This window comes from Leuresthes tenuis, unplaced genomic scaffold (genome assembly GCF_036924035.1).
Source record: "Leuresthes tenuis unplaced genomic scaffold, fLeuTen1.0.hap1 SCAF_40, whole genome shotgun sequence".
NCBI lineage: Eukaryota > Metazoa > Chordata > Actinopteri > Atheriniformes > Atherinopsidae > Leuresthes > Leuresthes tenuis.
The window spans coordinates 486,594-554,174 of NW_027325394.1; the positions used below are offsets into that span (position 1 = coordinate 486,594).

Here is a 67,581-nt window from a genome sequence, read left to right on the forward strand (position 1 = left end):
TGTAAAAAGTGGGTAAGAAAAGGTTCGAATGCCAGAACATACACCATCAAAAGAGGGAGCGGAGGTGTTCCGCTGTAAGAAGGTGTGAATGTCCGACCATAGTTGGTAAAAAGCGGGTAAGAAAAGGTTAAAATACCCGACTCTACACAATCAATAGCGGGAGCGGAGTTATTCGGCTAAAAGAAGGTGTGAAAGTCCGACCATGGTTTGTAAAAAGCGGGTAAGAAAAGGTTCGAATGCCAAAATATACACCATCAAAAGCGGAAGCCGAGGTGTTTGGCTGCAAGTAGGTGTGAATGTCAGATCATAATTTGCAAAAAGCTGATGAGAAAGGTGTGAATGACCGACAATAATTGCTGAAAAATGTGTTAGAAAAGGTAAGAATGCCGGACCATTCATCATCAAAAGCGGGAGAAGAGGTGTTCGGCTGCAAGAAGCTGTGAATGTCCAGCCATAATTACCTAAAAACGGGTAAGAAAAGGTAGTATTGCCAGACCATAAATTATCAAAACAGGGAGCGGAGGTGTTCCGCTGAAAGAAGGTGTGAATGTCCGACCATAATTGGTAAAAAGCGGGTAAGAAAAGGTTAAAATACCCGACTGTACACAATCAATAGCGGGAGCGGAGTTGTTTGGCTACTAAAAGGTGTGAAAGTCCGACCATGGTTTGTAAAAAGCGGGTAAGAAAAGGTTCGAATGCCAAAATATACACCATCAAAATAGGGAGCGGAGGTGTTCAGCTGCAAGAAGGTCTGAATGTCCATCAATAATTGCGAGAAAACATGAAAAAAAAATTTCGAATATCCAACCGCACATGATCATAAGTGGGAGAGGAGGTGTTCAGCTGCAAGAAGGTTTGAATGTCCGACCATAGTTTGTAAAAAGCGGGTAAGAAAAGGTTCAAATGCCCGAACATACACCATCAAAAGAGGCAGCGGAGGTGTTCCGCCATAAGAAGGTGTGAATGTCCGACCGTAGTTGGTAAAAAGTGGGTAAGAAAAGGTTAAAAAACCCGACTGTACACAATCAATAGCGGGAGCGGAGTTGTTCGGCTACAAGAAGGTGTGAAAGTCCGACCATGGTTTTTAAAACGCGGGTAAGACAAGGTGCGAATGCCCGACAATGTATGATCAAAAGAGGGAGCGGAGATTTTAGGCTGCAAGGTCTGAATTTCCAACCATAATTTGTAAACACCGTTGAAGAAAAGCCTCCAAAGCCCGACTATACACCATCAAAAGCAGGAGCGGAGGTATTCAGCTGCAAGAAGGTCTGAATGTCCACCAATAATTACTGAAAAATGGGTAAGAAAAGGTATGAATGCCCAACTATACATCATCAAAAGCAGAAGTGGATGTGTTCGGCCACAAGAAGGTTTGAATGTCCGACCATAGTTTGTAAAAGGCGGGTAAGAAAAGGTTCGAATGCCCGAACATACACAATCAAAAGAGGGAGCGGAGGTGTTTCGCTGTAAGAAGGTGTGAATGTCCGACCATAGTTGGTAAAAAGCGGGTAAGAAAAGGTTAAATTACCCGACTCTACACAATCAATAGCAGGAGCGGAGTTGTTCGGCTAAAAGAAGGTGTGAAAGTCCGACCATGGTTTGTAAAAAGCGGGTAAGAAAAGGTTCGAATGCCAAAATATACACCATCAAAAGCGGAAGCCGAGGTGTTCGGCTGCAAGTAGGTGTGAATGTCAGATCATAATTTGCAAAAAGCTGATGAGAAAGGTGTGAATGACCGACAACAATTGCTGAAAAATGTGTTAGAAAAGGTAAGAATGCCGGACAATTCATCATCAAAAGCGGGAGAAGAGGTGTTCGGCTGCAAGAAGCTGTGAATGTCCAGCCATAATTACCTAAAAACGGGTAAGAAAAGGTAGTATTGCCAGACCATAAATTATCAAAACAGGGAGCGGAGGTGTTCCGCCGAAAGAAGGTGTGAATGTCCGACCATAATTGGTAAAAAGCGGGTAAGAAAAGGTTAAAATACCCGACTGTACACAATCAATAGCGGGAGCGGAGTTGTTTGGCTACTAAAAGGTGTGAAAGTCCGACCATGGTTTGTAAAAAGCGGGTAAGAAAAGGTTCGAATGCCAAAATATACACCATCAAAAGAGGGAGCGGAGGTGTTCAGCTGAATGTCCATCAATAATTGCTAGAAAAAATTTCGAATATCCAACCGCACATGATCATAAGTGGGAGAGGAGGTGTTCAGCTGCAAGAAGGTGTGAATGTCCACCCATAATTCCTCAAAAATGGGTAAAAAAAAAGGTGCGAATGCCTAACCATACATCATCAAAAGAGGGAGCGGAGGTGTTCCGCTGTAAGACGGTGTGAATGTCCGATCATAGATGGTAAAAAGCGGGTAAGAAAAGGTTAAATTACCCGACTGTACACAATCAAAAGAGGGAGCGGAGTTGTTCAGCTAAGAGAAGGTGTGAAAGTCCGACCTTGGTTTGTAAAAAGCGGGTAAGAAAAGGTTCGTATGCCTGAATATACACCATCAAAAGCGGAAGCGGAGGTGTTCGGCTGCAAGATATTGTGAACGTCCGACCAAAGTTTGTAAAAAGCAGTTAAGAAAAGGTTCGAATATCTAACCAAACATAATCAAAAGCGGGAGCAGAGCTGTTCGACTGGAAGTAGGTGTGAATGTCAGATCATAATTTGCAAAAAGCTGATGAGAAAGGGTGAGAATGCCCGACTATACACCATCAAATGCGGTAGCGGAGTTGTTCGGCTGTGAGTAGGTGTGAATCTCCAACCATAATTGCTGAAAAATGTGTTAGAAAAGGTAAAAATGCCGGTCCATACATCATCAAAATCGGGAGAGGTGGTGTTCAGCTGCAAGAAGGTCTAAATGTCCATCAATAATTGCTAGAAAACATGAAAGAAAATTTTCGAAAATCAAACCGCACATGATCATAAGTGGGAGAGGAGGTGTTCAACTGCAAGAAGGTGTGAATGTCCACCCATAATACCTGAAAAATGGGTAAAAAAAAGGTGCGAATGCCCAACCATACATCATCAAAAGCAGGAGTGCATGTGTTCGGCTACAAGAAGGTGTGAACGTGCAACCAAAGTTTGTAAAAAGCAGTTAAGAAAAGGTTCGAATATCCAACCATACATAATCAAAAGCGGGAGCAGAGCTGTTCGACTGCAAGTAGGTGTGAATGTCAGATCATAATTTGCAAAAAGCTGATGAGAAAGGGTGAGAATGCCCGACTATACACCATCAAATGCGGGAGCGGAGTTGTTCGGCTGTGAGTAGGTGTGAATCTCCGACCATAATTGCTGAAAAATGTGTTAGAAAAGGTAGGAATGCCGGTCCATACATCATCAAAAGCGAGAGAGGTTGTGTTCGGCTGCAAGTAGGTGTGAATGTCCAGCCATAATTACTCACAAACGGGTAAGAAAAGGTAGTATTGCCAGACCATATATGATCAAAACAGGGAGCGGAGGTGGTTCAGCTGCAAGAAGGTTTGAATGTCCGACTAAAGTTCAAATATATTAACAAAAGCGGGAGGAGAGGTCTTCGGATGAGAGTGGTTGAAAATTTCCAACCATAATGTATAAAATGCGGTGAAAAAAAGGTGTGATAGAACACTAAAAGGTGGAGCGGAAGTGTTCGGCTGCAAGAAGGTGTGAATGTCCGACTATATTTGGTGAAAAGCAGGTGAAGCAAGGTCTGAATGCCCAACCTTACATCATCAAAAGCGAGATCAGAGGTGTTTGGCTGCAAGAAGGCCATAGTTTGCCAAAAGCAGGTAAGGTGCGAATGTCCGACTAAATATCAACAAAATTTGGGGCAGAGGTCTTCGGATGCAAGTGGGTGTGAATATCCCACCATACAAGTATGGTGGAGAGGAACCTGTGAATGGCCGACCATAGTAAAAGGCGGGTGAGAGAAGGTGCGAATGTCAAACCATACATAATCAAAACAGGGAGCGGAGGTGTTCTGCTGTAAGAAGGTGTGAATGTCCAACCATAGTTGGTAAAAAGCGGGTAAGAAAAGGTTAAAATACCCGACTGTACACAATCAATAGCGGGAGCGGAGTTGTTCGGCTACTAAAAGGTGTGAAAGTCCAACCATGGTTTGTAAAAAGCGGGTACGAAAAGGTGCGAATGTCCGACAATGTATGATCAAAAGAGAGAGCGGAGGTTTTCGGATACAAGAAGGTTTGAATGTCCCACCATAGTTTGTAAAAAGCGGGTAAGAAAAGGTTCGAAAGCCCGACTATACACCATCAAAAGCGGGAGCAGAGGTGTTCCGCTGTAAGACGGTGTGAATGTCCGACCATAGTTGGTAAAAAGTGGGTAAGAAAAGGTTAAAATACCCGACTGTACACAATCAATAGCGGGAGCGGAGTTGTTTGGCTACAAGAAGGTGTGAAAGTCACACCATGGTTTGTAAAAACCGGGAAGAAAAGGCTCGAAAGCCCGACTATACACAATCAAAAAGAAGGTTTGAATGTCCATCAATAATTGCTTTAAAACAAGAAAGTAAATTTTCGAATATCAAACCGTACATGATCATAAGCGGGAGAGGAGGTGTTCCGCTGTAAGACGGTGTGAATGTCCGACCATAGTTGGTAAAAAGCGGGTAAGAAAAGGTTAAAATACCCAACTGTACACAATCAATGGCGGGAGCGGAGTTGTTCGGCTACTAAAAGGTGTGAAAGTCCGACCCTGGTTTGTAAAAGCGGGTAAGAAAAGGTTCGAATGCCCGAACATACACCATCAAAAGAGGGAGCGGAGGTGTTCCGCTGTAAGACGGTGTGAATGTCCGATCATAGTTGGTAAAAAGCGGGTGAGAAAAGGTTAAAATACCCGACTGTACACAATCAAAAGAGGGAGCGGAGTTGTTCAGCTAAGAGAAGGTGTGAAAGTCCGACCATGGTTTGTAAAAAGCGGGTAAGAAAAGGTTCGTATGCCCGAATATACACTATCAAAACCGGAAGCGTATGTGTTCGGCTGCAAGAAGGTGTGAACGTCCGACCAAAGTTTGTAAAAAAGCAGTTAAGAAAAGGTTCGAATATCTAACCAAACATAATCAAAAGCGGGAGCAGAGCTGTTCGACTGCAAGTAGGTGTGACTGTCAGAGAATAATTTGCAACAAGCTGATGAGAAAGGGTGAGAAATCCCGACTATACACCATCAAATGCGGTAGCGGAGTTGTTCGACTGTGAGTAGGTGTGATTCTCCAACCATAATTGCTGAAAAATGTGTTAGAAAAGGTAAGAATGCCGGTCCATACATCATCAAAAGCGGGAGAGGTGGTGTTCGGCTGCAAGTAGGTGTGAATGTCCATTAATAATTGCTTTAAAACATGAAAGAAAATTTTCGAATATCAAACCTTACATGATCATTAGCGGGAGAGGAGGTGTTCAGCTGCAAGAAGATGTGAATATCCACCCATAATTACTGAAAAATGGGTAGGAAAAGATGCGAATGTCCAACCATAAATCATCAAAAGCAGGAGTGGAGTTGTTCAGCTACAAGAAGGTATGAAAGTCCAACCATGGTTTGTAAAAAGCGGGTAAGAGAAGGTTCAAATACTGAAAAATGTGTTAGAAAATGTAAGAATGCCGGACCATATATCATCAAAAGCGGGAGAGGTTGTGTTCGGCTGCAAGAAGGTGTGAATGTCCAGCCATAATTACTCACAAACGGGTAAGAAAAGGTACTATTGCCAGACCATATATGATCAAAACAGGGAGCGGAGGTGGTTCAGCTGCAAGAAGGTTTGAATGTCCGACGAAAGTTTGTAAAAAGCGGGTAAGACAAGGTGTGAATGCCCGACAATGTATGATCAAAAGAGGTGCGGAGGTTTTCAGCTGCAAGAAGGTCTGAATATCCACCCATAATTACTGAAAAATGGGTAAGAAAAGGTGCGAAAGCCCAACCGCACATGATCATAAGTGGATGAGAAGGTGTTCGACTGCAAGTAGGTGGGAATGTAAGATCATAATTTGTAAAAAGCGGGTAAGAAAAGGTAAGAATGCCCAACCATAAATTATCAAAAGTGGCAGCAGAGTTTTGGCTGGTATTTATCAATGTCTAGATAGATTTCAACAAAAAACAACGTTGTACTTTGCAGTAAAAGAAAGTGCAAATCAAAAGTTTTAGGAATCCGAGAATAAGCTTATTTTCATGAGTTCTGCACGATTTCGGATTTTATGTATAAAATGAATTTCTTCACGCAAACTAAGTTAACACTGCTTTGTCCTTCATATGTACCCATTTCTACATATATTTCAAGCATAAACTTCCTCATATTACCCTGAATGAGAAAGAGCCACACTTGTGATTAAGCCATACCTCCCTTTTGAGGAGTTCTGCATGATTTGGGATTTTATCTATAAAATTAATTCCTTCACTCAAACTATGTTAAAACGGCTTTTACCTTCATATTTATCAATGTCTCGATAGATTTAAACAAAAAAACCACGTTGTACTTTGCAATAAAAGAAAGAGCCAATCAAAAGTTTTAGGAATCCGAGAATAAGCTTATTTTCATGAGTTCTGCACGATTTCGGATTTTATGTATAAAATGAATTCATTCACTTAAACCAAGTTAAAACTGCTTTTTCCTTCATATTTATCAATGTCTAGATCGACTTCAACAAAGAACAACATTGTATTTTGCAGTAGAAGAAAGAGCAAAACTGAAGGATCAGGAATCCGAGAATAAGCTTCTTTTCATACGTTCTGCATGATTTGGGATTTTATGTATAAAATGAATTCCTTCACTCAAACTAAGTTAACACTGCTTTGTCCTTCATATGTACCCATTTCTACATATATTTCAAGCATAAACTTCCTCATACTACCCTGAATGAGAAAGAACCACACTTGTGATTAAGCCATACGCCCCTTTTGAGGAGTTCTGCATGATTTGGGATTTTATCTATAAAATCAATTCCTTCACTCAAACTATGTTAAAACGGCTTTTACCTTCATATTTATCAATGTCTCGATAGATTTAAACAAAAAAACAACGTTGTACTTTGCAGTAAAAGAAAGAGCCAATCAAAAGTTTTAGGAATCCGAGAATAAGCTTATTTTCATGAGTTCTGCACGATTTCGGATTTTATGTATAAAATGAATTCATTCACTTAAACCAAGTTAAAACTGCTTTTTCCTTCATATTTATCAATGTCTAGATCGACTTCAACAAAGAACAACATTGTATTTTGCAGTAGAAGAAAGAGCAACACTGAAGGATCAGGAATCCGAGAATAAGCTTATTTTCTTATGGGCAAGTGGGAACTGCTTTGTCCTTCATATTTATCAATGTGTAGATGGATTTCAACTTCTTGTTGGTAAGAAAAGGTTCGAATGCCTGAACATACATCATCAAAAGCAGGACTGGATGTGTTCGGCTACAAGAAGGTTTGAATGTCCGACCATAGTTGGTAAAAAGTGGGTATGAAAAGGTTCGAATGCCCAAGTTCGGCTGAAAAAAACTGTGTTCGGCTGCAAAAAGGTGTGAATGTTTGACTAAAGTTTGTAAGACAAGGTTCGAATGCCTGACAATGTATGATCAAAAGCGGGAGCGGAGGTGTTCAGCTGCAAGAAGGTCTAAATGTCCATCATTAATTGCTAGAAAACATGAAAGAAAATTTTCGAAAATCAATCTGCACATGATCATAAGTGGGAGAGGAGGTGTTCAGCTGCAAGAAGGTGTGAATGTCCTACCATAATTGCTGAAAAATGTGTTAGAAACGGTAAGAATGCCGGACCATACATCATCAAAAGCTAGAGAGGTGGTGTTCGGCTGCAAGTAGGTGTGAATGTCTGACTAAAGTTCAAATATATTAACAAAAGTGGGAGGAGAGGTCTTCGGATGAGTGGTTGAGAATTTCCAACCATAATCTATAAAATGCGGTGAAAAAAAAGGTGTGATAGAAACCTAAAAGGTGGAGCGGAAGTGTTCGGCTGCAAGAAGGTGTGAATGTCCGTCTATAGTTGGTGAAAAGCAGGAAAAGCAAGGTCTGAATGCCCAATCTTACATCATCAAAAGCGAGATCAGAGGTGTTTGGCTGCAAGAAAACGGGTAAGGTGTGAATGACCGACTAAATATCAACAAAAGTGGGGGCGGAGGTCTTCGAATGCAAGTGGGTGTGAATATCCCACCATACAAGTATGGTGGAGAGGAAGCTGTGAATGTCCGACCATGGTTTGTAAAACGCGGGTAAGACAAGGTGCGAATGTCCGACAATGTATGATCAAAAGAGGGAGCGGAGGTGTTCGGCTGCAAGGTCTGAATTTCCAACCATAATTTGTAAACACCGTTGAAGAAAAGCCTCGAAAGCCCGACTATACACCATCAAAAGCGGGAGCAGAGGTGTTCAGCTGCAAGAAGGTCTGAATGTCCACCAATAATTACTGAAAAATGGGTAAGAAGAGGTGTGAATGCCCAACTATACATCATCAAAAGCAGAAGTGGATGTGTTCGGCCACAAGAAGGTTTGAATGTCCGACCATAGTTTGTAAAAGGCGGGTAAGAAAAGGTTTGAATGCCCGAACATACACAATCAAAAGAGGGAGCGGAGGTGTTTCGCTGCAAGAAGGTGTGAATGTCCGAGCATAGTTTGTAAAAAGCGGGTAAGAAAAGGTTCGAATGCCCGAACATACACCATCAAAAGAGGGAGCGGAGGTGTTCCGCTGTAAGAAGGTGTGAATGTCCAACCATAGTTGGTAAAAAGCGGGTAAGAAAAGGTTAAAATACCCGACTCTACACAATCAATAGCGGGAGCGGAGTTGTTCGGCTAAAAGAAGGTGTGAAAGTCCGACCATGGTTTGTAAAAAGCGGGTAAGAAAAGGTTCGAATGCAAAAATATACACCATCAAAAGCGGAAGCCGAGGTGTTCGGCTGCAAGTAGGTCTGAATGTCCACCCATAATTAATGAAAAGCGGGCTACAAGTAGGTTCGAATGCCCAACCATACATCAACAAAAGCAGGAGTGGATGTGTTTGGCTACAAGAAGGTTTGAATGTCCGAGCATAGTTTGTAAAAAGCGGGTAAGAAAAGGTGCGAATGCCCGACAATGTATGATCAAAAGAGGGAGCGGAGGTTTTCAGCTACAAGAAGGTTTGAATGTCCAACCATAGTTTGTAAAAAGCGGGTAAGAAAAGGTGCGAATGCCCGAAAATACACCATCAAAAGAGGGAGCGGAGGTGTTCCGCTGTAAGATGGTGCGAATGTCCGACCATAGTTGGTAAAAAGCGGGTAAGAAAAGGTTCGAATGCCCGAATATATACCATCAAAAGCGGAAACGGAGGTGTTCGGCTGCAAGAAGGTGTGAACGTCCGACCAAAGTTTGTAAAAAGCAGTTAAGAAAAGGTTCGAATATCCAACCAAACATAATCAAAAGTGGGAGCAGAGCTGTTCGACTGCAAGTAGGTGTGAATGTCCACCCATAATTCCTGAAAAATGGGTAAGAAAAGGTGCGAATGCCCAACCATACATCATCAAAAGAAGAAGTGGATGTGTTCTGCTACAAGAAGGTTTGAATGTCCGACCATAGTTTGTAAAAAGTGGGTAAGAAAAAGTTCGAATGCCCGAACATACACCATCAAAAGAGGGAGCGGAGGTGTTCCGCTGTAAGACGGTGTGAAAGTCCGACCATAATTGGTAAAAAGCGGGTAAGAAAAGGTTAGAATACCCGACTCTACACAATCAATAGCGGGAGCGGAGTTGTTCGGCTACAAGAAGGTGTGAAAGTCCGACCATGGTTTGTAAAACGCGGGTAAGACAAGGTGCGAATGCCCGACAATGTATGATCAAAAGAGGGAGCGGAGGTGTTCGGCTGCAAGGTCTGAATTTCCAACCAATAATTACTGAAAAATGGGTAAGAAAAGGTGTGAATGCCCAACTATACATCATAAAAAGCAGAAGTGGATGTGTTCGGCTGCAAGAAGGTGTGAATGTCCGAGAATAGTTAGTAAAAAGTGGGTAAGAAAAGGTTCGAATGCCAAAATATACACCATCAAAAACGGAAGCCGAGGTGTTCGGCTGCAAGTAGGTGTGAATGTCAGATCACAATTTGCAAAAAGCTGATGAGAAAGGTGTGAATGACCGACAATAATTACTGAAAAATGTGTTAGAAAAGGTAAGAATGCCGGACTATTCATCATCAAAAGCAGAGAAGAGGTGTTCGGATGCAAGAAGCTGTGAATGTCCAGCCATAATTACTCAAAAACGGGTAAGAAAAGGTAGTATTGCCAGACCATAAATGATCAAAACAGGGAGCGGAGGTGTTCCGCTGTAAGAAGGTGTGAATGTCCGACCATAATTGGTAAAAAGCGGGTAAGAAAAGGTTAAAATACCCGACTGTACACAATCAATAGCGGGAGCGGAGTTGTTTGGCTACTAAAAGGTGTGAAAGTCCGACCATACATCCTCAAAAGCAGAACTGGATGTGTTCGGCTACAAGAAGGTTTGAATGTCCGACCATAGTTTGTAAAAAGCGGGTAAGAAAAGGTTCGAATGCCCAAACATACACCATCAAAAGAGGGAGCGGAGGTGTTCCGCCATAAGAAGGTGTGAATGTCCGACCGTAGTTGGTAAAAAGCGGGTAAGAAAAGGTTCGAATGGCCAACCAAACATCATCAAAAGCAGGACTGGATGTGTTCGGCTACAAGGTTTGAATGTCCGAGCATAGTTTGTTAAAAGCGGGTAAGAAAAGGTGCGAATGCCCGAACATACACCATCAAAAGAGGGAGCGGAGGTGTTCCGCCATAAGAAGGTGTGAATGTCCGACCGTAGTTGCTAAAAAGCGGGTAAGAAAAGGTTAAAATGGCCGTCTGTACACAATCAATAGCGGGAAGGGATGTGTTCGGCTACAAGAAGGTGTGAAAGTCCGACCATGTTTTGTAAAAAGCGGTTAAGAAAAGGTGTGAATGCCCGACAATGTATGATCAAAAGAGGGAGCGGAGGTTTTCGGCTGCAAGAAGGTCTGAATGTCCAACCATAATTTGTAAAAACCGGGGAAGAAAAGGCTCGGAAGCCCGACTATACACCATCAAAAGCGGGAGCAGAGGTGTTCAGCTGCAAGAAGGTCTCAATGTCCATCAATAATTGCTAAAAAACATGAAAGAAAATTTTCGAATATCAAACCGCACATGATCATATGCGGGAGAGGAGGTGTTCAGCTGCAAGAAGGTGTGAATGTCCACCCATAATTCCTGAAAAATGGGTAAAAAAAGGTGCGAATGCCCAACCATACATCATCAAAAGCAGGTGTGAATGTCAGATCATAATTTGCAAAAACCTGATGAGAAATGGTGAGAATGTCCGACTATACACCATCAAATGCGGGAGCGGAGGTGTTCGGCTGTGAGTAGGTGTGAATGTCCGACCATACTTGCTGAAAAATATGACAAAGCAGTTTTTTACCCATTTTTGAGGAATTATGGGTGGACATTAACACCTTCTTGCAGCTGAACACCTCCTCTCCCACTTATGATCATGTGCGGTTGGATATTCGAACGTTTTTTTTTCATGTTTTCTAGCAATTATTGATGGACATTCAGACCTTCTTGCAGCTGAACACCTCCGCTCCCGCTTTTGATGGTGTATAGTGGGGCTTCCGAGCCTTTTCTTCCCCGGTTTTTACAAATTATGGTTGGACATTTAGACCTTCTTGCAGCCGAAAACTTCCGTTCCCTCTTTTGATCATACATTGTCCGGCATTCGCAACTTTTCTTACCCGCTTTTTACAAACCATGGTCGGACTTTCACACCTTTTAGTAGCCAAACAACTCCGCTCCCGCTATTGATTGTGTACAGTCGGGTATTTTAACCTTTTCTTACCCGCTTTTTACCAATTATGGTGGGACATTCACACCTTCTTACAGCGGAACACCTCCGCTCCCTGTTTTGATCATTTATGGTCTGGCAATACTACCTTTTCTTACCCGTTTTTGAGTTATTATGGCTGGACATTCACAGCTTCTTGCAGCCGAACACCTCTTCTCCCGCTTTTGATGATGAATGGTCCGGCATTCTTACCTTTTCTAACACATTTTTCAGCAATTATTGTTGGTCATTCACACCTTTCTCATCAGCTTTTTACAAATTATGATCTGACATTCACACCTACTTGCAGCCGAACACCTCGGCTTCCGCTTTTGATGGTGTATATTTTGGCATTCGAACCTTTTCTTACCCGCTTTTTACAAACCATGGTCGGACTTTCATACCTTCTTTTAGCCGAACAACTCCGCTCCCGCTATTGATTGTGTAGAGTTGGGTATTTTAGCCTTTTCTTACCCGCTTTTTACCAACTATGGTCGGACATTCACACCTTCTTACAGCGGAACACCTCCGCTCCCTCTTTTGATGGTGTATGTTCTGGCATTCGAACCTTTTCTTACCCGCTTTTTACCAACTATGGTCGGACATTCGCAGCATCTTACAGCGGAACACCTCCGCTCCCTCTTTTGATGGTGTATGTTCGGGCATTCGAACTTTTTCTTCCCTGCTTTTTACAAACTATGGTCGGACATTCAAACCTTCTTGTAGCAGAACACATCCACTTCTTCTTTTGATGATGTATGGTTGGGCATTCGCACCTTTTCTTACCCATTTTTCAGGAATTATGGGTGGATATTCACACCTACTTGCAGTCGAACAGCTCTGCTCCCACTTTTGATTATGTTTGGTTGGATATTCGAACCTTTTCTTAACTGCTTTTTACAAACTTTGGTCGGACGTTCACACCTTCTTGCAGCCGAACACCTCCGCTTCCGCTTTTGATGGTATATATTCGGGCATTCGAACCTTTTCTTACCCACTTTTTACCAACTATGGTCGGACATTCACACCGTCTTTCAAGTGTAACACCTCCGCTCCCTCTTTTGATGGTGTATGTTCGGGATTTCGCACCTTTTCTTACCCGCTTTTTACAAACTATGGTCGTACATTCAAACCTTGTAGCCGAAAACCTCCACTCCCTCTTTTGATCATACTTTGTCGGGCATTCGCACCTTTTCTTACCCGCTTTTTACAAACTATGCTCGGACATTCAAACCTTCTTGTAGCCAAACACATCCATTCCTGCTTTTGTTGATGTATGGTTGGGCATTCGAACCTACTTGTTGCCCGCTTTTCATTAATTATGGGTGGACATTCACACCTTGTCACAGCCAAACACCTCCGCTCCCTGTTTTGATCATGTATGGTTGGACATTCGCACCTTTTCTCACCCGCTTTTTGCAAACTATGGTCGGCCATTCACAGCTTCCTCTCCACCATACTTGTATGGTGGGATATTCACACCCACTTGCATCCGAAGATCTCCGCCCCCACTTTTGTTGATATTTAGTCGGTCATTCACACCTTACCCGTTTTCTTGCCGCCAAACACCTCTGATCTCGCTTTTGATGATGTAAGATTGGGCATTCAGACCTTGCTTTTCCTGCTTTTCACCAACTATAGATGGACATTCACACCTTCTTGCAGCCGAACACTTCCGCTCCACCTTTTAGGTTTCTATCACACCTTTTTTTTCACCGCATTTTATAGATTATGGTTGGAAATTCTCAACCACTCATCCGAAGACCTCTCCTCCCGCTTTTGTTAATATATTTGAACTTTAGTCAGACATTCACACCTACTTGTAGCCGAACACCACCTCTCTAGCTTTTGATGAGGTATGGTCCGGGATTCTTACCGTTTCTAACACATTTTTCAGCAATTATGGTAGGATATTCACACCTTCTTGCAGCTTAACACCTCCTCTCCCACTTATGATCATGTGCGGATTGATTTTCGAAAATTTTCTTTCATGTTTTCTAGCAATTAATTATGGACATTTAGACCTTCTTGCAGCTGAACACCTCCGCTCCCGCTTTTGATCATACATTGTCAGGCATTCGCACCTTGTCTTACCCGCTTTTTACAAACTTTAGTCGAACATTCACACCTTTTTGCAGCCGAACACAGTTTTTTGCAGCCGAATTTGGGCATTCGCACCTTTTCATACCCACTTTTTACCAACTATGGTCGGACATTCACACCGTCTTACAGCGGAACACCTCCGCTCCCTCTTTTGATGGTGTATGTTCGGGCATTCGAACCTTTTCTTACCCGCTTTTTACAAACTATGCTCGGACATTCAAACCTTCTTGTAGCCGAACACATCCACTCCTGCTTTTGATGATGTATGGTATGGCATTCGAACCTACTTGTTGCCCGCTTTTCATTAATTATGGGTGGACATTCACACCTTGTCGCAGCCAAACACCCTGTTTCGATCATGTATGGTTGGACATTCGCACCTTTTCTCACCCGCTTTTTGCAAACTATGGTCGGCCATTCACAGCTTCCTCTCCACCATACTTGTATGGTGGGATATTCACACCCACTTGCATCCGAAGACCTCCGCCCCCACTTTTGTTGATATTTAGTCGGTCATTCGCACCTTACCCGCTTTTGGCAAACTATGGCCTTCTTGCAGCCAAAAACGTCTGATCTCGCTTTTGATGATGTAAGGTTGGGCATTCAGACCTTGCTTCACCTGCTTTTCACCAAATATAGTCGGACATTCACACCTTCTTGCAGCCGAACACTTCCGCTCCACCTTTTAGTTTTCTATGGGGCATTCACACCTTTATTTTCACCGCATTTTATAAAAACACCACAGGAACACCGTATTGAGGCTTTGTTCTGACCGCTCATTCGGTGTCGCGTTTCTTTCAAGCATTTCTCCTGGTTAGCCCGCACTCGGCTCGCTCCCAGAGCCGTGTTAAAGTCTACTTCGCATTCACTCTCTTTTCTCAGCAGACTAAAAGAAACTTCCATCCTGCACCGCTGTTAGCTTTTTCACAAGAGCAGAGGAGAGCGCACCGTTCCCAGCGGCACTGCAGTACCGGGTCGATGCTTGGAGTGAACAGAGCAAGCTCCTTTTTCAACTCCTATTGATAAAAATCCATTTAATATGTAGTCCTTGCATAGACATATCACATATTAAACTGATAAGTACAGATGGATTATGTGCAATTAGTAAAGAGAGTAGAGGACGATCTCTCTCGTTGGAAGTCCTTACCTATATCACTTATGGGGAGAGTTACAACCATTAAAATGATGATACTACCAAAAGTTAACTATTTGTTCTCAATGATCCCCATAAAACCATCTGCTACTTGGTTTAAGTCACTAGATTCATGCATCTCCAAATTTCTGTGGAAAAACAAACCACCACGTATTAGTTTAAAAACCCTACAGAAGACCAAGGACAGTGGTGGATTAGATTTACCTCATTTTCAGCACTATTCCTTAGCCAATAGGTTACAATATATATCAAAATGGTTTAAACCTTGTTGTTGTCACAGTTCCCAGAGACGTTGTAATCGTTGAGGATTCTATATTCACCCCCTCATTAGAGGCACGTGTTGCAGATTGATGACACTGAATCTTCTTCTCTGTTCATTGCTGGCATCATTCCCAGCATCGTAAGTGTTCGTGGCATTGTTAGCCTCTTCTTCTGGATCTTGATATCGAGCATCCTTTTGTATTTCTGGTTTGTAAGTCCTCTCTCTTCGTTCACCGGAGTCTTCGTCTCTTTGTCCTTGAGTTTGGTGATTTTTTCTTCTTTTGATGCCTTGACACAGTGTGACAGGTGATACCACATGGGAGATCCTTTAACTTGGACTGCTGTCCCTGTGCTGCGAAATGGCTGTGCTGCTCAAATGGTCTCTCCTTCATCATATACACAGTTATTTATACATCACCTTCCACCATGTAGCGTTGTCCCTTTTTGTTTCTCTCTTTGTTCTTAAAATGCTGTTATAAATGTCTAAACCAATCCATTAAACTAGATCATTTTGGCAGTAAAGCGATCTACAATGTGCTTGGTCGCAAAGCTGCTCATCTGTGGTAAACAGCTCTTCAGAAAGGCATTCTTCAATTGATTTCACTCATTTTATGTAATAATTTTGTGATTTCCTACAAAACTACACTTCTTCTCCCATCTGTCTGAGTATTTAATATTGTCTGGGTCCCGTTAAAACATGTATTTTTCCCATCTAATTCCTTGTTTGCTTTAAAACAAGTATTCCCCATTTTCTATCCCTTCAGTAGCCAACCAGTTTGTATGGAGTACACTGGAGCAACTTGACTGATCAGTAAAACACTGCTTTTGTTGTCAACGCAAGGCTTCCCCCGTCGGTTGTTTCACTGAGACACTACTGAGTAACTACAACTCAACACAGTTTATACACATAACATTCATATACATACTAACAAACAAACAAACAATAATTTATCGCAATTTTCTCATCTCTGTTTGAACGTACACCCAGGTAAATATTCCTGTAGTCTTCTCATACCGACTATGGACCCATTCATTGTTTAACTTCACTGTTTTGCAAATCCTAATTGAATATTACACATTGACATTGAACTTTACTGGATAAGCAGGTCTTCATTGCATTCAGCAGCCTATATGTGAGCATTTATGTGTAAGCTGTTCTTCTTTGCATTTATCAGCAGCAAGCAATTCTTCACTGCACATGCATATGTAAATAGTAAAACAATTCCAATGTGTTAGCGAAACCTTCTATATCACAGTGGTTTCTAAGGTCTATTTTAAGTTCTTTGCCATCAGTGAGATGACATTGTTTACAAAGTGTGTCAAATTATCACTGAAGATCTTTTCAGGAATTTCAAATCTAGAAATGAGTTATTTTACGCGTGATTTTGCTACTGAGAGTGCATCTGCTTGTGCACATGGAAATATTTCAGACCATTTGGTAAAAACCTCTGTTGTCACTGAGCAGAATCGTTTCCCTTAACATTAATTTAGTTCAATGAAATCTACAAAATAATGAAATAATGAAATCCAAACAAATATGTTGAAAAAGATACACTGGCTTAGGGAATTATCTTCGTTTTGGTCTTAGATTGCCCTGTGGAATGTATTTTGCACATATTTGACCTGCTAGACAAAACTTTATTCATTTATTTATTCTAAAAAAATGTTTTTAATAATTAGTAAAACCATATGCTGTAAAAACCTGGTTCATTATTGCTTCCATCCCTCCTGTTGAGACATGACATGGTCCGTGGCTCAATACTGCAGCATATTTAAACAAATTCTTTGGCAGTATGGTTTTCCTTCCGGTCATTCATACGAGTCTATTGTAGATGGCAATTGAATAACATCTAATAATGCTAAAATATTTGTAGTTTATACATTTAGCTGTGGATGTCAACATACCTGTTTTTCCAATGCTGTGTTAACACATGTACAGTTGAGAAGGCATACTGACTGTCAGTGTAAACGTTAACAACCTTTTTGTTATTTAATTTACAAGCTTCAGTTAAAGCTACCAATTTGACTGCTTGAACAGAGTAATTTTTTGGTAGTGGTTGTTTTAAGAAAACTTCAGTTTCTGTTACTACTGCAAATCCTGTAGCATTTGTGCCATCAGGGTTTTTTTCCTTGATCTGTTGAATAAATATAGTTATTTCTGCATTTTCATAACATATATCAGTTAAGTCTGGCCTGGGTAAAACACTGATGGTTATTTCTGGCTTTCCATCTGTGGGGTAGGTAGCAGTGTGGATGGATTAAGTGTAGCACATCTCTCGACAACAAGGTGTGGCTGTGAAAGAAGAACTGTTATGTAGGAGAGATGTCTGGTAAAGATATTTTGTTAAGTAACCATATCACAGCCACTGCATGAGGTACCTTAAGTGTTAATGGGTGAAATAACACCATTATTGTTGATGCCTGCACTGCCAATGGCTTCTGGCCATTGATTCAAAAGTACGATCTCGTCCCTTTTTCCCCCTTTCAGTGGAGACTGGCCCCTAATTACCGCAATTCAGCAGGGGGTCTTTCATTAGGAGTACTGGACTCCCCCGTGCACGGTTTCAGCTCCGACCCTGGACAGCGGAAAAAACGTTGAGATCTGGTTTGAGGACCCAATTGTTGAGAAAAGTCTCTTTATGAGACTCAGAGTTGCTGGAGTCAGTTAATGCAAAGGTTTAATCTTGCAGCAAGTTCAAGAATGTGTGTGTGTATGGGTGTATGTGTGCGAACGTGTGTGAGTTTGTGTGAGTGAGAGTTTAAAGAACCTGTTATCCACAGGCAGGCCTTAACTAGTATGGCACGGGTCCAGCCTGTCTCATCTTTTTTGGAAGGTCCAGCGCTCGGCCGTAACCCTTCTGTCTGTTTGGACTCTCACATACATTCGGTTAATCATAGAAAAACGAGAACAAAACTTTTTAGCCCCTTAAATTCATAAAACAGACATGGTGCAGTTATTTCCATTCTAGAAAATAAGAGTAATCACCACCATTCCTATAAATTCTGGATATTCTAACAATCTGAATCTTTTTTAAATGTTCGATGAAGCCCTTTGCTGTTCTGTTTAGAGACTCAGCTGATCATAAACCAAGTTTTGCTCTTGAACCAAGCTTCTAAACTCTTCACCTTTTTCATTTCTCAGTTAGTATTCACTTTAAAACTGATTAAAAGAAAAATTAAATGAATGCCTATCAACAAATGTGGGATCTAAACTCTAGTGCTTCCTCTAAAATAATTTCCTTTCTCAATTCAGAAATGTGTGTGTGTAAGTCACAACACCCGTGACACCAAAACGGCTTTCTTTTCTCTCTTTTCTCTACACTCTGCACTGTGAGCACACACAACAAATCAGAAAGGCTTTTTTCTCTCTTTTCTACATTATGGACTGTGGGGACACAAAACCGCTCTCTCTTTTTTTTTTTTTGATTGTGTGCCAGGGCGTTGTCTCACGTATTAGATTATGCTTAAGATACGAATGAGTTTATCAGTCACATCAGAATCCATACATACTGATCCTCCCGTAATAAAATGGTCGGATCTTATCAAACACACTTTGTTTCTTGTGACAAGTCAGCGAAACAGCGTATACACGTCAAGACACTGAATCAAGTTTGCCACAAGAACTCATAAGTTTGGCAGTATTGCTCTGCCGTCAGCAATCATACACCCATTTTATTTTCATGAGACATGTGCAGGCACCTGTTCATCTACTGTTCTATCACTATGAATTAGTTTATCTATTATCAATAAGGATACTTCTACAACTACTATCAAAGTATGTCCGGACTTCTTATGTTGTCAGTTGCTATATATGAATAAGTGGGTTGCTACTGAAAAGCATTAAGCATGTCACACAGCCCAAAACATATAACATTTCAGGACACACCACACAGTTAACAACCACAGTGAAGCGTGTCAAAGCCCAAACATGTAACATTCAACAGGACACTTACACAACACATTCAAATCAAACAGTCAGACAACATACAAGAACCTATACCCCAGCCGGCATTGCTCCCTGCCTATTTTCCTACAACTCACTATGTGTGCGCACACCTTTATTCACAAACTCTTCAACTTATACTCTTTTACCGAAGCTGCTACAGCTCGATTGGCCAAATACCCTTAGATCCTATTTCGGTGAATTTGACATCTGCCTTGCATGTAACAGATTAGCGGTTTAGCAGTTTTAATTTAGTTTGAGTGAAGGAATTCATTTTATAGCAAAATCCGAAATCGTGAAGAACTCATGGAAGTAAGCTTATTCTCGGATTCCTGAATCTTTAGATTTGCTCTTTGTTTTACTGCAAAGTACAACGTTGAGCAGCACTAATGAGTTGTTTCTATTTTTGGCAGGCTTTACCTTTGCGGATGAAGCCCTTTCTGTCTGTGCAAAAGAAATCTTATTACTGTGCAGAGTGACTTCTCTGAGTAGAGTCGCCTTACTTGTTGCGACTGTGCCAATGTTCGAAGCTGGAGTGCAAAGTTGTTGCTTGAATGGTGCTCGCTGGAGCGTGCGGTAGTGTAAAGTTATACCATTTAAAAGGGCTGAAGAGTGCTCAGTGCAGCGGGTGGGCCGAGGTGCAAAGTGACACTATGGCCATAAAAAGAACACCGCTACAAGTGCGCATTGTGCCAGGAAGGGCCCTCGGACGTGAACCAGTGGACAGTTATCGCTTCTCGGCCTTTTGGCTAAGATCAAGTGTAGTATCTGTTCTTATCAGTTTAATGTCTGATGTGTCCTCTATGCGAGGACTACATATTAAATGGATTTGTATCAATAGGAGTTGAAAAAGGAGCTTGCTCCGTTCACTCCAAGCATCGACCCGGTACTGTAGTGCCCCTGGGAACGGTGCGCTCTCCTCTGCTCTTGTGAAAAAGCAAACAGCGGTGCAGGATGGAAGTTTCAGGGAGCCCAAGATGAAACTTTCTTTTAGTCTGCTGAGAAAAGAGAGTGAATGCGAATCAGACTTTAACACGGCTCTGGGAGCGAGCCGAGTGCGGGCTAACCAGGAGAATTGCTTGAAAGAAACGCGACACCGAATGAGCGGTCAGAACAAAGCCTCAATACGGTGTTCCTGTGGTGTTTTTATAAAATGCGGTGAAAAAAAAGGTGTGAATGCCCCATAGAAAACTAAAAGGTGGAGCGGAAGTGTTCGGCTGCAAGAAGGTGTGAATGTCCGACTATATTTGGTGAAAAGCAGGTGAAGCAAGGTCTGAATGCCCAACCTTACATCATCAAAAGCGAGATCAGAGGTTTTTGGCTGCAAGAAGGCCATAGTTTGCCAAAAGTGGGTAAGGTGCGAATGACCGACTAAATATCAACAAAAGTGGGGGCGGAGGTCTTCGGATGCAAGTGGGTGTGAATATCCCACCATAGAAGTATGGTGGAGAGGAAGCTGTGAATGGCCGACCATAGTTTGCAAAAAGCGGGTGAGAAAAGGTGCGAATGTCCAAGTTCGGCTGAAAAAAACTGTGTTCGGCTGCAAAAAGGTGTGAATTTTTGATTAAAGTTTGTAAGACAAGGTTCGAATGCCTGACAATGTATGATCAAAAGAGGGAGCGGAGGTGTTCAGCTGCAAGAAGGTCTAAATGTCCATCATTAATTGCTAGAAAACATGAAAGAAAATTTTCGAAAATCAATCTGCACATGATCATAAGTGGGAGAGGAGGTGTTCAGCTGCAAGAAGGTGTGAATTTCCTACCATAATTGCTGAAAAATGTGTTAGAAACGGTAAGAATGCCGGACCATACATCATCAAAAGCTAGAGAGGTGGTGTTCGGCTGCAAGTAGGTGTGAATGTCTGACTAAAGTTCAAATATATTAACAAAAGCGGGAGGAGAGGTCTTCGGATGAGTGGTTGAGAATTTCCAACCATAATCTATAAAATGCGGTGAAAAAAAAGGTGTGATAGAAACCTAAAAGGTGGAGCGGAAGTGTTCGGCTGCAAGAAGGTGTGAATGTCCGTCTATAGTTGGTGAAAAGCAGGAAAAGCAAGGTCTGAATGCCCAATCTTACATCATCAAAAGCGAGATCAGAGGTGTTTGGCTGCAAGACAACGGGTAAGGTGTGAACGACCGACTAAATATCAACAAAAGTGGGGGCGGAGGTCTTCGGATGCAAGTGGGTGTGAATATCCCACCATACAAGTATGGTGGAGAGGAAGCTGTGAATGTCCGACCATGGTTTGTAAAAAGCGGGTAAGACAAGGTGCGAATGTCCGACAATGTATGATCAAAAGAGGGAGCGGAGGTGTTCGGCTGCAAGGTCTGAATTTCCAACCATAATTTGTAAACACCGTTGAAGAAAAGCCTCGAAAGCCCGACTATACACCATCAAAAGCGGGAGCAGAGGTGTTCAGCTGCAAGAAGGTCTGAATGTCCACCAATAATTACTGAAAAATGGGTAAGAAGAGGTGGCAGTAAAGCGATCTACAATGTGCTTGGTCGCAAAGCTGCTCATCTGTGGTAAACAGCTCTTCAGAAAGGCATTCTTCAATTGATTTCACTCATTTTATGTAATAATTTTGTGATTTCCTACAAAACTACACTTCTTCTCCCATCTGTCTGAGTATTTAATATTGTCTGGGTCCCGTTAAAACATGTATTTTTCCCATCTAATTCCTTGTTTGCTTTAAAACAAGTATTCCCCATTTTCTATCCCTTCAGTAGCCAACCAGTTTGTATGGAGTACACTGGAGCAACTTGACTGATCAGTAAAACACTGCTTTTGTTGTCACCGCAAGGCTTCCCCCGTCGGTTGTTTCACTGAGACACTACTGAGTAACTACAACTCAACACAGTTTATACACATAACATTCATATACATACTAACAAACAAACAAACAATAATTTATCGCAATTTTCTCATCTCTGTTTGAACGTACACCCAGGTAAATATTCCTGTAGTCTTCTCATACCGACTATGGACCCATTCATTGTTTAACTTCACTGTTTTGCAAATCCTAATTGAATATTACACATTGACATTGAACTTTACTGGATAAGCAGGTCTTCATTGCATTCAGCAGCCTATATGTGAGCATTTATGTGTAAGCTGTTCTTCTTTGCATTTATCAGCAGCAAGCAATTCTTCACTGCACATGCATATGTAAATAGTAAAACAATTCCAATGTGTTAGCGAAACCTTCTATATCACAGTGGTTTCTAAGGTCTATTTTAAGTTCTTTGCCATCAGTGAGATGACATTGTTTACAAAGTGTGTCAAATTATCACTGAAGATCTTTTCAGGAATTTCAAATCTAGAAATGAGTTATTTTACGCGTGATTTTGCTACTGAGAGTGCATCTGCTTGTGCACATGGAAATATTTCAGACCATTTGGTAAAAACCTCTGTTGTCACTGAGCAGAATCGTTTCCCTTAACATTAATTTAGTTCAATGAAATCTACAAAATAATGAAATAATGAAATCCAAACAAATATGTTGAAAAAGATACACTGGCTTAGGGAATTATCTTCGTTTTGGTCTTAGATTGCCCTGTGGAATGTATTTTGCACATATTTGACCTGCTAGACAAAACTTTATTCATTTATTTATTCTAAAAAAATGTTTTTAATAATTAGTAAAACCATATGCTGTAAAAACCTGGTTCATTATTGCTTCCATCCCTCCTGTTGAGACATGACATGGTCCGTGGCTCAATACTGCAGCATATTTAAACAAATTCTTTGGCAGTATGGTTTTCCTTCCGGTCATTCATACGAGTCTATTGTAGATGGCAATTGAATAACATCTAATAATGCTAAAATATTTGTAGTTTATACATTTAGCTGTGGATGTCAACATACCTGTTTTTCCAATGCTGTGTTAACACATGTACAGTTGAGAAGGCATACTGACTGTCAGTGTAAACGTTAACAACCTTTTTGTTATTTAATTTACAAGCTTCAGTTAAAGCTACCAATTTGACTGCTTGAACAGAGTAATTTTTTGGTAGTGGTTGTTTTAAGAAAACTTCAGTTTCTGTTACTACTGCAAATCCTGTAGCATTTGTGCCATCAGGGTTTTTTTCCTTGATCTGTTGAATAAATATAGTTATTTCTGCATTTTCATAACATATATCAGTTAAGTCTGGCCTGGGTAAAACACTGATGGTTATTTCTGGCTTTCCATCTGTGGGGTAGGTAGCAGTGTGGATGGATTAAGTGTAGCACATCTCTCGACAACAAGGTGTGGCTGTGAAAGAAGAACTGTTATGTAGGAGAGATGTCTGGTAAAGATATTTTGTTAAGTAACCATATCACAGCCACTGCATGAGGTACCTTAAGTGTTAATGGGTGAAATAACACCATTATTGTTGATGCCTGCACTGCCAATGGCTTCTGGCCATTGATTCAAAAGTACGATCTCGTCCCTTTTTCCCCCTTTCAGTGGAGACTGGCCCCTAATTACCGCAATTCAGCAGGGGGTCTTTCATTAGGAGTACTGGACTCCCCCGTGCACGGTTTCAGCTCCGACCCTGGACAGCGGAAAAAACGTTGAGATCTGGTTTGAGGACCCAATTGTTGAGAAAAGTCTCTTTATGAGACTCAGAGTTGCTGGAGTCAGTTAATGCAAAGGTTTAATCTTGCAGCAAGTTCAAGAATGTGTGTGTGTATGGGTGTATGTGTGCGAACGTGTGTGAGTTTGTGTGAGTGAGAGTTTAAAGAACCTGTTATCCACAGGCAGGCCTTAACTAGTATGGCACGGGTCCAGCCTGTCTCATCTTTTTTGGAAGGTCCAGCGCTCGGCCGTAACCCTTCTGTCTGTTTGGACTCTCACATACATTCGGTTAATCATAGAAAAACGAGAACAAAACTTTTTAGCCCCTTAAATTCATAAAACAGACATGGTGCAGTTATTTCCATTCTAGAAAATAAGAGTAATCACCACCATTCCTATAAATTCTGGATATTCTAACAATCTGAATCTTTTTTAAATGTTCGATGAAGCCCTTTGCTGTTCTGTTTAGAGACTCAGCTGATCATAAACCAAGTTTTGCTCTTGAACCAAGCTTCTAAACTCTTCACCTTTTTCATTTCTCAGTTAGTATTCACTTTAAAACTGATTAAAAGAAAAATTAAATGAATGCCTATCAACAAATGTGGGATCTAAACTCTAGTGCTTCCTCTAAAATAATTTCCTTTCTCAATTCAGAAATGTGTGTGTGTAAGTCACAACACCCGTGACACCAAAACGGCTTTCTTTTCTCTCTTTTCTCTACACTCTGCACTGTGAGCACACACAACAAATCAGAAAGGCTTTTTTCTCTCTTTTCTACATTATGGACTGTGGGGACACAAAACCGCTCTCTCTTTTTTTTTTTTTGATTGTGTGCCAGGGCGTTGTCTCACGTATTAGATTATGCTTAAGATACGAATGAGTTTATCAGTCACATCAGAATCCATATATACTGATCCTCCCGTAATAAAATGGTCGGATCTTATCAAACACACTTTGTTTCTTGTGACAAGTCAGCGAAACAGCGTATACACGTCAAGACACTGAATCAAGTTTGCCACAAGAACTCATAAGTTTGGCAGTATTGCTCTGCCGTCAGCAATCATACACCCATTTTATTTTCATGAGACATGTGCAGGCACCTGTTCATCTACTGTTCTATCACTATGAATTAGTTTATCTATTATCAATAAGGATACTTCTACAACTACTATCAAAGTATGTCCGGACTTCTTATGTTGTCAGTTGCTATATATGAATAAGTGGGTTGCTACTGAAAAGCATTAAGCATGTCACACAGCCCAAACATATAACATTTCAGGACACACCACACAGTTAACAACCACAGTGAAGCGTGTCAAAGCCCAAACATGTAACATTCAACAGGACACTTACACAACACATTCAAATCAAACAGTCAGACAACATACAAGAACCTATACCCCAGCCGGCATTGCTCCCTGCCTATTTTCCTACAACTCACTATGTGTGCGCACACCTTTATTCACAAACTCTTCAACTTATACTCTTTTACCGAAGCTGCTACAGCTCGATTGGCCAAATACCCTTAGATCCTATTTCGGTGAATTTGACATCTGCCTTGCATGTAACAGATTAGCGGTTTAGCAGTTTTAATTTAGTTTGAGTGAAGGAATTCATTTTATAGCAAAATCCGAAATCGTGAAGAACTCATGGAAGTAAGCTTATTCTCGGATTCCTGAATCTTTAGATTTGCTCTTTGTTTTACTGCAAAGTACAACGTTGAGCAGCACTAATGAGTTGTTTCTATTTTTGGCAGGCTTTACCTTTGCGGATGAAGCCCTTTCTGTCTGTGCAAAAGAAATCTTATTACTGTGCAGAGTGACTTCTCTGAGTAGAGTCGCCTTACTTGTTGCGACTGTGCCAATGTTCGAAGCTGGAGTGCAAAGTTGTTGCTTGAATGGTGCTCGCTGGAGCGTGCGGTAGTGTAAAGTTATACCATTTAAAAGGGCTGAAGAGTGCTCAGTGCAGCGGGTGGGCCGAGGTGCAAAGTGACACTATGGCCATAAAAAGAACACCGCTACAAGTGCGCATTGTGCCAGGAAGGGCCCTCGGACGTGAACCAGTGGACAGTTATCGCTTCTCGGCCTTTTGGCTAAGATCAAGTGTAGTATCTGTTCTTATCAGTTTAATGTCTGATGTGTCCTCTATGCGAGGACTACATATTAAATGGATTTGTATCAATAGGAGTTGAAAAAGGAGCTTGCTCCGTTCACTCCAAGCATCGACCCGGTACTGTAGTGCCCCTGGGAACGGTGCGCTCTCCTCTGCTCTTGTGAAAAAGCAAACAGCGGTGCAGGATGGAAGTTTCAGGGAGCCCAAGATGAAACTTTCTTTTAGTCTGCTGAGAAAAGAGAGTGAATGCGAATCAGACTTTAACACGGCTCTGGGAGCGAGCCGAGTGCGGGCTAACCAGGAGAATTGCTTGAAAGAAACGCGACACCGAATGAGCGGTCAGAACAAAGCCTCAATACGGTGTTCCTGTGGTGTTTTTATAAAATGCGGTGAAAAAAAAGGTGTGAATGCCCCATAGAAAACTAAAAGGTGGAGCGGAAGTGTTCGGCTGCAAGAAGGTGTGAATGTCCGACTATATTTGGTGAAAAGCAGGTGAAGCAAGGTCTGAATGCCCAACCTTACATCATCAAAAGCGAGATCAGAGGTTTTTGGCTGCAAGAAGGCCATAGTTTGCCAAAAGTGGGTAAGGTGCGAATGACCGACTAAATATCAACAAAAGTGGGGGCGGAGGTCTTCGGATGCAAGTGGGTGTGAATATCCCACCATAGAAGTATGGTGGAGAGGAAGCTGTGAATGGCCGACCATAGTTTGCAAAAAGCGGGTGAGAAAAGGTGCGAATGTCCAAGTTCGGCTGAAAAAAACTGTGTTCGGCTGCAAAAAGGTGTGAATTTTTGATTAAAGTTTGTAAGACAAGGTTCGAATGCCTGACAATGTATGATCAAAAGAGGGAGCGGAGGTGTTCAGCTGCAAGAAGGTCTAAATGTCCATCATTAATTGCTAGAAAACATGAAAGAAAATTTTCGAAAATCAATCTGCACATGATCATAAGTGGGAGAGGAGGTGTTCAGCTGCAAGAAGGTGTGAATTTCCTACCATAATTGCTGAAAAATGTGTTAGAAACGGTAAGAATGCCGGACCATACATCATCAAAAGCTAGAGAGGTGGTGTTCGGCTGCAAGTAGGTGTGAATGTCTGACTAAAGTTCAAATATATTAACAAAAGCGGGAGGAGAGGTCTTCGGATGAGTGGTTGAGAATTTCCAACCATAATCTATAAAATGCGGTGAAAAAAAAGGTGTGATAGAAACCTAAAAGGTGGAGCGGAAGTGTTCGGCTGCAAGAAGGTGTGAATGTCCGTCTATAGTTGGTGAAAAGCAGGAAAAGCAAGGTCTGAATGCCCAATCTTACATCATCAAAAGCGAGATCAGAGGTGTTTGGCTGCAAGAAAACGGGTAAGGTGTGAACGACCGACTAAATATCAACAAAAGTGGGGGCGGAGGTCTTCGGATGCAAGTGGGTGTGAATATCCCACCATACAAGTATGGTGGAGAGGAAGCTGTGAATGTCCGACCATGGTTTGTAAAAAGCGGGTAAGACAAGGTGCGAATGTCCGACAATGTATGATCAAAAGAGGGAGCGGAGGTGTTCGGCTGCAAGGTCTGAATTTCCAACCATAATTTGTAAACACCGTTGAAGAAAAGCCTCGAAAGCCCGACTATACACCATCAAAAGCGGGAGCAGAGGTGTTCAGCTGCAAGAAGGTCTGAATGTCCACCAATAATTACTGAAAAATGGGTAAGAAGAGGTGTGAATGCCCAACTATACATCATCAAAAGCAGAAGTGGATGTGTTCGGCCACAAGAAGGTTTGAATGTCCGACCATAGTTTGTAAAAGGCGGGTAAGAAAAGGTTTGAATGCCCGAACATACACAATCAAAAGAGGGAGCGGAGGTGTTTCGCTGCAAGAAGGTGTGAATGTCCGAGCATAGTTTGTAAAAAGCGGGTAAGAAAATGTTCGAATGCCCGAACATACACCATCAAAAGAGGGAGCGGAGGTGTTCCGCCATAAGAAGGTGTGAATGTCCGACTGTAGTTGCTAAAAAGTGGGTAAGAAAATGTTAAAATACCCGACTGTACACAATCAATAGCGGGAGCGAATGTGTTCGGCTACAAGAAGGTGTGAAAGTCCGACCATGTTTTGTAAATAGCGGGTAAGAAAAGGTGCGAATGCCCGACAATGTATGATCAAAAGAGGGAGCGGAGGTTTTCGGCTAAAAGAAGGTCTGAATGTCCAACCATAATTTGTAAAAACCGGGGAAGAAAAGGCTCGAAAGCCCGACTATACACCATCAAAAGCGGGAGCAGAGGGGTTCAGCTGCAAGGTCTGAATGTCCATCAATAATTGCTAGAAAACATGAAAGAAAATTTTCGAATATCAAACCGCACATGATCATAAGTGGGAGCGGAGGTGTTTAGCTTCAAGAAGGTGTGAATGTCCACCCATAATTCCTCAAAAATGGGTAAAAAAAAAGGTGCGAATGCCCAACCATACATCATCAAAAGCAGGACTGGATGTGTTCGGCTACAAGGTTTGACTGTCCGAGCATAGTTTGTTAAAAGCGGGTAAGAAAAGGTTCGAATGCCCGAACATACACCATCAAAAGAGGGAGCGGAGGTGTTCCGCCATAAGAAGGTGTGAATGTCCGACCGTAGTTGGTAAAAAGCGGGTAAGAAAAGGTTAAAATGGCCGTCTGTACACAATCAATAGCGGGAAGGGATGTGTTCGGCTACAAGAAGGTGTGAAAGTCCGACCATAATTCCTGAAAAATGGGTAAAAAAAAAGGTGCGAATGCCCAACCATACATCATCAAAAGCAGGTGTGAATGTCAGATCATAATTTGCAAAAACCTGATGAGAAATGGTGAGAATGCCCGACAAAAAAGCAGTTTTAACTTGGTTTGAGTGAAGGAATTCATTTTATATCAAAATCCGAAATTGTGTAGAACTCGTGGAAATAAGTTTATTCTCGGATTCCTAAAGGTTTAGTGTTGTTCTTTGGTATACTGCAAACTAATACTTTCCATTTTGTTGAAACCGATTAAGTTAAAACTGCTTTGTCCTTCATATTTATCCATGTCTAAATAGCTTTAAACAAAAAAGAACGTTGTACTTTGCAGGATAGGAAAGAACAACACTAAACGTTTAGGAATCCGAGAATAATCTTCTTTTCACGAGTTCTACACAATTTCGGATTTTGATATAAAATGAATTCCTTCACTCAAACCAAGTTAAAACTGCTTTGTCCTTCATATTTATTCATGTCTAAATAGCTTTAAACAAAAAAGAACGTTGTACTTTGCAGGATAGGAAAGAACAACTCTAAACCTTTTCAGGAATCCGAGAATAAGCGTCGATTGACTCGTTCTACACAATTTCGGATTTTGATATAAAATGAATTCGTTCACTCAAACCAAGTTAAAACTGCTTTTGTCCTTCATATTTATCCATGTCTGAATAGGTTTCAACAAAAAAGAAAGTATTACTTTGCAGTATACCAAAGAACAACACTAAACCTTTAGGAATCAGAAAATAAGCTTCTTATCACCAGTTCTACACAATTTCGGATTTTGATATAAAATGAATTCCTTCACTCAAACCAAGTTAAAACTGCTTTGTCCTTAATATTTATCCATGTCTGAATAGGTTTCAACAAAAACGAAAGTATTACTTTGCAGTATACCAAAGAACAACACTAAACCTTTAGGAATCCGAGAATAAGCTTCTTTTCACCAGTTCTACACAATTTTGGATTTTGATATAAAATGAATTCCTTCACTCAAACCAAGTTAAAACTGCTTTGTCCTTCATATTTATCCATGTCTGAATGGGTTTCAACAAAATAGAAAGTATTACTTTGCAGTATACCAAAGAACAACACTAAACCTTTAGGAATCCGAGAATAAGCTTCTTTTCACCAGTTCTACACAATTTTGGATTTTGATATAAAATGAATTCCTTCACTCAAACCAAGTTAAAACTGCTTTGTCCTTCATATTTATCCATGTCTGAATCGGTTTCAACAAAATAGAAAGTATTACTTTGCAGTATACCAAAGAACAACACTAAACCTTTAGGAATCCGAGAATAAACTTATTTCCACGAGTTCTACACAAATTCGGATTTTGATATAAAATGAATTCCTTCACTCAAACCAAGTGAAAACTGCTTTGTCATATTTTTCAGCAAGTATGGTCGGACATTCACACCTACTCACAGCCGAACACCTCCGCTCCCGCATTTGTTGGTGTATAGTCGGGCATTCTCACCATTTCTCATCAGGTTTTTGCAAATTATGATCTGACATTCACACATGCTTTTGATGTTGTATGGTTGGGCATTCGCACCTTTTTTTACCCATTTTTCAGGAATTATGGGTGGACATTCACACCAACCTGCAGCTGAACACCTCCTCTCCCGCATATGATCATGTGCGGTTTGATATTCGAAAATTTTCTTTCATGTTTTCTAGCAATTATTGATGGACATTGAGACCTTCTTGCAGCTGAACACCTCTGCTCCCGCTTTTGATGGTGTATAGTCGGGCTTTCGAGCCTTTTCTTCCCCGGTTTTTACAAATTATGGTTGGACATTCAGACCTTCTTGCAGCCGAAAACCTCCGCTCCCTCTTTTGATCATACATTGTCGGGCATTCGCACCTTTTCTTAACCACTTTTTACAAAACATGGTTGGACTTTCACACTTTCTTGTAGCCGAACACATCCCTTCCCGCTATTGATTGTGTACAGTCGGGTATTTTAACCTTTTCTTACCCGCTTTTTACCAATTATGGTGGGACATTCACACCTTCTTACAGCGGAACACCTCCGCTCCCTGTTTTGATCATTTATGGTCTGGCAATACTACCTTTTCTTACCCGTTTTTGAGTTATTATGGCTGGACATTCACAGCTTCTTGCAGCCGAACACCTCTTCTCCCGCTTTTGATGATGAATGGTCCGGCATTCTTACCTTTTCTAACACATTTTTCAGCAATTATTGTTGGTCATTCACACCTTTCTCATCAGCTTTTTACAAATTATGATCTGACATTCACACCTACTTGCAGCCGAACACCTCGGCTTCCACTTTTGATGGTGTATATTTTGGCATTCGAACCTTTTCTTAACCGCTTTTTACAAACCATGGTCGGACTTTCATACCTTCTTTTAGCCGAACAACTCCGCTCCCGCTATTGATTGTGTAGAGTTGGGTATTTTAGCCTTTTCTTACCCGCTTTTTACCAACTATGGTCGGACATTCACACCTTCTTACAGCGGAACACCTCCGCTCCCTCTTTTGATGGTGTATGTTCTGGCATTCGAACCTTTTCTTACCCACTTTTTACAAACTATGCTCGGACATTCACACCTTCTTGCAGTGAAACACCTCCGCTCCCTCTTTTGATTGTGTATGTTCGGGCATTCGAACCTTTTCTTACCCGCCTTTTACAAACTATGGTCGGACATTCAAACCTTCTTGTGGCCGAACACATCCACTTCTGCTTGTGATGATGTATAGTTGGGCATTCACAACTTTTCTTACCCATTTTTCAGTAATTATTGGTGGACATTCAGACCTTCTTGCAGCTGAACACCTCCGCTCCCGCTTTTGATGGTGTATAGTCGGGCTTTCGAGCCTTTTCTTCAACGGTGTTTACAAATTATGGTTGGAAATTCAGACCTTGCAGCCGAAACACTCCGCTCCCTCTTTTGATCATACATTGTCGGGCATTCGCACCTTGTCTTACCCGCTTTTTACAAACCATGGTCGGACTTTCACACCTTCTTGTAGCCGAACAACTCCGCTCCCGCTATTGATTGTGTACAGTCCGGTTTTTTAACCTTTTCTTACCCGCTTTTTACCAACTATGGTCGGACATTCGCAGCATCTTACAGCGGAACACCTCCGCTCCCTCTTTTGATGGTGTATGTTCGGGCATTCGAACTTTTTCTTACCCACTTTTTACAAACTATGGTCGGACATTCAAACCTTCTTGTAGCAGAACACATCCACTTCTTCTTTTGATGATGTATGGTTGGGCATTCGCACCTTTTCTTACCCATTTTTCAGGAATTATGGGTGGATATTCACACCTACTTGCAGTCGAACAGCTCTGTTCCCACTTTTGATTATGTTTGGTTGGATATTCGAACCTTTTCTTAACTGCTTTTTACAAACTTTGGTCGGACGTTCACACCTTCTTGCAGCCGAACACCTCCGCTTCCGCTTTTGATGGTATATATTCGGGCATTCGAACCTTTTCTTACCCACTTTTTACCAACTATGGTCGGACATTCACACCGTCTTTCAAGTGTAACACCTCCGCTCCCTCTTTTGATGGTGTATGTTCGGGCATTCGCACCTTTTCTTACCCGCTTTTTACAAACTATGGTCGTACATTCAAACCTTGTAGCCGAAAACCTCCACTCCCTCTTTTGATCATACTTTGTCGGGCATTCGCACCTTTTCTTACCCGCTTTTTACAAACTATGCTCGGACATTCAAACCTTCTTGTAGCCAAACACATCCACTCCTGCTTTTGTTGATGTATGGTTGGGCATTCGAACCTACTTGTTGCCCGCTTTTCATTAATTATGGGTGGACATTCACACCTTGTCACAGCCAAACACCTCCGCTCCCTGTTTTGATCATGTATGGTTGGACATTCGCACCTTTTCTCACCCACTTTTTGCAAACTATGGTCGGCCATTCACAGCTTCCTCTCCACCATACTTGTATGGTGGGATATTCACACCCACTTGCATCCGAAGATCTCCGCCCCCACTTTTGTTGATATTTAGTCGGTCATTCACACCTTACCCGTTTTCTTGCCGCCAAACACCTCTGATCTCGCTTTTGATGATGTAAGATTGGGCATTCAGACCTTGCTTTTCCTGCTTTTCACCAACTATAGATGGACATTCACACCTTCTTGCAGCCGAACACTTCCGCTCCACCTTTTAGGTTTCTATCACACCTTTTTTTTCACCGCATTTTATAGATTATGATTGGAAATTCTCAACCACTCATCCGAAGACCTCTCCTCCCGCTTTTGTTAATATATTTGAACTTTAGTCAGACATTCACACCTACTTGTAGCCGAACACCACCTCTCTAGCTTTTGATGAGGTATGGTCCGGGATTCTTACCGTTTCTAACACATTTTTCAGCAATTATGGTAGGATATTCACACCTTCTTGCAGCTGAACACCTCCTCTCCCACTTATGATCATGTGCGGATTGATTTTCGAAAATTTTCTTTCATGTTTTCTAGCAATTAATTATGGACATTTAGACCTTCTTGCAGCTGAACACCTCCGCTCCCGCTTTTGATCATACATTGTCAGGCATTCGCACCTTGTCTTACCCGCTTTTTACAAACTTTAGTCGAACATTCACACCTTTTTGCAGCCGAACACAGTTTTTTGCAGCCGAATTTGGGCATTCGCACCTTTTCATACCCACTTTTTACCAACTATGGTCGGACATTCACACCGTCTTACAGCGGAACACCTCCGCTCCCTCTTTTGATGGTGTATGTTCGGGCATTCAAACCTTTTCTTACCCGCTTTTTACAAACTATGCTCGGACATTCAAACCTTCTTGTAGCCGAACACATCCACTCCTGCTTTTGATGATGTATGGTATGGCATTCGAACCTACTTATTGCCCGCTTTTCATTAATTATGGGTGGACATTCACACCTTGTCGCAGCCAAACACCCTGTTTCGATCATGTATGGTTGGACATTCGCACCTTTTCTCACCCGCTTTTTGCAAACTATGGTCGGCCATTCACAGCTTCCTCTCCACCATACTTGTATGGTGGGATATTCACACCCACTTGCATCCGAAGACCTCCGCCCCCACTTTTGTTGATATTTAGTCGGTCATTCGCACCTTACCCGCTTTTGGCAAACTATGGCCTTCTTGCAGCCAAAAACCTCTGATCTCGCTTTTGATGATGTAAGGTTGGGCATTCAGACCTTGCTTCACCTGCTTTTCACCAAATATAGTCGGACATTCACGCCTTCTTGCAGCCGAACACTTCCGCTCCACCTTTTAGTTTTCTATGGGGCATTCACACCTTTATTTTCACCGCATTTTATAAAAACACCACAGGAACACCGTATTGAGGCTTTGTTCTGACCGCTCATTCGGTGTCGCGTTTCTTTCAAGCATTTCTCCTGGTTAGCCCGCACTCGGCTCGCTCCCAGAGCCGTGTTAAAGTCTGCTTCGCATTGACTCTTTTTTCTCAGCAGACTAAAAGAAACTTCCATCCTGCACCGCTGTTAGCTTTTTCACAAGAGCAGAGGAGAGCGCACCGTTCCCAGCGGCACTGCAGCACCGGGTCGATGCTTGGAGTGAACGGAGCAAGCTCCTTTTTCAACTCCTATTGATAAAAATCCATTTAATATGTAGTCCTTGCATAGACATATCACATATTAAACTGATAAGTACAGATGGATTATGTGCAATTAGTAAAGAGAGTAGAGGACGATCTCTCTCGTTGGAAGTCCTTACCTATATCACTTATGGGGAGAGTTACAACCATTAAAATGATGATACTACCAAAAGTTAACTATTTGTTCTCAATGATCCCCATAAAACCATCTGCTACTTGGTTTAAGTCACTAGATTCATGCATCTCCAAATTTCTGTGGAAAAACAAACCACCACGTATTAGTTTAAAAACCCTACAGAAGACCAAGGACAGTGGTGAATTAGATTTACCTCATTTTCAGCACTATTCCTTAGCCAATAGGTTACAATATATATCAAAATGGTTTAAACCTTGTTGTTGTCACAGTTCCCAGAGACGTTGTAATCGTTGAGGATTCTATATTCACCCCCTCATTAGAGGCACGTGTTGCAGATTGATGACACTGAATCTTCTTCTCTGTTCATTGCTGGCATCATTCCCAGCATCGTAAGTGTTCGTGGCATTGTTAGCCTCTTCTTCTGGATCTTGATATCGAGCATCCTTTTGTATTTCTGGTTTGTAAGTCCTCTCTCTTCGTTCACCGGAGTCTTCGTCTCTTTGTCCTTGAGTTTGGTGATTTTTTCTTCTTTTGATGCCTTGACACAGTGTGACAGGTGATACCACATGGGAGATCCTTTAACTTGGACTGCTGTCCCTGTGCTGCGAAATGGCTGTGCTGCTCAAATGGTCTCTCCTTCATCATATACACAGTTATTTATACATCACCTTCCACCATGAAGCGTTGTCCCTTTTTGTTTCTCTCTTTGTTCTTAAAATGCTGTTATAAATGTCTAAACCAATCCATTAAACTAGATCATTTTGGCAGTAAAGCGATCTACGATGTGCTTGGTCGCAAAGCTGCTCATCTGTGGTAAACAGCTCTTCAGAAAGGCATTCTTCAATTGATTTCACTCATTTTATGTAATAATTTTGTGATTTCCTACAAAACTACACTTCTTCTCCCATCTGTCTGAGTATTTAATATTGTCTGGGTCCCGTTAAAACATGTATTTTTCCCATCTAATTCCTTGTTTGCTTTAAAACAAGTATTCCCCATTTTCTATCCCTTCAGTAGCCAACCAGTTTGTATGGAGTACACTGGAGCAACTTGACTGATCAGTAAAACACTGCTTTTGTTGTCAACGCAAGGCTTCCCCCGTCGGTTGTTTCACTGAGACACTACTGAGTAACTACAACTCAACACAGTTTATACACATAACATTCATATACATACTAACAAACAAACAAACAATAATTTATCGCAATTTTCTCATCTCTGTTTGAACGTACACCCAGGTAAATATTCCTGTAGTCTTCTCATACCGACTATGGACCCATTCATTGTTTAACTTCACTGTTTTGCAAATCCTAATTGAATATTACACATTGACATTGAACTTTACTGGATAAGCAGGTCTTCATTGCATTCAGCAGCCTATATGTGAGCATTCATGTGTAAGCTGTTCTTCTTTGCATTTATCAGCAGCAAGCAATTCTTCACTGCACATGCATATGTAAATAGTAAAACAATTCCAATGTGTTAGCGAAACCTTCTATATCACAGTGGTTTCTAAGGTCTATTTTAAGTTCTTTGCCATCAGTGAGATGACATTGTTTACAAAGTGTGTCAAATTATCACTGAAGATCTTTTCAGGAATTTCAAATCTAGAAATTAGTTATTTTACGCGTGATTTTGCTACTGAGAGTGCATCTGCTTGTGCACATGGAAATATTTCAGACCATTTGGTAAAAACCTCTGTTGTCACTGAGCAGAATCGTTTCCCTTAACATTAATTTAGTTCAATGAAATCTACAAAATAATGAAATAATGAAATCCAAACAAATATGTTGAAAAAGATACACTGGCTTAGGGAATTATCTTCGTTTTGGTCTTAGATTGCCCTGTGGAATGTATTTTGCACATATTTGACCTGCTAGACAAAACTTTATTCATTTATTTATTCTAAAAAAATGTTTTTAATAATTAGTAAAACCATATGCTGTAAAAACCTGGTTCATTATTGCTTCCATCCCTCCTGTTGAGACATGACATGGTCCGTGGCTCAATACTGCAGCATATTTAAACAAATTCTTTGGCAGTATGGTTTTCCTTCCGGTCATTCATACGAGTCTATTGTAGATGGCAATTGAATAACATCTAATAATGCTAAAATATTTGTAGTTTATACATTTAGCTGTGGATGTCAACATACCTGTTTTTCCAATGCTGTGTTAACACATGTACAGTTGAGAAGGCATACTGACTGTCAGTGTAAACGTTAACAACCTTTTTGTTATTTAATTTACAAGCTTCAGTTAAAGCTACCAATTCGACTGCTTGAACAGAGTAATTTTTTGGTAGTGGTTGTTTTAAGAAAACTTCAGTTTCTGTTACTACTGCAAATCCTGTAGCATTTGTGCCATCAGGGTTTTTTTCTTTGATCTGTTGAATAAATATAGTTATTTCTGCATTTTCATAACGTATATCAGTTAAGTCTGGCCTGGGTAAAACACTGATGGTTATTTCTGACATGCAATCATGAGGCTTTCCATCTGTGGGGTAGGTAGCAGTGTGGATGGATTAAGTGTAGCACATCTCTCGACAACAAGGTGTGGCTGTGAAAGAAGAACTGTTATGTAGGAGAGATGTCTGGTAAAGATATTTTGTTAAGTAACCATATCACAGCCACTGCATGAGGTACCTTAAGTGTTAATGGGTGAAATAACACCATTATTGTTGATGCCTGCACTGCCAATGGCTTCTGGCCATTGATTCAAAAGTACGATCTCGTCCCTTTTTCCCCTTTCAGTGGACACTGGCCCCTAATTACCGCAATTCAGCAGGGGGTCTTTCATTAGGAGTACTGGACTCCCCCGTGCACGGTTTCAGCTCCGACCCTGGACAGCGGAAAAAACGTTGAGATCTGGTTTGAGGACCCAATTGTTGAGAAAAGTCTCTCAATGAGACTCAGAGTTGCTGCAGTCAGTTAATGCAAAGGTTTAATCTTGCAGCAAGTTCAAGAATGTGTGTGTGTATGGGTGTATGTGTGCGAACGTGTGTGAGTTTGTGTGTGTGAGAGTTTAAAGAACCTGTAATCCACAGGCAGGCCTTAACTAGTATGGCACGGGTCCAGCCTGTCTCATCTTTTTTGGAAGGTCCAGCGCTCGGCCGTAACCCTTCTGTCTGTTTGGACTCTCACATACATTCGGTTAATCATAGAAAAACGAGAACAAAACTTTTTAGCCCCTTAAATTCATAAAACAGACATGGTGCAGTTATTTCCATTCTAGAAAATAAGAGTAATCACCACCATTCCTATAAATTCTGGATATTCTAACAATCTGAATCTTTTTTAAATGTTCGATGAAGCCCTTTGCTGTTCTGTTTAGAGACTCAGCTGATCATAAACCAAGTTTTGCTCTTGAACCAAGCTTCTAAACTCTTCACCTTTTTCATTTCTCAGTTAGTATTCACTTTAAAACTGATTGAAAGAAAAATTAAATGAATGCCTATCAACAAATGTGGGATCTAAACTCTAGTGCTTCCTCTAAAATAATTTCCTTTCTCAATTCAGAAATGTGTGTGTGTAAGTCACAACACCCGTGACACCAAAACGGCTTTCTTTTCTCTCTTTTCTCTACACTCTGCACTGTGAGCACACACAACAAATCAGAAAGGCTTTTTTCTCTCTTTTCTACATTATGGACTGTGGGGACACAAAACCGCTCTCTCTTTTTTTTTTTTTGATTGTGTGCCAGGGCGTTGTCTCACGTATTAGATTATGCTTAAGATACGAATGAGTTTATCAGTCACATCAGAATCCATATATACTGATCCTCCCGTAATAAAATGGTCGGATCTTATCAAACACACTTTGTTTCTTGTGACAAGTCAGCGAAACAGCGTATACACGTCAAGACACTGAATCAAGTTTGCCACAAGAACTCATAAGTTTGGCAGTATTGCTCTGCCGTCAGCAATCATACACCCATTTTATTTTCATGAGACATGTGCAGGCACCTGTTCATCTACTGTTCTATCACTATGAATTAGTTTATCTATTATCAATAAGGATACTTCTACAACTACTATCAAAGTATGTCCGGACTTCTTATGTTGTCAGTTGCTATATATGAATAAGTGGGTTGCTACTGAAAAGCATTAAGCATGTCACACAGCCCAAACATATAACATTTCAGGACACACCACACAGTTAACAACCACAGTGAAGCGTGTCAAAGCCCAAACATGTAACATTCAACAGGACACTTACACAACACATTCAAATCAAACAGTCAGACAACATACAAGAACCTATACCCCAGCCGGCATTGCTCCCTGCCTATTTTCCTACAACTCACTATGTGTGTGCACACCTTTATTCACAAACTCTTCAACTTATACTCTTTTACCGAAGCTGCTACAGCTCGATTGGCCAAATACCCTTAGATCCTATTTCGGTGAATTTGACATCTGCCTTGCATGTAACAGATTAGCGGTTTAGCAGTTTTAATTTAGTTTGAGTGAAGGAATTCATTTTATAGCAAAATCCGAAATCGTGAAGAACTCATGGAAGTAAGCTTATTCTCGGATTCCTGAATCTTTAGATTTGCTCTTTCTTTTACTGCAAAGTACAACGTTGAGCAGCACTAATGAGTTGTTTCTATTTTTGGCAGGCTTTACCTTTGCGGATGAAGCCCTTTCTGTCTGTGCAAAAGAAATCTTGTTACTGTGCAGAGTGACTTCTCTGAGTAGAGTCGCCTTACTTGTTGCGACTGTGCCAATGTTCGAAGCTGGAGTGCAAAGTTGTTGCTTGAATGGTGCTCGCTGGAGCGTGCGGTAGTGTAAAGTTATACCATTTAAAAGGGCTGAAGAGTGCTCAGTGCAGCGGGTGGGCCGAGGTGCAAAGTGACACTATGGCCATAAAAAGAACACCGCTACAAGTGCGCATTGTGCCAGGAAGGGCCCTCGGACGTGAACCAGTGGACAGTTATCGCTTCTCGGCCTTTTGGCTAAGATCAAGTGTAGTATCTGTTCTTATCAGTTTAATGTCTGATGTGTCCTCTATGCGAGGACTACATATTAAATGGATTTGTATCAATAGGAGTTGAAAAAGGAGCTTGCTCCGTTCACTCCAAGCATCGACCCGGTACTGTAGTGCCCCTGGGAACGGTGCGCTCTCCTCTGCTCTTGTGAAAAAGCAAACAGCGGTGCAGGATGGAGGTTTCAGGGAGCCCAAGATGAAACTTTCTTTTAGTCTGCTGAGAAAAGAGAGTGAATGCGCAGTAGACTTTAACACGGCTCTGGGAGCGAGCCGAGTGCGGGCTAACCAGGCGAATTGCTTGAAAGAAACGCGACACCGAATGAGCGGTCAGAACAAAGCCTCAATACGGTGTTCCTGTGGTGTTTTTATAAAATGCGGTGAAAAAAAAGGTGTGAATGCCCCATAGAAAACTAAAAGGTGGAGCGGAAGTGTTCGGCTGCAAGAAGGTGTGAATGTCCGACTATATTTGGTGAAAAGCAGGTGAAGCAAGGTCTGAATGCCCAACCTTACATCATCAAAAGCGAGATCAGAGGTTTTTGGCTGCAAGAAGGCCATAGTTTGCCAAAAGTGGGTAAGGTGCGAATGACCGACTAAATATCAACAAAAGTGGGGGCGGAGGTCTTCGGATGCAAGTGGGTGTGAATATCCCACCATAGAAGTATGGTGGAGAGGAAGCTGTGAATGGCCGACCATAGTTTGCAAAAAGCGGGTGAGAAAAGGTGCGAATGTCCAACCATACATGATCAAAACAGGGAGCGGAGGTGTTTGGCTGCGACAAGGTGTGAATGTCCACCCATAATTAATGAAAAGCGGGCAACAAGTAGGTTCGAATGCCATACCATACATCATCAAAAGCAGGAGTGGATGTGTTCGGCTACAAGAAGGTTTGAATGTCCGAGCATAGTTTGTAAAAAGCTGGTAAGAAAAGGTTCGAATGCCTGAACATACATCATCAAAAGCAGGACTGGATGTGTTCGGCTACAAGAAGGTTTGAATGTCCGACCATAGTTGGTAAAAAGTGGGTATGAAAAGGTTCGAATGCCCAAGTTCGGCTGAAAAAAACTGTGTTCGGCTGCAAAAAGGTGTGAATGTTTGACTAAAGTTTGTAAGACAAGATTCGAATGCCTGACAATGTATGATCAAAAGCGGGAGCGGAGGTGTTCAGCTGCAAGAAGGTCTAAATGTCCATCATTAATTGCTAGAAAACATGAAAGAAAATTTTCGAAAATCAATCTGCACATGATCATAAGTGGGAGAGGAGGTGTTCAGCTGCAAGAAGGTGTGAATGTCCTACCATAATTGCTGAAAAATGTGTTAGAAACGGTAAGAATGCCGGACCATACACCATCAAAAGCTAGAGAGGTGGTGTTCGGCTGCAAGTAGGTGTGAATGTCTGACCAAAGTTCAAATATATTAACAAAAGCGGGAGGAGAGGTCTTCGGATGAGTGGTTGAGAATTTCCAACCATAATCTATAAAATGCGGTGAAAAAAAAGGTGTGATAGAAACCTAAAAGGTGGAGCGGAAGTGTTCGGCTGCAAGAAGGTGTGAATGTCCGTCTATAGTTGGTGAAAAGCAGGAAAAGCAAGGTCTGAATGCCCAATCTTACATCATCAAAAGCGAGATCAGAGGTGTTTGGCTGCAAGAAAACGGGTAAGGTGTGAATGACCGACTAAATATCAACAAAAGTGGGGGCGGAGGTCTTTGGATGCAAGTGGGTGTGAATATCCCACCATACAAGTATGGTGGAGAGGAAGCTGTGAATGTCCGACCATGGTTTGTAAAACGCGGGTAAGACAAGGTGCGAATGTCCGACAATGTATGATCAAAAGAGGGAGCGGAGGTGTTCGGCTGCAAGGTCTGAATTTCCAACCATAATTTGTAAACACCGTTGAAGAAAAGCCTCGAAAGCCCGACTATACACCATCAAAAGCGGGAGCAGAGGTGTTCAGCTGCAAGAAGGTCTGAATGTCCACCAATAATTACTGAAAAATGGGTAAGAAGAGGTGTGAATGCCCAACTATACATCATCAAAAGCAGAAGTGGATGTGTTCGGCCACAAGAAGGTTTGAATGTCCGACCATAGTTTGTAAAAGGCGGGTAAGAAAAGGTTTGAATGCCCGAACATACACAATCAAAAGAGGGAGCGGAGGTGTTTCGCTGCAAGAAGGTGTGAATGTCCGAGCATAGTTTGTAAAAAGCGGGTAAGAAAAGGTTCGAATGCCCGAACATACACCATCAAAAGAGGGAGCGGAGGTGTTCCGCTGTAAGAAGGTGTGAATGTCCAACCATAGTTGGTAAAAAGCGGGTAAGAAAAGGTTAAAATACCCGACTCTACACAATCAATAGCGGGAGCGGAGTTGTTCGGCTAAAAGAAGGTGTGAAAGTCCGACCATGGTTTGTAAAAAGCGGGTAAGAAAAGGTTCGAATGCAAAAATATACACCATCAAAAGCGGAAGCCGAGGTGTTCGGCTGCAAGTAGGTCTGAATGTCCACCCATAATTAATGAAAAGCGGGCAACAAGTAGGTTCGAATGCCCAACCATACATCAACAAAAGCAGGAGTGGATGTGTTTGGCTACAAGAAGGTTTGAATGTCCAACCATAGTTTGTAAAAAGCGGGTAAGAAAAGGTGCGAATGCCCGAAAATACACCATCAAAAGAGGGAGCAGAGGTGTTCCGCTGTAAGATGGTGCGAATGTCCGGCCATAGTTGGTAAAAAGCGGGTAAGAAAAGGTTCGAATGCCCGAATATATACCATTATAAGCGGAAGCGGAGGTGTTCGGCTGCAAGAAGGTGTGAACGTCCGACCAAAGTTTGTAAATAGCAGTTAAGAAAAGGTTTGAATATCCAACCAAACATAATCAAAAGTGGGAGCAGAGCTGTTCGACTGCAAGTAGGTGTGAATTTCCACCCATAATTCCTGAAAAATGGGTAAGAAAAGGTGCGAATGCCCAACCATACATCATCAAAAGAAGAAGTGGATGTGTTCTGCTACAAGAAGGTTTGAATGTCCGACCATAGCTTGTAAAAAGTGGGTAAGAAAAAGTTCGAATGCTCGAACATACACCATCAAATTTGGGAGCGGAGGTGTTCCGCTGTAAGACGGTGTGAATGTCCGACCATAATTGGTAAAAAGCGGGTAAGAAAAGGTTAAAATACCCGACTGTACACAATCAATAGCGGGAGCGGAGTTGTTCGGCTACAAGAAGGTGTGAAAGTCCGACCATGGTTTGTAAAACGCGGGTAAGACAAGGTGCGAATGCCCGACAATGTATGATCAAAAGAGGGAGCGGAGGTGTTCGGCTGCAAGGTCTGAATTTCCAACCATAATTTGTAAACACCGTTGAAGAAAAGCCTCGAAAGCCCGACTATACACCATCAAAAGTGGGAGCAGAGGTGTTCAGCTGCAAGAAGGTCTGAATGTCCACCAATAATTACTGAGAAATGGGTAAGAAAAGGTGTGAATGCCCAACTATACATCATCACAAGCAGAAGTGGATGTGTTCGGCCACAAGAAGGTTTGAATGTCCGACCATAGTTTGTAAAAGGCGGGTAAGAAAAGGTTTGAATGCCCGAACATACACAATCAAAAGAGGGAGCGGAGGTGTTTCGCTGCAAGAAGGTGTGAATGTCCGACCATAGTTTGTAAAAAGTGGGTAAGAAAAGGTTCGAATGCCAGAACATACACCATCAAAAGAGGGAGCGGAGGTTTTCCGCTGTAAGAAGGTGTGAATGTCCGACCATAGTTGGTAAAAAGCGGGTAAGAAAAGGTTAAAATACTCGACTCTACACAATCAATAGCGGGAGCGGAGTTGTTCGGCTAAAAGAAGGTGTGAAAGTCCGACCATGGTTTGTAAAAAGCGGGTAAGAAAAGGTTCGAATGCAAAAATACACACCATCAAAAGCGGAAGCCGAGGTGTTCGGCTGCAAGTAGGTGTGAATGTCCACCCATAATTAATGAAAAGCGGGCAACAAGTAGGTTCGAATGCCCAACCATACATCAACAAAAGCAGGAGTGGATGTGTTTGGCTACAAGAAGGTTTGAATGTCCGAGCATAGTTTGTAAAAAGCGGGTAAGAAAAGGTGCGAATGCCCGACAATGTATGATCAAAAGAGGGAGTGGAGGTTTTCGGCTACAAGAAGGTTTGAATGTCCAACCATAGTTTGTAAAAAGCGGGTAAGAAAAGGTGCGAATGCCCGAAAATACACCATCAAAAGAGGGAGCGGAGGTGTTCCGCTGTAAGATGGTGCGAATGTCCGACCATAGTTGGTAAAAAGCGGGTAAGAAAAGGTTCGAATGCCCGAATATATACCATCATAAGCGGAAGCGGAGGTGTTCGGCTGAAAGAAGGTGTGAACGTCCGACCAAAGTTTGTAAAAAGCAGTTAAGAAAAGGTTCGAATATCCAACCAAACATAATCAAAAGTGGGAGCAGAGCTGTTCGACTGCAAGTAGGTGTGAATTTCCACCCATAATTCCTGAAAAATGGGTAAGAAAAGGTGCGAATGCCCAACCATACATCATCAAAAGAAGAAGTGGATGTGTTCTGCTACAAGAAGGTTTGAATGTCCGACCATAGCTTGTAAAAAGTGGGTAAGAAAAAGTTCGAATGCTCGAACATACACCATCAAATTTGGGAGCGGAGGTGTTCCGCTGTAAGACGGTGTGAATGTCCGACCATAATTGGTAAAAAGCGGGTAAGAAAAGGTTAAAATACCCGACTGTACACAATCAATAGCGGGAGCGGAGTTGTTCGGCTACAAGAAGGTGTGAAAGTCCGACCATGGTTTGTAAAACGCGGGTAAGACAAGGTGCGAATGCCCGACAATGTATGATCAAAAGAGGGAGCGGAGGTGTTCGGCTGCAAGGTCTGAATTTCCAACCATAATTTGTAAACACCGTTGAAGAAAAGCCTCGAAAGCCCGACTATACACCATCAAAAGCGGGAGCAGAGGTGTTCAGCTGCAAGAAGGTCTGAATGTCCACCAATAATTACTGAGAAATGGGTAAGAAAAGGTGTGAATGCCCAACTATACATCATCACAAGCAGAAGTGGATGTGTTCGGCCACAAGAAGGTTTGAATGTCCGACCATAGTTTGTAAAAGGCGGGTAAGAAAAGGTTTGAATGCCCGAACATACACAATCAAAAGAGGGAGCGGAGGTGTTCCGCCATAAGAAGGTGTGAATGTCCGACCGTAGTTGCTAAAAAGTGGGTAAGAAAAGGTTAAAATACCCGACTGTACACAATCAATAGCGGGAGCGAATGTGTTCGGCTACAAGAAGGTGTGAAAGTCCGACCATGTTTTGTAAATAGCGGGTAAGAAAAGGTGCGAATGCCCGACAATGTATGATCAAAAGAGGGAGCGGAGGTTTTCGGCTAAAAGAAGGTCTGAATGTCCAACCATAATTTGTAAAAACCGGGGAAGAAAAGGCTCGAAAGCCCGACTATACACCATCAAAAGCGGGAGCAGAGGGGTTCAGCTGCAAGAAGGTCTGAATGTCCATCAATAATTGCTAGAAAACATGAAAGAAAATTTTCGAATATCAAACCGCACATGATCATAAGTGGGAGCGGAGGTGTTTAGCTGCAAGAAGGTGTGAATGTCCACCCATAATTCCTCAAAAATGGGTAAAAAAAAAGGTGCGAATGCCCAACCATACATCATCAAAAGCAGGACTGGATGTGTTCGGCTACAAGGTTTGAATGTCCGAGCATAGTTTGTTAAAAGCGGGTAAGAAAAGGTTCGAATGCCCGAACATACACCATCAAAAGAGGGAGCGGAGGTGTTCAGCCATAAGAAGGTGTGAATGTCCGACCGTAGTTGGTAAAAAGCGGGTAAGAAAAGGTTAAAATGGCCGTCTGTACACAATCAATAGCGGGAAGGGATGTGTTCGGCTACAAGAAGGTGTGAAAGTCCGACCATGTTTTGTAAAAAGCGGTTAAGAAAAGGTGTGAATGCCCGACAATGTATGATCAAAAGAGGGAGCGGAGGTTTTCGGCTGCAAGAAGGCCTGAATGTCCAACCATAATTTGTAAAAACCGGGGAAGAAAAGGCTCGGAAGCCCGACTATACACCATCAAAAGCGGGAGCAGAGGTGTTCAGCTGCAAGAAGGTCTCAATGTCCATCAATAATTGCTAAAAAACATGAAAGAAAATTTTCGAATATCAAACCGCACATGATCATATGCGGGAGAGGAGGTGTTCAGCTGCAAGAAGGTGTGAATGTCCACCCATAATTCCTGAAAAATGGGTAAAAAAAGGTGCGAATGCCCAACCATACATCATCAAAAGCAGGTGTGAATATCAGATCATAATTTGCAAAAACCTGATGAGAAATGGTGAGAATGCCCGACTATACACCATCAAATGCGGGAGCGGAGGTGTTCGGCTGTGAGTAGGTGTGAATGTCCGACCATACTTGCTGAAAAATATGACAAAGCAGTTTTCACTTGGTTTGAGTGAAGGATTTCATTTTATATAGAAATCCGAAATTGTGTAGAACTCGTGGAAATAAGTTTATTCTCGGATTCCTAAAGGTTTAGTGTTGTTCTTTGGTATACTGCAAAGTAATACTTTTTATTTTGTTGAAACAGATTCAGACATGGATAAATATGAAGGAAAAAGCAGTTTTAACTTGGTTTGAGTGAAGGAATTCATTTTATATCAAAATCCGAAATTGTGTAGAACTCGTGGAAATAAGTTTATTCTCGGATTCCTAAAGGTTTAGTGTTGTTCTTTGGTATACTGCAAAGTAATACTTTCTATTTTGTTGAAACCGATTAAGTTAAAACTGCTTTGTCCTTCATATTTATCCATGTCATAATAGCTTTAAACAAAAAAGAACGTTGTACTTTGCAGGATAGGAAAGAACAACACTAAACCTTTAGGAATCCGAGAATAATCTTCTTTTCACGAGTTCTACACAATTTCGGATTTTGATATAAAATGAATGCCTTCACTCAAACCAAGTTAAAACTGCTTTGTCCTTCATATTTATTCATGTCTAAATAGCTTTAAACAAAAAAGAACGTTGTACTTTGCAGGATAGGAAAGAACAACTCTAAACCTTTTCAGGAATCCGAGAATAAGCGTCGATTGACGAGTTCTACACAATTTCGGATTTTGATATAAAATGAATTCGTTCACTCAAACCAAGTTAAAACTGCTTTTGTCCTTCATATTTATCCATGTCTGAATAGGTTTCAACAAAAAAGAAAGTATTACTTTGCAGTATACCAAAGAACAACACTAAACCTTTAGAAATCCGAAAATAAGCTTCTTATCACCAGTTCTACACAATTTCGGATTTTGATATAAAATTAATTCCTTCACTCAAACCAAGTTAAAACTGCTTTGTCCTTAATATTTATCCATGTCTGAATAGGTTTCAACAAAAAAGAAAGTATTACTTTGCAGTATACCAACGAACAACACTAAACCTTTAGGAATCCGAGAATAAGCTTCTTTTCACCAGTTCTACACAATTTTGGATTTTGATATAAAATGAATTCCTTCACTCAAACCAAGTTAAAACTGCTTTGTCCTTCATATTTATCCATGTCTGAATGGGTTTCAACAAAATAGAAAGTATTACTTTGCAGTATACCAAAGAACAACACTAAACCTTTAGGAATCCGAGAATAAACTTATTTCCACGAGTTCTACACAATTTCGGATTTTGATAGAAAATGAATTCCTTCACTCAAACCAAGTGAAAACTGCTTTGTCATATTTTTCAGCAAGTATGGTCGGACATTCACACCTACTCACAGCCGAAAACCTCCGCTCCCGCATTTGATGGTGTATAGTCGGGCATTCTCACCATTTCTCATCAGGTTTTTGCAAATTATGATCTGACATTCACACCTGCTTTTGATGTTGTATGGTTGGGCATTCGCACCTTTTTTTTACCCATTTTTCAGGAATTATGGGTGGACATTCACACCATCTTGCAGCTGAACACCTCCTCTCCCGCATATGATCATGTGCGGTTTGATATTCGAAAATTTTCTTTCATGTTTTCTAGCAATTATTGATGGACATTGAGACCTTCTTGCAGCTGAACACCTCCGCTCCCGCTTTTGATGATGTATAGTCGGGCTTTCGAGCCTTTTCTTCCCCGGTTTTTACAAATTATGGTTGGACATTCAGACCTTCTTGCAGCCGAAAACCTCCGCTCCCTCTTTTGATCATACATTGTCGGGCATTCGCACCTTTTCTTAACCACTTTTTACAAAACATGGTTGGACTTTCACACTTTCTTGTAGCCGAACACATCCCTTCCCGCTATTGATTGTGTACAGTCGGGTATTTTAACCTTTTCTTACCCGCTTTTTACCAACTACGGTCGGACATTCACACCTTCTTATGGCGGAACACCTCCGCTCCCTCTTTTGATGGTGTAGGTTCGGGCATTCGAACCTTTTCTTACCCGCTTTTTACAAACTATCCTCGGACATTCAAACCTTCTTGTAGCCGAACACATCCAGTCCTGCTTTTGATGATGTATGGTTGGGCATTCGCACCTTCTTTTTACCCATTTTTGAGGAATTATGGGTGGACATTCACACCTTCTTGCAGCTGAACACCTCCTCTCCCACTTATGATCATGTGCGGTTGGATATTCGAACATTTTTTTTCATGTTTTCTAGCAATTATTGATGGACATTCAGACCTTCTTGCAGCTGAACACCTCCGCTCCCGCTTTTGATGGTGTATAGTCGGGCTTCCGAGCCTTTTCTTCCCCGGTTTTTACAAATTATGGTTGGACATTTAGACCTTCTTGCAGCCGAAAACCTCCGTTCCCTCTTTTGATCATACATTGTCCGGCATTCGCAACTTTTCTTACCCGCTTTTTACAAACCATGGTCGGACTTTCACACCTTTTAGTAGCCAAACAACTCCGCTCCCGCTATTGATTGTGTACAGTCGGGTATTTTAACCTTTTCTTACCCGCTTTTTACCAATTATGGTGGGACATTCACACCTTCTTACAGCGGAACACCTCCGCTCCCTGTTTTGATCATTTATGGTCTGGCAATACTACCTTTTCTTACCCGTTTTTGAGTTATTATGGCTGGACATTCACAGCTTCTTGCAGCCGAACACCTCTTCTCCCGCTTTTGATGATGAATGGTCCGGCATTCTTACCTTTTCTAACACATTTTTCAGCAATTATTGTTGGTCATTCACACCTTTCTCATCAGCTTTTTACAAATTATGATCTGACATTCACACCTACTTGCAGCCGAACACCTCGGCTTCCGCTTTTGATGGTGTATATTTTGGCATTCGAACCTTTTCTTACCCACTTTTTACAAACTATGCTCGGACATTCACACCTTCTTGCAGTGAAACACCTCCGCTCCCTCTTTTGATGGTGTATGTTCGGGCATTCGCACCTTTACTTACCCGCTTTTTACAAACTATGGTCGTACATTCAAACCTTGTAGCCGAAAACCTCCACTCCCTCTTTTGATCATACTTTGTCGGGCATTCGCACCTTTTCTTACCCGCTTTTTACAAACTATGCTCGGACATTCAAACCTTCTTGTATCCAAACACATCCACTCCTGCTTTTGTTGATGTATGGTTGGGCATTCGAACCTACTTGTTGCCCGCTTTTCATTAATTATGGGTGGACATTCACACCTTGTCACAGCCAAACACCTCCGCTCCCTCTTTTGATCATGTATGGTTGGACATTCGCACCTTTTCTCACCCGCTTTTTGCAAACTATGGTCGGCCATTCACAGCTTCCTCTCCACCATACTTGTATGGTGGGAAATTCACACCCACTTGCATCCGAAGATCTCCGCCCCCACTTTTGTTGATATTTAGTCGGTCATTCACACCTTACCTGTTTTCTTGCCGCCAAACACCTCTGATCTCGCTTTTGATGATGTAAGATTGGGCATTCAGACCTTGCTTTTCCTGCTTTTCACCAACTATAGATGGACATTCACACCTTCTTGCAGCCGAACACTTCCGCTCCACCTTTTAGGTTTCTATCACACCTTTTTTTTCACCGCATTTTATAGATTATGGTTGGAAATTCTCAACCACTCATCCGAAGACCTCTCCTCCCGCTTTTGTTAATATATTTGAACTTTAGTCAGACATTCACACCTACTTGTAGCCGAACACCACCTCTCTAGCTTTTGATGAGGTATGGTCCGGGATTCTTACCGTTTCTAACACATTTTTCAGCAATTATGGTAGGATATTCACACCTTCTTGCAGCTGAACACCTCCTCTCCCACTTATGATCATGTGCGGATTGATTTTCGAAAATTTTCTTTCATGTTTTCTAGCAATTAATTATGGACATTTAGACCTTCTTGCAGCTGAACACCTCCGCTCCCGCTTTTGATCATACATTGTCAGGCATTCGCACCTTGTCTTACCCGCTTTTTACAAACTTTAGTCGAACATTCACACCTTTTTGCAGCCGAACACAGTTTTTTGCAGCCGAATTTGGGCATTCGCACCTTTTCATACCCACTTTTTACCAACTATGGTCGGACATTCACACCGTCTTACAGCGGAACACCTCCGCTCCCTCTTTTGATGGTGTATGTTCGGGCATTCGAACCTTTTCTTACCCGCTTTTTACAAACTATGCTCGGACATTCAAACCTTCTTGTAGCCGAACACATCCACTCCTGCTTTTGATGATGTATGGTATGGCATTCGAACCTACTTGTTGCCCGCTTTTCATTAATTATGGGTGGACATTCACACCTTGTCGCAGCCAAACACCCTGTTTCGATCATGTATGGTTGGACATTCGCACCTTTTCTCACCCGCTTTTTGCAAACTATGGTCGGCCATTCACAGCTTCCTCTCCACCATACTTGTATGGTGGGATATTCACACCCACTTGCATCCGAAGACCTCCGCCCCCACTTTTGTTGATATTTAGTCGGTCATTCGCACCTTACCCGCTTTTGGCAAACTATGGCCTTCTTGCAGCCAAAAACCTCTGATCTCGCTTTTGATGATGTAAGGTTGGGCATTCAGACCTTGCTTCACCTGCTTTTCACCAAATATAGTCGGACATTCACACCTTCTTGCAGCCGAACACTTCCGCTCCACCTTTTAGTTTTCTATGGGGCATTCACACCTTTATTTTCACCGCATTTTATAAAAACACCACAGGAACACCGTATTGAGGCTTTGTTCTGACCACTCATTCGGTGTCGCGTTTCTGTCAAGCATTTCTCCTGGTTAGCCCGCACTCGGCTCGCTCCCAGGGCCGTGTTAAAGTCTACTTCGCATTCACTCTCTTTTCTCAGCAGACTAAAAGAAACTTCCATCCTGCACCGCTGTTAGCTTTTTCACAAGAGCAGAGGAGAGCGCACCGTTCCCAGCGGCACTGCAGTACCGGGTCGATGCTTGGAGTGAACGGAGCAAGCTCCTTTTTCAACTCCTATTGATAAAAATCCATTTAATATGTAGTCCTTGCATAGACATATCACATATTAAACTGATAAGTACAGATGGATTATGTGCAATTAGTAAAGAGAGTAGAGGACGATCTCTCTCGTTGGAAGTCCTTACCTATATCACTTATGGGGAGAGTTACAACCATTAAAATGATGATACTACCAAAAGTTAACTATTTGTTCTCAATGATCCCCATAAAACCATCTGCTACTTGGTTTAAGTCACTAGATTCATGCATCTCCAAATTTCTTTGGAAAAACAAACCACCACGTATTAGTTTAAAAACCCTACAGAAGACCAAGGACAGTGGTGGATTAGATTTACCTCATTTTCAGCACTATTCCTTAGCCAATAGGTTACAATATATATCAAAATGGTTTAAACCTTGTTGTTGTCACAGTTCCCAGAGACGTTGTAATCGTTGAGGATTCTATATTCACCCCCTCATTAGAGGCACGTGTTGCAGATTGATGACACTGAATCTTCTTCTCTGTTCATTGCTGGCATCATTCCCAGCATCGTAAGTGTTCGTGGCATTGTTAGCCTCTTCTTCTGGATCTTGATATCGAGCATCCTTTTGTATTTCTGGTTTGTAAGTCCTCTCTCTTCGTTCACCGGAGTCTTCGTCTCTTTGTCCTTGAGTTTGGTGGTTTTTTCTTCTTTTGATGCCTTGACACAGTGTGACAGGTGATACCACATGGGAGATCCTTTAACTTTAACTGCTGTCCCTGTGCTGCGAAATGGCTGTGCTGCTCAAATGGTCTCTCCTTCATCATATACACAGTTATTTATACATCACCTTCCACCATGAAGCGTTGTCCCTTTTTGTTTCTCTCTTTGTTCTTAAAATGCTGTTATAAATGTCTAAACCAATCCATTAAACTAGATCATTTTGGCAGTAAAGCGATCTACAATGTGCTTGGTCGCAAAGCTGCTCATCTGTGGTAAACAGCTCTTCAGAAAGGCATTCTTCAATTGATTTCACTCATTTTATGTAATAATTTTGTGATTTCCTACAAAACTACACTTCTTCTCCCATCTGTCTGAGTATTTAATATTGTCTGGGTCCCGTTAAAACATGTATTTTTCCCATCTAATTCCTTGTTTGCTTTAAAACAAGTATTCCCCATTTTCTATCCCTTCAGTAGCCAACCAGTTTGTATGGAGTACACTGGAGCAACTTGACTGATCAGTAAAACACTGCTTTTGTTGTCACCGCAAGGCTTCCCCCGTCGGTTGTTTCACTGAGACACTACTGAGTAACTACAACTCAACACAGTTTATACACATAACATTCATATACATACTAACAAACAAACAAACAATAATTTATCGCAATTTTCTCATCTCTGTTTGAACGTACACCCAGGTAAATATTCCTGTAGTCTTCTCATACCGACTATGGACCCATTCATTGTTTAACTTCACTGTTTTGCAAATCCTAATTGAATATTACACATTGACATTGAACTTTACTGGATAAGCAGGTCTTCATTGCATTCAGCAGCCTATATGTGAGCATTTATGTGTAAGCTGTTCTTCTTTGCATTTATCAGCAGCAAGCAATTCTTCACTGCACATGCATATGTAAATAGTAAAACAATTCCAATGTGTTAGCGAAACCTTCTATATCACAGTGGTTTCTAAGGTCTATTTTAAGTTCTTTGCCATCAGTGAGATGACATTGTTTACAAAGTGTGTCAAATTATCACTGAAGATCTTTTCAGGAATTTCAAATCTAGAAATGAGTTATTTTACGTGTGATTTTGCTACTGAGAGTGCATCTGCTTGTGCACATGGAAATATTTCAGACCATTTGGTAAAAACCTCTGTTGTCACTGAGCAGAATCGTTTCCCTTAACATTAATTTAGTTCAATGAAATCTACAAAATAATGAAATAATGAAATCCAAACAAATATGTTGAAAAAGATACACTGGCTTAGGGAATTATCTTCGTTTTGGTCTTAGATTGCCCTGTGGAATGTATTTTGCACATATTTGACCTGCTAGACAAAACTTTATTCATTTATTTATTCTAAAAAAATGTTTTTAATAATTAGTAAAACCATATGCTGTAAAAACCTGGTTCATTATTGCTTCCATCCCTCCTGTTGAGACATGACATGGTCCGTGGCTCAATACTGCAGCATATTTAAACAAATTCTTTGGCAGTATGGTTTTCCTTCCGGTCATTCATACGAGTCTATTGTAGATGGCAATTGAATAACATCTAATAATGCTAAAATATTTGTAGTTTATACATTTAGCTGTGGATGTCAACATACCTGTTTTTCCAATGCTGTGTTAACACGTGTACAGTTGAGAAGGCATACTGACTGTCAGTGTAAACGTTAACAACCTTTTTGTTATTTAATTTACAAGCTTCAGTTAAAGCTACCAATTCGACTGCTTGAACAGAGTAATTTTTTGGTAGTGGTTGTTTTAAGAAAACTTCAGTTTCTGTTACTACTGCAAATCCTGTAGCATTTGTGCCATCAGGGTTTTTTTCCTTGATCTGTTGAATAAATATAGTTATTTCTGCATTTTCATAACGTATATCAGTTAAGTCTGGCCTGGGTAAAACACTGATGGTTATTTCTGGCTTTCCATCTGTGGGGTAGGTAGCAGTGTGGATGGATTAAGTGTAGCACATCTCTCGACAACAAGGTGTGGCTGTGAAAGAAGAACTGTTATGTAGGAGACATGTCTGGTAAAGATATTTTGTTAAGTAACCATATCACAGCCACTGCATGAGGTACCTTAAGTGTTAATGGGTGAAATAACACCGTTATTGTTGATGCCTGCACTGCCAATGGCTTCTGGCCATTGATTCAAAAGTACGATCTCGTCCCTTTTTCCCCCTTTCAGTGGAGACTGGCCCCTAATTACCGCAATTCAGCAGGGGGTCTTTCATTAGGAGTACTGGACTCCCCCGTGCACGGTTTCAGCTCCGACCCTGGACAGCGGAAAAAACGTTGAGATCTGGTTTGAGGACCCAATTGTTGAGAAAAGTCTCTCAATGAGACTCAGAGTTGCTGGAGTCAGTTAATGCAAAGGTTTAATCTTGCAGCAAGTTCAAGAATGTGTGTGTGTATGGGTGTATGTGTGCGAACGTGTGTGAGTTTGTGTGTGTGAGAGTTTAAAGAACCTGTTATCCACAGGCAGGCCTTAACTAGTATGGCACGGGTCCAGCCTGTCTCATCTTTTTTGGAAGGTCCAGCGCTCGGCCGTAACCCTTCTGTCTGTTTGGACTCTCACATACATTCGGTTAATCATAGAAAAACGAGAACAAAACTTTTTAGCCCCTTAAATTCATAAAACAGACATGGTGCAGTTATTTCCATTCTAGAAAATAAGAGTAATCACCACCATTCCTATAAATTCTGGATATTCTAACAATCTGAATCTTTTTTAAATGTTCGATGAAGCCCTTTGCTGTTCTGTTTAGAGACTCAGCTGATCATAAACCAAGTTTTGCTCTTGAACCAAGCTTCTAAACTCTTCACCTTTTTCATTTCTCAGTTAGTATTCACTTTAAAACTGATTAAAAGAAAAATTAAATGAATGCCTATCAACAAATGTGGGATCTAAACTCTAGTGCTTCCTCTAAAATAATTTCCTTTCTCAATTCAGAAATGTGTGTGTGTAAGTCACAACACCCGTGACACCAAAACGGCTTTCTTTTCTCTCTTTTCTCTACACTCTGCACTGTGAGCACACACAACAAATCAGAAAGGCTCTCTCTTTTTTTTTTTTTTGATTGTGTGCCAGGGCGTTGTCTCACGTATTAGATTATGCTTAAGATACGAATGAGTTTATCAGTCACATCAGAATCCATACATACTGATCCTCCCGTAATAAAATGGTCGGATCTTATCAAACACACTTTGTTTCTTGTGACAAGTCAGCGAAACAGCGTATACACGTCAAGACACTGAATCAAGTTTGCCACAAGAACTCATAAGTTTGGCAGTATTGCTCTGCCGTCAGCAATCATACACCCATTTTATTTTCATGAGACATGTGCAGGCACCTGTTCATCTACTGTTCTATCACTATGAATTAGTTTATCTATTATCAATAAGGATACTTCTACAACTACTATCAAAGTATGTCCGGACTTCTTATGTTGTCAGTTGCTATATATGAATAAGTGGGTTGCTACTGAAAAGCATTAAGCATGTCACACAGCCCAAACATATAACATTTCAGGACACACCACACAGTTAACAACCACAGTGAAGCGTGTCAAAGCCCAAACATGTAACATTCAACAGGACACTTACACAACACATTCAAATCAAACAGTCAGACAACATACAAGAACCTATACCCCAGCCGGCATTGCTCCCTGCCTATTTTCCTACAACTCACTATGTGTGCGCACACCTTTATTCACAAACTCTTCAACTTATACTCTTTTACCGAAGCTGCTACAGCTCGATTGGCCAAATACCCTTAGATCCTATTTCGGTGAATTTGACATCTGCCTTGCATGTAACAGATTAGCGGTTTAGCAGTTTTAATTTAGTTTGAGTGAAGGAATTCATTTTATAGCAAAATCCGAAATCGTGAAGAACTCATGGAAGTAAGCTTATTCTCGGATTCCTGAATCTTTAGATTTGCTCTTTGTTTTACTGCAAAGTACAACGTTGAGCAGCACTAATGAGTTGTTTCTATTTTTGGCAGGCTTTACCTTTGCGGATGAAGCCCTTTCTGTCTGTGCAAAAGAAATCTTGTTACTGTGCAGAGTGACTTCTCTGAGTAGAGTCGCCTTACTTGTTGCGACTGTGCCAATGTTCGAAGCTGGAGTGCAAAGTTGTTGCTTGAATGGTGCTTGCTGGAGCGTGCGGTAGTGTAAAGTTATACCATTTAAAAGGGCTGAAGAGTGCTCAGTGCAGCGGGTGGGCCGAGGTGCAAAGTGACACTATGGCCATAAAAAGAACACCGCTACAAGTGCGCATTGTGCCAGGAAGGGCCCTCGGACGTGAACCAGTGGACAGTTATCGCTTCTCGGCCTTTTGGCTAAGATCAAGTGTAGTATCTGTTCTTATTAGTTTAATGTCTGATGTGTCCTCTATGCGAGGACTACATATTAAATGGATTTGTATCAATAGGAGTTGAAAAAGGAGCTTGCTCCGTTCACTCCAAGCATCGACCCGGTACTGTAGTGCCCCTGGGAACGGTGCGCTCTCCTCTGCTCTTGTGAAAAAGCAAACAGCGGTGCAGGATGGAAGTTTCAGGGAGCCCAAGATGAAACTTTCTTTTAGTCTGCTGAGAAAAGAGAGTGAATGCGAAGTAGACTTTAACACGGTTCTGGGAGCGAGCCGAGTGCGGGCTAACCAGGAGAATTGCTTGAAAGAAACGCGACACCGAATGAGCGGTCAGAACAAAGCCTCAATACGGTGTTCCTGTGGTGTTTTTATAAAATGCAGTGAAAAAAAAGGTGTGAATGCCCCATAGAAAACTAAAAGGTGGAGCGGAAGTGTTCGGCTGCAAGAAGGTGTGAATGTCCGACTATATTTGGTGAAAAGCAGGTGAAGCAAGGTCTGAATGCCCAACCTTACATCATCAAAAGCGAGATCAGAGGTTTTTGGCTGCAAGAAGGCCATAGTTTGCCAAAAGTGGGTAAGGTGCGAATGACCGACTAAATATCAACAAAAGTGGGGGCGGAGGTCTTCGGATGCAAGTGGGTGTGAATATCCCACCATAGAAGTATGGTGGAGAGGAAGCTGTGAATGGCCGACCATAGTTTGCAAAAAGCGGGTGAGAAAAGGTGCGAATGTCCAACCATACATGATCAAAACAGGGAGCGGAGGTGTTTGGCTGCGACAAGGTGTGAATGTCCACCCATAATTAATGAAAAGCGGGCAACAAGTAGGTTCGAATGCCCAACCATACATCATCAAAAGCAGGAGTGGATGTGTTCGGCTACAAGAAGGTTTGAATGTCCGAGCATAGTTTGTAAAAAGCGGGTAAGAAAAGGTTCGAATGCCTGAACATACATCATCAAAAGCAGGACTGGATGTGTTCGGCTACAAGAAGGTTTGAATGTCCGACCATAGTTGGTAAAAAGTGGGTATGAAAAGGTTCGAATGCCCAAAATCGGCTGAAAAAAACTGTGTTCGGCTGCAAAAAGGTGTGAATGTTTGACTAAAGTTTGTAAGACAAGGTTTGAATGCCTGACAATGTATGATCAAAAGCGGGAGCGGAGGTATTCAGCTGCAAGAAGGTCTAAATGTCCATCATTAATTGCTAGAAAACATGAAAGAAAATTTTCGAAAATCAATCTGCATATGATCATAAGTGGGAGAGGAGGTGTTCAGCTGCAAGAAGGTGTGAATGTCCTACCATAATTGCTGAAAAATGTGTTAGAAACGGTAGGAATGCCGGACCATACATCATCAAAAGCTAGAGAGGTGGTGTTCGGCTGCAAGTAGGTGTGAATGTCTGACTAAAGTTCAAATATATTAACAAAAGCGGGAGGAGAGCTCTTCGGATGAGTGGTTGAGAATTTCCAACCGTAATCTATAAAATGCGGTGAAAAAAAAGGTGTGATAAAAACCTAAAAGGTGGAGCGGAAGTGTTCGGCTGCAAGAAGGTGTGAATGTCCGTCTATAGTTGGTGAAAAGCAGGAAAAGCAAGGTCTGAATGCCCAATCTTACATCATCAAAAGCGAGATCAGAGGTGTTTGGCTGCAAGAAAACGGGTTAGGTGTGAATGACCGACTAAATATCAAAAAAAGTGGGGGCGGAGGTCTTCGGATGCAAGTGGGTGTGAATATCCCACCATACAAGTATGGTGGAGAGGAAGCTGTGAATGTCCGACCATGGTTTGTAAAACGCGGGTAAGACAAGGTGCGAATGTCCGACAATGTATGATCAAAAGAGGGAGCGGAGGTGTTCGGCTGCAAGGTCTGAATTTCCAACCATAATTTGTAAACACCGTTGAAGAAAAGCCTCGAAAGCCCGACTATACACCATCAAAAGCGGGAGCAGAGGTGTTCAGCTGCAAGAAGGTCTGAATGTCCACCAATAATTACTGAAAAATGGGTAAGAAAAGGTGTGAATGCCCAACTATACATCATCAAAAGCAGAAGTGGATGTGTTCGGCCACAAGAAGGTTTGAATGTCCGACCATAGTTTGTAAAAGGCGGGTAAGAAAAGGTTTGAATGCCCGAACATACACAATCAAAAGAGGGAGCAGAGGTGTTTCGCTGCAAGAAGGTGTGAATGTCCGAGCATAGTTTGTAAAAAGTGGGTAAGAAAAGGTTCGAATGCCCGAACATACACCATCAAAAGAGGGAGCGGAGGTGTTCCGCTGCAAGAAGGTGTGAATGTCCGAGCACAGTTTGTAAAAAGCGGGTAAGAAAAGGTTCGAATGCCCGAACATACACCATCAAAAGAGGGAGCGGAGGTGTTCCGCTGTAAGAAGGTGTGAATGTCCAACCATAGTTGGTAAAAAGCGGGTAAGAAAAGGTTAAAATAACCGACTCTACACAATCAATAGCGGGAGCGGAGTTGTTCGGCTAAAAGAAGGTGTGAAAGTCCGACCATGGTTTGTAAAAAGCGGGTAAGAAAAGGTTCGAATGCAAAAATATACACCATCAAAAGCGGAAGCCGAGGTGTTCGGCTGCAAGTAGGTCTGAATGTCCACCCATAATTAATGAAAAGCGGGCAACAAGTAGGTTCGAATGCCCAACCATACATCAACAAAAGCAGGAGTGGATGTGTTTGGCTACAAGAAGGTTTGAATGTCCGAGCATAGTTTGCAAAAAGCGGGTAAGAAAAGGTGCGAATGCCCGACAATGTATGATCAAAAGAGGGAGTGGAGGTTTTCGGCTACAAGAAGGTTTGAATGTCCAACCATAGTTTGTAAAAAGCGGGTAAGAAAAGGTGCGAATGCCCGAACATACACCATCAAAAGAGGGAGCGGAGGTGTTCCGCTGTAAGATGGTGCGAATGTCCGACCATAGTTGGTAAAAAGCGGGTAAGAAAAGGTTCGAATGCCCGAATATATACCATCATAAGCGGAAGCGGAGGTGTTCGGCTGCAAGAAGGTGTGAACGTCCGACCAAAGTTTGTAAAAAGCAGTTAAGAAAAGGTTCGAATATCCAACCAAACATAATCAAAAGTGGGAGCAGAGCTGTTCGACTGCAAGTAGGTGTGAATTTCCACCCATAATTCCTGAAAAATGGGTAAGAAAAGGTGCGAATGCCCAACCATACATCATCAAAAGAAGAAGTGGATGTGTTCTGCTACAAGAAGGTTTGAATGTCCGACCATAGCTTGTAAAAAGTGGGTAAGAAAAAGTTCGAATGCTCGAACATACACCATCAAAATTGGGAGCGGAGGTGTTCCGCTGTAAGACGGTGTGAATGTCCGACCATAATTGGTAAAAAGCGGGTAAGAAAAGGTTAAAATACCCGACTGTACACAATCAATAGCGGGAGCGGAGTTGTTCGGCTACAAGAAGGTGTGAAAGTCCGACCATGGTTTGTAAAACGCGGGTAAGACAAGGTGCGAATGCCCGACAATGTATGATCAAAAGAGGGAACGGAGGTGTTCGGCTGCAAGGTCTGAATTTCCAACCATAATTTGTAAACACCGTTGAAGAAAAGCCTCGAAAGCCCGACTATACACCATCAAAAGCGGGAGCAGAGGTGTTCAGCTGCAAGAAGGTCTGAATGTCCACCAATAATTACTGAGAAATGGGTAAGAAAAGGTGTGAATGCCCAATTATACATCATCACAAGCAGAAGTGGATGTGTGCGGCCACAAGAAGGTTTGAATGTCCGACCATAGTTTGTAAAAGGCGGGTAAGAAAAGGTTTAAATGCCCGAACATACACAATCAAAAGAGGGAGCGGAAGTGTTTCGCTGCAAGAAGGTGTGAATGTCCGAGCATAGTTTGTAAAAAGTGGGTAAGAAAAGGTTCGAATGCCAGAACATACACCATCAAAAGAGGGAGCGGAGGTTTTCCGCTGTAAGAAGGTGTGAATGTCCGACCATAGTTGGTAAAAAGCGGGTAAGAAAAGGTTCGAATGCCCGAATATATACCATCAAAAGCGGAAACGGAGGTGTTCGGCTGCAAGAAGGTGTGAACGTCCGACCAAAGTTTGTAAAAAGCAGTTAAGAAAAGGTTCGAATATCCAACCAAACATAATCAAAAGTGGGAGCAGAGCTGTTCGACTGCAAGTAGGTGTGAATGTCCACCCATAATTCCTGAAAAATGGGTAAGAAAAGGTGCGAATGCCCAACCATACATCATCAAAAGAAGAAGTGGATGTGTTCTGCTACAAGAAGGTTTGAAGGTCCGACCATAGTTTGTAAAAAGTGGGTAAGAAAAAGTTTGAATGCCCGAACATACACCATCAAAAGAGGGAGCGGAGGTGTTCCGCTGTAAGACGGTGTGAAAGTCCGACCATAATTGGTAAAAAGCGGGTAAGAAAAGGTTAAAATACCCGACTCTACACAATCAATAGCGGGAGCGGAGTTGTTCGGCTACAAGAAGGTGTGAAAGTCCGACCATGGTTTGTAAAACGCGGGTAAGACAAGGTGCGAATGCCCGACAATGTATGATCAAAAGAGGGAGCGGAGGTGTTCGGCTGCAAGGTCTGAATTTCCAACCAATAATTACTGAAAAATGGGTAATAAAAGGTGTGAATGCCCAACTATACATCATAAAAAGCAGAAGTGGATGTGTTCGGCCACAAGAAGGATTGAATGTCCGACCATAGTTTGTAAAAAGCGGGTAAGAAAAGGTTTGAATGCCCGAACATACACAATCAAAAGAGGGAGCGGAGGGGTTTCGCTGCAAGAAGGTGTGAATGTCCGAGCATAGTTTGTAAAAAGTGGGTAAGAAAAGGTTCGAATGCCAAAATATACACCATCAAAAACGGAAGCCGAGGTGTTCGGCTGCAAGTAGGTGTGAATGTCAGATCATAATTTGCAAAAAGCTGATGAGAAAGGTGTGAATGACCGACAATAATTACTGAAAAATGTGTTAGAAAAGGTAAGAATGCCGGACTATTCATCATCAAAAGCAGAGAAGAGGTGTTCGGATGCAAGAAGCTGTGAATGTCCAGCCATAATTACTCAAAAACGGGTAAGAAAAGGTAGTATTGCCAGACCATAAATGATCAAAACAGGGAGCGGAGGTGTTCCGCTGTAAGAAGGTGTGAATGTCCGACCATAATTGGTAAAAAGCGGGTAAGAAAAGGTTAAAATACCCGACTGTACACAATCAATAGCGGGAGCGGAGTTGTTTGGCTACTAAAAGGTGTGAAAGTCCGACCATACATCCTCAAAAGCAGAACTGGATGTGTTCGGCTACAAGAAGGTTTGAATGTCCGACCATAGTTTGTAAAAAGCGGGTAAGAAAAGGTTCGAATGCCCAAACATACACCATCAAAAGAGGGAGTGGAGGTGTTCCGCCATAAGAAGGTGTGAATGTCCGACCGTAGTTGGTAAAAAGTTGGTAAGAAAAGGTTAAAATACCCGACTGCACACAATCAATAGCGGGAGCGAATGTGTTCGGCTACAAGAAGGTGTGAAAGTCCGACCATGTTTTGTAAAAAGCGGGTAAGAAAAGGTGCGAATGCCCGACAATGTATGATCAAAAGAGGGAGCGGAGGTTTTCGGCTAAAAGAAGGTCTGAATGTCCAACCATAATTTGTAAAAACCGGGGAAGAAAAGGCTTGAAAGCCCGACTATACACCATCAAAAGCGGGAGCAGAGGGGTTCAGCTGCAAGAAGGTCTGAATGTCCATCAATAATTGCTAGAAAACATGAAAGAAAATTTTCGAATATCAAACCGCACATGATCATAAGTGGGAGCGGAGGTGTTTAGCTGCAAGAAGGTGTGAATGTCCACCCATAATTCCTCAAAAATGGGTAAAAAAAAAAAGGTGCGAATGCCCAACCATACATCATCAAAAGCAGGTGTGAATGTCAGATCATAATTTGCAAAAACCTGATGAGAAATGGTGAGAATGCCCGACTATACACCATCAAATGCGGGAGCGGAGGTGTTCGGCTGTGAGTAGGTGTGAATGTCCGACCATACTTGCTGAAAAATATGACAAAGCAGTTTTCACTTGGTTTGAGTGAAGGATTTCATTTTATATCAAAATCCGAAATTGTGTAGAACTCGTGGAAATAAGTTTATTCTCGGATTCCTAAAGGTTTAGTGTTCTTCTTTGGTATACTGCAAAGTAATACTTTTTATTTTGTTGAAACCGATTCAGACATGGATAAATATCAAGGACAAAGCAGTTTTAACTTGGTTTGAGTGAAGGAATTCATTTTATATCAAAATCCGAAATTGTGTAGAACTCGTGGAAATAAGTTTATTCTCGGATTCCTAAAGGTTTAGTGTTGTTCTTTAGTATACTGCAAAGTAATACTTTCTATTTTGTTGAAACCGATTAAGTTAAAACTGCTTTGTCCTTCATATTTATCCATGTCATAATAGCTTTAAACAAAAAAGAACGTTGTACTTTGCAGGATAGGAAAGAACAACTCTAAACCTTTTCAGGAATCCGAGAATAAGCTTCTTATCACCAGTTCTACACAATTTCGGATTTTGATATAAAATGAATTCCTTCACTCAAACCAAGTTAAAACTGCTTTGTCCTTCATATTTATCCATGTCTGAATAGGTTTCAACAAAAAAGAAAGTATTAATTTGCAGTATACCAAAGAACAACACTAAACCTTTAGGAATCCGAGAATAAGCTTCTTATCACCAGTTCTACACAATTTCGGATTTTGATATAAAATGAATTCCTTCACTCAAACCAAGTTAAAACTGCTTTGTCCTTAATATTTATCCATGTCTGAATAGGTTTCAACAAAAAAGAAAGTATTACTTTGCAGTATACCAAAGAACAACACTAAACCTTTAGGAATCCGAGAATAAGCTTCTTATCGCCAGTTCTACACAATTTCGGATTTTGATATAAAATGAATTCCTTCACTCAAACCAAGTTAAAACTGCTTTGTCCTTAATATTTATCCGTGTCTGAATAGGTTTCAACAAAAAAGAAAGTATTACTTTACAGTATACCAAAGAACAACACTAAACCTTTAGGAATCCGAGAATAAGCTTCTTATCACCAGTTCTACACAATTTCGGATTTTGATATAAAATGAATTCCTTCACTCAAACCAAGTTAAAACTGCTTTGTCCTTCATATTTATCCATGTCTGAATGGGTTTCAACAAAATAGAAAGTATTACTTTGCAGTATACCAAAGAACAACACTAAACCTTTAGGAATCCGAGAATAAACTTATTTCCACGAGTTCTACACAATTTCGGATTTTGATATAAAATGAATTCCTTCACTCAAACCAAGTGAAAACTGCTTTGTCATATTTTTCAGCAAGTATGGTCGGACATTCACACCTACTCACAGCCGAACACCTCCGCTCCCGCATTTGATGGTGTATAGTCGGGCATTCTCACCATTTCTCATCAGGTTTTTGCAAATTATGATGACATTCACACCTGCTTTTGATGTTGTATGGTTGGGCATTCGCACCTTTTTTTACCCATTTTTCAGGAATTATGGGTGGACATTCACACCATCTTACAGCTGAACACCTCCTCTCCCGCATATGATCATGTGCGGTTTGATATTCGAAAAATTTTCTTTCATGTTTTCTAGCAATTATTGATGGACATTGAGACCTTCTTGCAGCTGAACACCTCTGCTCCCGCTTTTGATGGTGTATAGTTGGGCTTTCGAGCCTTTTCTTCCCCGGTTTTTACAAATTATGGTTGGACATTCAGACCTTCTTGCAGCCGAAAACCTCCGCTCCCTCTTTTGATCATACATTGTCGGGCATTCGCACCTTTTCTTAACCACTTTTTACAAAACATGGTTGGACTTTCACACTTTCTTGTAGCCGAACACATCCCTTCCCGCTATTGATTGTGTACAGTCGGGTATTTTAACCTTTTCTTACCCGCTTTTTACCAACTACGGTCGGACATTCACACTTTCTTATGGCGGAACACCTCCGCTCCCTCTTTTGATGGTGTAGGTTCGGGCATTCGAACCTTTTCTTACCCGCTTTTTACAAACTATGCTCGGACATTCAAACCTTCTTGTAGCCGAACACATCCAGTCCTGCTTTTGATGATGTATGGTTGGGCATTCGCACCTTTTTTTTTTACCCATTTTTGAGGAATTATGGGTGGACATTCACACCTTCTTGCAGCTGAACACCTCCTCTCCCACTTATGATCATGTGCGGTTGGATATTCGAACATTTTTTTTCATGTTTTCTAGCAATTATTGATGGACATTCAGACCTTCTTGCAGCTGAACACCTCCACTCCCGCTTTTGATGGTGTATAGTCGGGCTTCCGAGCCTTTTCTTCCCCGGTTTTTACAAATTATGGTTGGACATTTAGACCTTCTTGCAGCCGAAAACCTCCGTTCCCTCTTTTGATCATACATTGTCGGGCATTCGCACATTTTCTTACCCGCTTTTTACAAACCATGGTCGGACTTTCACACCTTTTAGTAGCCAAACAACTCCGCTCCCGCTATTGATTGTGTACAGTCGGGTATTTTAACCTTTTCTTACCCGCTTTTTACCAATTATGGAGGGACATTCACACCTTCTTACAGCGGAACACCTCCGCTCCCTGTTTTGATCATTTATGGTCTGGCAATACTACCTTTTCTTACCCGTTTTTGAGTTATTATGGCTGGACATTCACAGCGTCTTGCAGCCGAACACCTCTTCTCCGGCTTTTGATGATGAATGGTCCGGCATTCTTACCTTTTCTAACACATTTTTCAGCAATTATTGTCGGTCATTCACACCTTTCTCATCAGCTTTTTACAAATTATGATCTGACATTCACACCTACTTGCAGCCGAACACCTCGGCTTCCGCTTTTGATGGTGTATATTTTGGCATTCGAACCTTTTCTTACCCGCTTTTTACAAACCATGGTCGGACTTTCATACCTTCTTTTAGCCGAACAACTCCGCTCCCGCTATTGATTGTGTAGAGTTGGGTATTTTAGCCTTTTCTTACCCGCTTTTTACCAACTATGGTCGGACATTCACACCTTCTTACAGCGGAACACCTCCGCTCCCTCTTTTGATGGTGTATGTTCTGGCATTCGAACCTTTTCTTACCCACTTTTTACAAACTATGCTCGGACATTCACACCTTCTTGCAGTGAAACACCTCCGCTCCCTCTTTTGATTGTGTATGTTCGGGCATTCGAACCTTTTCTTACCCACCTTTTACAAACTATGGTCGGACATTTAAACCTTCGGGTGGCCGAACACATCCACTTCTGCTTGTGATGATGTATAGTTGGGCATTCACACCTTTTCTTACCCATTTTTCAGTAATTATTGGTGGACATTCAGACCTTCTTGCAGCTGAACACCTCCGCTCCCGCTTTTGATGGTGTATAGTCGGGCTTTCGAGCCTTTTCTTCCACGGTGTTTACAAATTATGGTTGGAAATTCAGACCTTGCAGCCGAACAACTCCGCTCCCTCTTTTGATCATACATTGTCGGGCATTCGCACCTTGTCTTACCCGCTTTTTACAAACCATGGTCGGACTTTCACACCTTCTTGTAGCCGAACAACTCCGCTCCCGCTATTGATTGTGTACAGTCCGGTTTTTTAACCTTTTCTTACCCGCTTTTTACCAACTATGGTCGGACATTCGCAGCATCTTACAGCGGAACACCTCCGCTCCCTCTTTTGATGGTGTATGTTCGGGCATTCGAACTTTTTCTTACCCGCTTTTTACAAACTATGGTTGGACATTCAAACCTTCTTGTAGCAGAACACATCCACTTCTTCTTTTGATGATGTATGGTTGGGCATTCGCACCTTTTCTTACCCATTTTTCAGGAATTATGGGTGGATATTCACACCTACTTGCAGTCGAACAGCTCTGCTCCCACTTTTGATTATGTTTGGTTGGATATTCGAACCTTTTCTTAACTGCTTTTTACAAACTTTGGTCGGACGTTCACACCTTCTTGCAGCCGAACACCTCCGCTTCCGCTTTTGATGGTATATATTCGGGCATTCGAACCTTTTCTTACCCACTTTTTACCAACTATGGTCGGACATTCACACCGTCTTTCAAGTGTAACACCTCCGCTCCCTCTTTTGATGGTTTATGTTCGGGCATTCGCACCTTTTCTTACCCGCTTTTTACAAACTATGGTCGTACATTCAAACCTTCTTGTAGCCGAAAACCTCCGTTCCCGCTTTTGATGGTGTATAGTCGGGCTTCCGAGCCTTTTCTTCCCCGGTTTTTACAAATTATGGTTGGACATTTAGACCTTCTTGCAGCCGAAAACCTCCGTTCCCTCTTTTGATCATACATTGTCGGGCATTCGCACCTTTTCTTACCCGCTTTTTACAAACCATGGTCGGACTTTCACACCTTCTTGCAGCCGAACACCTCCGCTTCCGCTTTTGATGGTATATATTCGGGCATTCGAACTTTTTCTTACCCACTTTTTACCAACTATGGTCGGACATTCACACCGTCTTTCAAGTGTAACACCTCCGCTCCCTCTTTTGATGGTGTATGTTCGGGCATTAGCACCTTTTCTTACCCGCTTTTTACAAACTATGCTCGGACATTCAAACCTTCTTGTAGCCAAACACATCCACTCCTGCTTTTGTTGATGTATGGTTGGGCATTCGAACCTACTTGTTGCCCGCTTTTCATTAATTATGGGTGGACATTCACACCTTGTCACAGCCAAACACCTCCGCTCCCTCTTTTGATCATGTATGGTTGGACATTCGCACCTTTTCTCACCCGCTTTTTGCAAACTATGGTCGGCCATTCACAGCTTCCTCTCCACCATACTTGTATTGTAACCTATTGGCTAAGGATCCATGTATCCCTAGTAGATGAACAGGTGCCTGCACATGTCTCATGAAAATAAAATGGGTGTATGATTGCTGACGGCAGAGCAATACTGCCAAACTTATGAGTTCTTGTGGCAAACTTGATTCAGTGTCTTGACGTGTATACGCTGTTTCGCTGACTTGTCACAAGAAACAAAGTGTGTTTGATAAGATCCGACCATTTTATTACGGGAGGATCAGTATATATGGATTCTGATGTGACTGATAAACTCATTCGTATCTTAAGCATAATCTAATACGTGAGACAACGCCCTGGCACACAATCAAAAAAAAAAAAAGAGAGAGCGGTTTTGTGTCCCCACAGTCCATAATGTAGAAAAGAGAGAAAAAAGCCTTTCTGATTTGTTGTGTGTGCTCACAGTGCAGAGTGTAGAGAAAAGAGAGAAAAGAAAGCCGTTTTGGTGTCACGGGTGTTGTGACTTACACACACACATTTCTGAATTGAGAAAGGAAATTATTTTAGAGGAAGCACTAGAGTTTAGATCCCACATTTGTTGATAGGCATTCATTTAATTTTTCTTTTAATCAGTTTTAAAGTGAATACTAACTGAGAAATGAAAAAGGTGAAGAGTTTAGAAGCTTGGTTCAAGAGCAAAACTTGGTTTATGATCAGCTGAGTCTCTAAACAGAACAGCAAAGGGCTTCATCGAACATTTAAAAAAGATTCAGATTGTTAGAATATCCAGAATTTATAGGAATGGTGGTGATTACTCTTATTTTCTAGAATGGAAATAACTGCACCATGTCTGTTTTATGAATTTAAGGGGCTAA

The 67,581-nt window shown here is 41.6% G+C and overlaps 4 non-coding genes and 3 pseudogenes across 4 annotated transcripts; 4 read left to right on the forward strand and 3 right to left on the reverse strand.

Moving 5' to 3' along the window:
• Positions 1-14,840: 14,840 nt before the first annotated feature.
• LOC140285403 (U2 spliceosomal RNA) lies at positions 14,841-15,017 on the reverse strand (annotated as a pseudogene).
• Positions 15,018-19,989: 4,972 nt separating this feature from the next.
• LOC140285432 (U2 spliceosomal RNA) lies at positions 19,990-20,180 on the forward strand. Its single transcript, XR_011910471.1, has one exon. It is a non-coding gene; the product is annotated as a U2 spliceosomal RNA (small nuclear RNA).
• A 5,713-nt stretch (positions 20,181-25,893) lies between these two features.
• Positions 25,894-26,084, forward strand: LOC140285435 (U2 spliceosomal RNA). The gene has a single exon (XR_011910474.1). It is a non-coding gene; the product is annotated as a U2 spliceosomal RNA (small nuclear RNA).
• Positions 26,085-34,204: 8,120 nt separating this feature from the next.
• On the reverse strand, positions 34,205-34,381 carry LOC140285398 (U2 spliceosomal RNA; annotated as a pseudogene).
• Positions 34,382-39,366: 4,985 nt separating this feature from the next.
• Positions 39,367-39,557, forward strand: LOC140285436 (U2 spliceosomal RNA). Its single transcript, XR_011910475.1, has one exon. It is a non-coding gene; the product is annotated as a U2 spliceosomal RNA (small nuclear RNA).
• Positions 39,558-50,774: 11,217 nt separating this feature from the next.
• On the reverse strand, positions 50,775-50,951 carry LOC140285391 (U2 spliceosomal RNA; annotated as a pseudogene).
• Positions 50,952-55,876: 4,925 nt separating this feature from the next.
• LOC140285452 (U2 spliceosomal RNA) lies at positions 55,877-56,067 on the forward strand. The gene has a single exon (XR_011910489.1). It is a non-coding gene; the product is annotated as a U2 spliceosomal RNA (small nuclear RNA).
• The last annotated feature ends 11,514 nt before the right edge of the window (positions 56,068-67,581 follow it).